The following is a 72,089-nucleotide window of genomic DNA, read 5'->3' on the forward strand; positions in this document are numbered from 1 at the left end:
CCCTAGAGGTGTTATTGCTGGGTCAATGGGTATGCACATTTTGATAGCTCTTTGGGCATAGTTCCAAACTGCTCTCCAAAATGGTTGGATCAGTTCACAACTCCACCAACAATGCATCAGTGTTCCAATTTTCCCACATCTTCTCCAACATTTATCATTTTCCTGCTTAATCATGTTGGCCAATCTGATAGGTGTGATGTGGTACCTCAGAGCTGTTTTGATTTGCATTTCTCTAATCAATAGTGATTTAAAACATTTTTTCATATGACTATAGATGGCTTTAATTTCTTCATCTGAGAACTACCCGTTCATATCATTTGGCCATTTACCAATTGGTGAATGACTTGTAGTGTTATAAATTTGACTTAATTCTCTATATATTTTAGAAATGAGGCCCTTATCAGAGAGACTGGTTGTAAAAATTCTTTTCCAATTTTCTACTTTCCTTTTAATCTTGGTTGCATCAGCTTTGTTTATGCAAAAACTTTTCAATTTAATGTAATCAAAGTTATCCATTTTGCTTTTTGTAATGTTCTCTATCTCCTGTTTGGTCATGAATTCTTATGTTCTCCATAAATCTCAGGTAAAGTATTCCTTGCTCTCCTTGTTTGCTTGCATTATCAGCCTTTATATCTAAATCATGCACCCATTTTGACTTTATTTTGGTACATGGCGTGAGATTTTGTTCTATGCCTCATTTCTGCCATACTCACACAGGTACCACCCTAGCTCAAGCCTGCTTCCACCTGATTTATGGTAATAGCATTCTATATTGATACATAGAGAGATAGATAGATTGAGACATATATGCAAATACATACAAATACATACATATATATGTGTGTTTGTGTATATGTGTATGTATGGCCTGCTGTGATTCCAGAGAACTAATGATGACTTACCCACTTTATCATTTCAAAGTTTCTTTGAAAAATGCATTTTATCATTTCTTAGAGCATGGTAGTATTCTCTTTCATTCACATATCATAATTTTATCAACTATTCCCCAGTTGATGAGCACCTTCTGAATTTCTACTTCATTTCCACCAAAAAAAAGTGCTAGTAATATTTTTTTCTATACATAGATCATGTTCATCTTTATTTGATCTCTTTGAGACATAAAAAATGCTTGTTGATTGATGATCTATGTTACCTGTAAATTTTCCCCTTGATATTGTCATTGTTACCCCCAACCCTATTCCAGGTAATTGTTTCTCTGTCATATATAGTTGTAAACCATTTTTCCCACAACAAAGAGTTGTGGGAAAATGCTGTGTGCTATTTTTAGGTAGCAAGAAAAAAAAGTATACTTTGTTCTTTTTTTTCTCTTGCAAATAGAACAGTAGGAGAAAGCAAACCTGAGATAGAGTCCTCATTTCCTTATATGTAAAATGAGAGGAATGTACCAGATGACCTCTAAGCTCTCTTCTAGTTGGGAAAATATGAGATTATGAACCTATGACTTGGTTTGCAGAAGCCTCCTATTGGTTTTTGTTACAACCTTCTCTCTCTCTGAACCAATGAGGTAAGGGTCCAAAGCAGGCACTTTCCCAATCTTGATTAACATGCATTTGGAACACTTTCTTCACATCATTCAGTTATCAAAAAAGATTAGGAAGGTTCCACTATAAAAGGACTTTGGCATAGGCCATTCTTTTTTTTTTAATTCCCAGGGCTTTCTATACGTGTTCATTTCTTCAGAATGGATGCAGTGTGAACAGTAATATTATGTGTATGTAGATATGCATGTGTATACATGAGAAATCATACTGACACTGGGAAATGTAAAATAAAATTACAAAAAAAAAAGTCCTTGCTTCTGTGCCAAAATCTATTTGAAATGGAAACTACCTAATCTTCTGGATGGTTGCATGATGTGGAAAAAAAATGTTTCAGATACATTTTAATCATGATTTTGAAGCGCCCATTTTGGCCACTTGCCTCATGCTTTGAGAAGGAGAGTAGATAACTTCCAGAACACCTGAATTGTGTTTGAGTTATTCAGGCACAATTCAATTGTGTTTGTCAATGCTGTTGGCATATCAATTGCACTTCAAACTTGCAGTTTTAATTCAACTGCATACAAAATTACCCTCTAAGCAAGAATAAAATTTGGTCTATGATTTTTAAGTAGGACATGGGAAAGAAATTTTAAATCTTCTCTGAGGTAGAGTAGTAAGGTACCTGGTGGGGTCTGATGTGTCTTCAAGACAACTCTTCATCCAAAAACCATTTGTGATTTTGAGGAGTTGAGTTTTCTAGAACTCAGCTCTATTTCTTCTTCAATCAATATGGCTTGATTCATTTCTTTAGCATCTTTTTATGTTTCACAATTAGCAAGGTGTTTTTCTGTTTTTTTTTCTTACTGCTCCCAGTATACTTTAGTACTGAAGAAAAATACAAAGAAAATAGCATTTTGCCACTCATTATTCATTGTCAACTCTGCTGTATTTTTTTTGTCCTATTTTATCTGACCTAGAGGATAGTGACTGGTTTTGTAATGGCATTGGTTTTGAGAATTCTTAGATGGGGAAACTCCTTTTGACAGTTACATAGAGTGCAGAGAGGTCAGGTGATTTGCCCAAGGTCATATCACTAGTATGTATGTATCAGAGACAGGAGATGAAGCCATATCCATGACTCAGGCCAACTCTCTATCCAATGTACCAAGGGCTTCTTCTCCTTCATCTATCATGTTCTATCCTCTATTGTTTAGAATGATAATCTGTCATACCACAATAATTAACACCTTATACCAACATTATATTTTATCCTAAGTCCTTACTAGATGCTGGGCACTGTGAACTACAGCTAAGAACATCAATGAACAGAGAAGTAGACTGACATTTCATAATCAACATGAAAAATTTTCATCCAAATATCAAAACACAAAAATGAGATATTATTATTTGTTCCTTTCCTGAATGGACACTAGCTAAAGTACTTAATTTGCTTTTTCGTTTTTATAAGTAATTGGCTGGTACAATCCTATGATTTATGAGAGTAGTTCATGAGATCATAAGATTCAAAGAAAAAACTGCAGAATCCAGAACTTGCATATACGCCTTGGCTGTTAGCACAGACAGCAAGGTTCCATTCTGATTCTAATTCCTATGTTTCCTTGCCCTCCCACTACATAAATAGCTATGTCTGCAGATACTTAAGCTCAAATAAACTAACCTGTACCCCACCTCCAGACTCTATGTCTTTGCCCTGGCTGTCCCCCATTCCTGAAGTGCCCTTCTTGCCTCCACCTCTTAGCTTCCCTGGCTTCTTTTAAGCCTCAGCTCAAACCTCACTACCTGCACGAGGCTTTTCTCTTGTCCCTTCAGCTGCTACTTCTTTCCCTCTGAGATTATTCCCATCTGTTCTATATGTATCTCATATGGACCAAGTTATTTACATATTGTCTCCTCAATAGTAAGTGAGCTCCTTGAGAGCACAAACAGTGTTTTTGCCTTTCTTCCTGTCTCTAGCACTTAGCATAATATCTGACAAAGAGTTCTTAATAAAGGCTTGTTGACTGTCTGACTGAGGAAACAAAGTGACTTCATGACCAAAGGCTGCTATTGTTAAGGGACAATAAGCAGAGTGTCAATTTTGGGTGTGCTCAGTAAATTTGCATTTCAAGTTAATAGGAATGGATACTGGGAGAATAGGGAAGGAGGTGATTTTGAAATATAAGAAGAAAATTCTGACACGGAGATGATGGACTCAGAATGCAGATAAACATTTTTTTGACATAGTCAAAGTAGGAAAGTGTTTTGGTTGATTGTACATGTTTTAACAGGTTTTTTTTTCCTTTCACAATTGGGAAGTGGAGGGGAAAAGAAGGCAAATTTTCATTGATTAAAAAGAATAAAAAAATTATTATAACAAACATAAGAAGAATTGGCATACCTGGACTACAGAAAAAAAAGAATCTTTAGTGGGTTGAAAAAGAAGGATGGAAGGAGAACGTGGTAGACATTAACAGCAATATTGTGAGGATGATCAATTGTTGAAAGACTTAGCTACTCTGATCAAGACAACACTCTAAGACAAATCCAAAGTACCCATAATGAAAAATGCTATCCACCTCCAGAGTAAGAACTGATGAACTGTGAATACAAATGGAAGCATATTTTTTAATTCCCTCATTTTTCTTGTTTTTTTGGTCTGTTTTCCTTTGCAACATGACTAATATGGAAATATGGTTTGCATGACTTTACATGTATAATCAGTATCAAAATGTTTGTTTACTCAAGTAAGGAGGAGAGATGGGAGTGAGGGACAGAATTTGGAACTCAAAATTTAAAAAAAGTTAAAACTTTTGGTTTACATGTAATGGGAAATATTTAACAAAATAAATTTAAAAATATGAAAAGAAAAAGAAGAATGGAGTTCAGTGTATCACGAATAGTAGAAAAACAGTTGTGTATAAAACAGGCCTAGTTTGGTTTCTAGAAAGGGCAAGTCCTATGTATAAGGAGATATAAAATTTTGGCAATGAAAATCCTCTCTTTCATAGGGCTCAGATAAAAAAGCAGTTATTTTCTAAATGCAAAGGGGGTAAAAATCAAGGAACAAATCAATCCATGAATTATGCTGTAGAGGAGATCAAAGAACTCACGGTTACAATTGTGGTACAGTAGAAAAAACACTGATTCTGGGGCCAGAAGATCTGTGTTCATACCTCACATCTGATGCTCACTACCTTTATGGCTTTGCAGAAGTCCCTTACCCTCCCAGCACCTCAGTTTCCTTAACTGTAAAATGAATGGCTTAGCTTAAATGGCCCTTAAAGTTCATTTCAGCCCTAGACCATTGATCCTATACTATGAACTAGTTAAGTACCATAGATACCTGCCAATTACGTAGAAAAATGGAAAAGCAGAGAGGATTCTGGGAAGATGGCAAAGTAGGTCAGAAAATTCCAAGCTCTCAAGATTTTCCCCCACAAAAGCACCTCAGGCTTAACATAGAGTGGTAAAAATAAATAAGAGCAGGGGTACAACTGGGCTCCTCATGAGACAATAAAAGAAGATCTGAAGACAAATTCCAGCAAGAGGTTTGATCCCTGTGAAAAGTAAACACCTCCAGGCTAGGTCCTAGGTCTGTTTCAACAACAAGCAGCAGGCCCTGGGGTTATTAACTGGGTTGAGAGGCTGCCTCAGCCCCAACCACAGGAACTTTTACTCTGGGGATAGTGAGGGAAGTTGGCATCTGAGGGGGGTGGGAAATCAGGAAACCTGTGCTGACAAGGAATGCCAGACCCAGCTGTGTTTCAGAGGCTCAACAGGGGCAAGAAGGAACCACACATGCCAGGTAAGTGCAGAACAGTGGGATGGGGAAGCTTCTGTCTGTGGGCACTTACAGGAAGCTAGAGGTCTTGGTTTAAGCTCGAAGCCAAAGAGAAAAATAAAGATCTGAGGCCAATGGCACTGTTCCCCCATACCTTAGGACTAGAAGTGATTACAAAAATTAAGTTACTGCTGCTACAAAAAAAATGCACAGGCAAAGGAAAAGGAATCCAACCATAGAGGGTTACTATGGGAATAGAGAGGATGAGGGTTCATCTTCAGAGGAGGATATTGAAGCAAAGAAACCCTCATCTACCCCAAAGTGTAATGTCAAATAGTCACCTGCCCAAAAAGAATTCATAGAACTTAAAAAAGACTTTAAAAATCAAATGAGAGATATTAAGAAAAACTACAAGTAGAATACAAAACAAAAACAAACAAAAAAACTAAAAAGAAAATAAGAACAATTCAAGATAAAGAAGATTATGAAAAGAAAAGAAAAAAAAATCAACCAGTTTAGATGAGTAGATCCAGAATCTTAAGGAAGAAATGTCTCCTTGAAAATTAGAATTGGGCAAGGGGAAGCCAGCAAAGTTATAAGATGAAGAAATAATAAAACAAAATATAAAGAATGAAAAAATAGAAGAGAAAGTGAAACATAAGAAAAGTAACTGATCTGGAGAACAGATCAAGAGGGGAAAGTAGAAATAGAAAAAAAGAATCCATCAATCACCTCCTGAAAGAGGGCCTATGAGGAAAAGCCATAGGAATATTATAGTCAAATTCTGAAACCCCTAGGTCAAGGATAAAATATTAGGAACAATAAGAAAATAACAATTTAAATACAGCGGTACTGCAATTAGAATCACACAAGACCTAGCAGTATAGATACCAAAAGACTGCAGGTCAAGAACTGGGGTTTCGGCTGAAAATATCATACGCAGAAAAGTTAAGCATAATCTTGAATGAAAACAAAAGGACATTTAATGAACTGTCAGACTTTTAGGATTTTGTTTAAAAAAAAAACTTGAACTTAATAGAAGATTTGACATACAAGAGCCAAAAGAAATATAAGATACATACCAAAGACAAGGAACTCAATAAGTACAGACTGTTTACCTTTTGTGTATGTAAAATGTAAAATGTTATGTCTAAGATTGTTATTAGTAATTTGGTAGATCTGAGTGAGATATGACTTTAATAAATAAAACTGCTTAGGAACAGCTTAAAAGAGTAATTATGTTATACAAATGTGGTGCAAGAGGAAGAACCTACACAGGAACTAGATGGGGGAAGGAGAGATGGTAGTTCTGGAAACCTACTTTCATTGGGAATGAGTTCAAGAACGAATAATACATATATATCGAGAAGAGTACAAAAGTCTTCTAAATTCAGAAAGAAATACAACGTTAAGGGGAAAGGGAGCAGGGGGAGGATAAGGGAGGATCTCTAGAGGGAAGGATGAGGGAATAGGTTAAAGGGAGATATAGAAGGGTATTTAGATTTATGGGAATGGGAGGATAAGGAAGGGATCTTTGGAGGGGTGTAGGTTAAGTAATAGGAGGCAAGATAGCAGGTAGAAGTAAAGTAGAGGAGTCAAGAGGGATAGGAGATAAAAGATTTGTACAAACATAGATCAGGAGTAGAATTTGTTAGGGAAAATACAAGTCTATATATGTATGTATGTATGAGTATATAAATATGTATGTATATATCTATGTACATTGTGCTCCAGCCAAAATGTAATAGTTAACCATTCTGCACATACCAGTACTGTCTCACCTTTCTTGGACTTTGTTCATTCCATTACCTGATGCCAGTATATAATACAAATTCTTTCTCCAAACCATCAATCCCTAGGCTTAACACTTAAACACATTTACATGTACACTTTACTTATTGAATTTCTATCCATCTTTTAGAGTTGAACTCAAATGGCATTCATTCACATGACCACCACCCTTAGCTTGGGTTATTGACACTTCTCACTAGAAATACTGTAACAGGCATATTATATATGCTTTCTCTTGTCTAGGCTCCAACACATCCTCCATACAACAGCAAAAGTGACATTCCTAAGTGCAGGTCTAATAAGGCTACTTCCTTTTTGAGAAACTCTAGTGACTCCCTTTTTCCTCTAAGGTTAAATATAAATTTCTGTATTACGTATCTGAAGCTGATCAGGGTCTGGCTACAGCCATGCTTATTACATATAACTTTCTATCACACCCTTTATGTTTCAGCCAAACTTTCAGACTTGCTCTTCCTTATACATATTATTCTTTATTTCTCATATCCAAACTTTTGCATACTTTGTCCCCACATCTGGAATTTGCTCTCCTTCCACCCCCTCACCTCAACTTCATAGAATCCCTAGCTTCCCTCAAAGCTTAACTCAGTTTCTAACTCCTAAAAAAACATATCTTGATCCCTTCCCCTACCAGGTTCTGGTGTCCTCTCGTACAAAATAACTTAGTAAATATTTTATATGTAACTTTCTTTGCACTTGCTGCTTCCCAGAAACAAAAAGTAACCTCTTTGAGGGTTGACACTATTTTGTTTCTGTCTCACCATTCCCAGCACCTAGCACATCCCTTATTAAATGATTATAAAATTTAAAGGAATCTCTGATACCCTTCAGTCAAATAAAGAGTACTAGAGTATATTTAGAGTTGCAAGTGCTGTGTTCAAATCACCTTCTGCCATTTATCTGTGTGGTCTTGGGTCCTTTACCTATTTCCTCATCAATTGAATCGAGTGTTGGACTAGGTGAACGCTAAGGTCACTTCAAAGTCAAAATCAATCTCCCAATAATTTCACATAATACTATGTTTGTACCTCTTTTACACTGAAGTATTGCTTTGTATTTAGTTTATTTGTATAGAGATAATATCCAATTGAAATTTGTGGGATTTTTTTTTACTTAGACCAAAAATTGATAGTTCTATGCACACAGCAGGCAACAAGTATCTACTAAGTTGATTTTTTTTAAAAAAAAGCAGGTAACAAATAAATAATTTTTACTAACTTAACTTTAATATATCTTTTAAAAACTATAAATAACAGAAATTATTTGTTTTGCAATCCTGATTCTTTATGTTAGAATATTTGTGCTATATTTGAAATAAAAAAGAAAATTGAATTTTTTTTAAAAGCATCATATGAAAAAGTGATGCCAACATCTATAAACAATGATATTTTCAAGCTTAACAAGCTGGTGAGCTCTTTAAAGGCAGGTGCACAAGTCTAGGTGGCTAAGCTTTGGCTGGTGCCTGGACAGAGCCATGACTGAGTGGGCTCCATTGTAGAGATTAGGTTTTCTAGTCTTTGGGAACAGAAAAAGAAGAGTAAGCGGGAAGTCCTAGCTCATATGGATATAGGGAGCCTGGAGTAACACACTATTGAACATAGTAAACAAGTCTACTAGCTGGGAAGAATCTGAGGCAAGAGATAGTGTCAGATATGGCAAACCACTCCAGTATCTTTGACAAGAAAATCTCAAATGGGGTCATGAAGAGTCAGATAAGATTGAAATGATGGAACAACAACAACAATCCAATGGGACAGGCAGTGGAAGAGAGACAAGACTCATTTTTCTTGACCTCAGAAGACAGAACTAAAGCCAATGGATAGCAATTACAGAGGCATATTTCAGACCATATAAAGAACCCAGTTGATCCCTTTACCAAGGAAATCAATGATCTAGTCCTTATCTCTCTTTCTATAAGACAAGACATTCTAGCATTTGGGACTATCCCAAACTGAAATATACTGCTTCAAAAGGTAGTGAGTTTCCTATTATTGGAAATGTTCAAACTAGATAACTTGATGTCTACTAGTTAAGAATCTTGAGGTGATTTCTGATCTGTTAGAGGGCATTTCTGCAAGCTCCTTTCAACTTTAGAAATGAATAATTTGATGAATATAGACCAATTGAACTTTTTCTCCTAAACTTTTTTTAAATCAAATTCAAAGATCAATGGAAAAATCTTTGGGGTCTTAGTACTTTGATTGGAATAATAACTATCAATAGCTAAGTAAAAAATTGATTTTATTTCAGGTCCATAAAGGAATGTCTTAAGAATAATGTTTCTAGAATGATTGATATGAACTTGAAAATTCTTGGTTGGTATACCAACCATTTAAAATTTCAATAGGATATATGCATCAGTACTTTGAAGAAAACGCATTCATTGATGTGGATACTTCTCCCATCAATGAAGAACATAGCCCTGTTACTTTAAAAAAAAAAGTGTGTTCTATTCCTTCCAAAAAAAAAAAAAAATTCTCACCTACTGAGAAATCTGGAAATTAGCCTTACTGACCTTAGCTAGGCTAATTATTGTATGACAGACAAACATTCCAGGACAGTGATTTCCAATTTAAAAGGCTCTGCCAAAGCTTGTAGTCTGTTGGCATAGCCTTTAGGAACAAAGATATCCATGCCAGAATGAATTATTTAGTAGGGACTTAAGTAGAAGAATTTTTAACACCCTTATTAAAACCCATTAGGCTTTTGTAACCTTCCTCTGTTACACTTTCACTGATGGACTTCAGTCTTCAATAGATATATTACCTTGCTCATTTCTATCTATTGAAGCCTCTCTCTTTACTTTAGGCCCAACTAAGTTTCCACCTCTTTCACAAAGCCTTGCTTGACCACTATGACCTGGCAAGGGAGAGCAATGCCTTCCTTTTCAAAATTCTTCACCATCGCACTTACCTCATTTTTCTGTCATGTGTGTAGGTATGTACTCCCTTGTTAAATAGTTGGGCTTCTGTCTTTTATATCTTTGTATCCTCAGGGCCTAGCACAGTGTTTCTCACATGGTAAAAGTTTAATAAATGCTTTTGGAAGGAATGAAAAAAATGTCAAGAGACTGAATGGTATAGGATAAAGAATGGTGGATTTGGAGGCAGAGGATCTGATTTCAAATACCAGCTTTGTCACATACTACCTGTGGCATCTTATGCAAATTACTAATCTCTCAGAAGGTCAGCATCTTTCATTTGTAAATCAGGAGATTAGGCAAGATGATCTCTATCTAGTTCCTTCCTTCTCTACAATCTATCTACCTCTCAATTCTAATAAGTGACTCAGTAGACAGAACATGGGATTTAGAGTCAGGGATACCTAATTTGAATCTTGCCTCAAAAACTTATTAGCCATATGAGCCTGGGCAAGTCACTTATACTTCTATGCCTTAATTTCCTCATCTATAAAATTGGGATGACAATAAAACCTACCTTACAGGGTTGATGTGAGGATCAAATGAGTTAACATATTTAAAGTGCTTTGTAAACCTTAATGAACTATATAAATTTTAGTTATCATCATCATTATTATTAATAGGAGTAGTAATGGTAATTGTTTGTTTTTTCCCCATTACAAGAATATAATGCTGTATGTAATATTTTCTCGGTTGTTTTTATTTTAGTCTGGACCCGTGATTTTTTCAGTGTAGGAAAATTCCAGAGGAAACTAGTTCCACTAATGCAGCTCAGCTTTGCTCTGTCATTCAGGCTTAGACATACTTGAATATTTTCCCAGGTTCACACAGAGAGTATGTATCAGAGAAGGGACTTAAATTTGTCCTCTTGACTTTGAATCAAACTCTATCTCCATTATACCATGTAGCCTTTCTGTTTATAATTTCCTCAAACAAGCAAACACTGTATTTGATATTTAAATCTCTAAGCCTACAAAACCAAACCAATTTATTTGGGTATAGGAAAGGTAGAACCAGAATTTCCCATCAGAGAATAATCACAGGTTTGAGATACTCTTCTCCCTTGGCACATAGGTTTCCATCCAACATGTTTGAACTTTATAACTAAGAGGAAAGACTGAAAAAAGGGAATTGTCAATAGTTTCTCAATTGTCATTAAAACTCTCCTACAGCTACTGAACACACTTGCTTCTGACAGCTATCTTCAGTCCCTGATAGAAATGTAGTTGCATGATATTAACATTTATGCTTTACATACTGCTTTTCAATTATTTTCTAATGGATTCATGCATATTTAGCTCCCCCTAGCTAGCTCCATGATAGATCCTCTTAGAAGTGTTCATGCTTCTCTCTTCTTTTGTATTTTATTTTTGATATTTCCTCAGCATACTATGGGACTCCACCTGTATTCTCTAATCTCTGAGTACCTGCTAACTGTTTATTGAACAATTATGGTGAAAAATTTTACTGCCAAAAGAAAAAACCATTTGAGCGCTAACATTTTCTTAAGGTGCAGAGATGGTTGTGATATACTGCAAAGAACACAGGCTTCACAGTCACAAGATAGGTAAGATTCTTGACTTCATCTTTGTGCATTTTCAGGCAATTCACATTGTCTTTCTTTTAAGGAGGAGGAGTTTCAGCTTCCTCATCTCTAAAATGGAAATGACTGGAGCAGCGAGGTGGCACAGTGGATAGAACACCGGCCCTGAAGTCAGGAGGGACTGAGTTCAAATTTGGCCTCAGACCAAACACTTGACACTAGCTGTGTGACCCTGGGCAAGTCACTTAACCCCAGTTGCCTAAAAAAATAAATAAATAAAAATAAAAAAAATAAAACAGAAATTACTCTCCTGGGACTACCTATCTCAGAGAGTTGTCATGAGGATCAGAAGATAGAATGCCATCAAAGCATTTTAGATTCTATAATGAGAGATTCAGACTTTTACTGCAGTCAGAGAAATGTTGTAGGACTGGGAAGTATGGACTTCTGGGAATTGCAGTTCTGATGTAGAGTGTGAATTTCATTTCTCTATCATTCCCAATAGAAAAGTGCTATACCCAGTGTCTTATGATGATTTTTTGCTTTGCTTTTGGGGGGAAAAGATTTATTCTGTTTATAGGAACCAAAATTCCCAGGAGTCCACACTGCCAGGTCCTATCAAGGAAACATCTGAACACCCAGTTAGAATTCTGTTTTGGGTATAGTCATTTTGAACTGATTTATTTACCATGCACAACAATACAGGCCCTGTTACCTGTTAAATACATGTTAGTAATGTTATGTAATTCTCTCTTGGAGTACCCTTTTTTACTATTTATTCCTAATTCCTCCAGGTAGCACTATTACTTCATTATAGTAAACTTCTTTCCAAAACACTCAAATGAAAAATAATACCCAGTACATTGTTGAATCTTTTAAATTCCTCCCACCAAAAAAAAAAAACAAAACATAACAACAGCTCCTCAGCTTGTGTGAACATACCTGCCACAGGATCTCTAATTACAAAATACATTCTTGAAGAGGTTTCAATTCATTTAAAATGCAATTTTTCATTTTCAAAAAAAAATTGCTATACATTTTAAACAAAAAAAACTTCTAAAGTAAGTAAAGGTTTAATTTTTGAAAAATCTCTAAGCAAGTCTTTGAACTGGTCTGCTACACAAAAGGGAGGCCCTGGTCTGTGGACCTAAGGCATTCACAAATTCACTGTCTTTCCCAGAGAACTAAGTTTGTAGAATTTGACATTGCTGAGTTTGACATTTTCTGACAAAGATTTCCTTATCTATGATTATATTTTACTTTGAGATAGTTGGTTATCATTCTGATAGTAAAGTCATTTAGGTTTCTATTACGCCAATTTCCCAAATAAAAACCCCCAAATGATTTCACCTGATGAAGTGTCTACAATAACACATAGCATTTTGGTGACTAGGATTGAACAGTACACATGGGATTATGGAATTATACTATGGAAAGAAACTGAGAGCAGTGTTCTAATCACCTTTCCTTTGGATAGGACCTCATCCATCCTGGACCTACTTCTTTCTATTTCTCTTTCTTTAAAGATATCAGAATAAGAATCTCTACAACTTCCTAGGGTCATCTGTTCTACTCCACAACATATGTACCAGAAACTTTTCCTAGCTCCATAACATGTTATCTTTCTATTTCACTCATTCTTCAGTGGAAGAGGCAACACTTATTCACAGGTATTTCTTTAAGCAGACTCTCATATACTGAAGTCTCAACATCTAAATTTTCTCCTCCTCAAACCATATATTCCCAATGTCTATAGTATATGCTAATAGGTTATGTCACCTGATCATTAGTAACTTAAAACAAAAAAATAAATTCAGTTCAAGAAGTAACCTGCTATGTACAAGATAGTGCTGCCAAAAAGTCAATAAGCATAGGAGCCAAGACTGGAAGCATTCCTCAAACCATAATACCTGTTTCTAGTTTAGACCTGATAGCCATAATCTGGGGAAATAACTACTACAGAGAAGGTTCCAATCATGTCCATCAACTGCCAATCAACTGTCACAAAAAGGGTAGGCAAACCACCCTAAATGAAGCAGGAAGAAAGCCTGAGGGAGAAATAGGAGGCAGTATTTTCCAGGAAAATCAAGCCACCACCACCACTACTCTGACCGTGTTCAATTAAAGGAGACCTTAAAGGAAAGGAAACCCACACATTTAACAGCTATGTGATTACGGGCAATTCAGTTTACCCCAAGAGCATCCTTAAAATGGGAACAATTGTATTTGCACTATCTAGCTCACAGAGATTTTGTATGGAAGGAACTTTGAAAACTTTAATGCAATATATAAATGCATTATTCTTATTGTTGGGCATGACCTTCTAAGAATGTGAAGTGACTGCCCTGACCCAAACCTGATTATAGATTTCCTTAGAATTTCCTTAGAAATTGTTGTAATACAGACAGAACCCTCCCCAGTCAATATAATAGATACATGTCCAGCATCTGAGTTTCTTTGGGCTTTATTACCCTCAGGCTTAAAATTGATAAACTAACACAATAAATGCCTCATAGGTAATATGAACTATGTCTTAAAATTTCAAGTCTGTGATCATATCAATTAGCTTGCCACAGTCATGTGCACATGCACACACATCTAATAGCAATAACACTGAAATAAAACCAGAATATAGTTTGACTTGTAAAATATATTTTTAAAACCATCTTCAAAAATATGCCTTAAGAGAACTACTATGTAGGAAATTGTCTGGAACCAGAGAAGCATTGCTGAGCCAGGATACCAATATATTATAGGGCAAAATTTTGTAACCTTTGTTTGTATGAAAATTTAATGAGGGAAAAATGATAGAAAGGCACCTGAGTAAAAATGAAACAATAGTTTTGTGGTTTCAAGTTTGTGTTTTAAATTTATAGTGAAATAAAAGATGTTCTACCCACTCGCTCTCTCGCTCTCTCTCTCTCTCTCTCTCTCTCTCTCTCATTAAGAATAAATGTAGCATTTCTTTCCAATCAAATTTACAATAACACTTCAAATCGAATTCTGGAGTGACAGATCTAAGAAAAGGTCAGGGTGAAACATTTTTCAAGAAAAAGACAACTTAGGAAATTGGCCAGAGATCTGTTAAACTGGGGTGGGGACCAGCCTTTAATATATATGGTACCATATCAGCAGTATGTCTTGGAGAAGGCTGTGACAACAGCAACAACAGCAGCAGCTTTGGGAACTCTCAGCAAAGAGACCAAAGAGGGACCAGGCAACTAACTTATCAGAAAGAGATTGCAGGGGATCCTCTGCTGGTATTGGATTCAGGGTCTGGCAATGGCAACTCTATCGCTCACATGCAATTCATGGTTGCAGTTCAATGGTAGAGAGGAGCTCTTGTCACAAGGGAAGAGGAGCCATGGTCACAGTTCTAAGGCAGAGAGAAATGTGCATACCCTTTGACCCAGCAATAGCACTTCGAGGGCTGTATCCCAAAGAGATCATACAGCTTGCAGCTGTAAGGGAAAAGGGACCTTTCCTGGGTAAAAACCAGAGTGCTGACCAGGATAGCAGTGACCAAAACTCTCCCAGTTGACCTTCGCCTTTCTGCAGCCCACCAGACCCTGGGACCATCCACTCCTCAACCTCTGGGAATACCCCCACCGTAGCTCACCCCCTACTTCTGAGATCATCTGGCCCTTGCCTCCTAGACCAGCCTTCTCCTCCCTTCCCAGTATTGGCATAAGCTCCACCTCCAAGATCCACCAAAACTTCTCTTTTGATGCCAAGGGCAAGGCATCTGTCAACCTCCTGGCCAAGCTCTACCTGCAGGTCTCCTACTTGTCCCTGGGTTTCCATTTAGACAGGGACAATGTTACCCTGCCTAGGGTGGTGCATTTTTTTCTGTGAGCTGGAGGACAAATGCAAAGGCAAAGAGAGACTTACCTGGCTCCAGCACCAACATAGAGGCCGTGTCTTCCTAGAGGTTGTGCAGAAACCTACCTGCACGTTGGAGGTCATAGAGGCTGCTCTGAACCTGGAGAAGAACCTAAACCAGGCCCTCCTGAAACAGAAATTGAAAGAATTCACCTATTACTCTTTTTTAAAAATTAATTTATTTTGACATCAACAATCACTTCCATAAGCTTTTGAGTTTTAAATTTTCCCCCCTCCCACCCCACCTCCCTCCCCAAGGTGGCACACAATCTGATATAGGTTATACATATACATTCCTATTAAACATATTTTCACACTAGTGATGCAGTAAGTAAGAATTAGAACCAATAGGAGGAACCACCGGAGAGAGGAAACAAAACAAAACAGAAGAAAAAAATAGTAAATAGTATGCTTTGATCTGCATTCAAATTCCATAGTTCTTTCTTTGGATGTAGATAGCATTTTCCATCATGAGACTTTAGAGATGTCTTAGATGCTTGCATTGCTGAGAAGGGCTAAGACTGTCAATGTTAATCATCACACAATGTGGCTGTTACTGTTTACAATGTTCTCCTGGTTCTGCTTACTTCACTCAGCATCAGTCCATGCAAGTCTTTCCAGGTTTTTCTGAAGTCTGCCTGCTCATTATTTCTTATAGCACAATAGTGTTCCATTACATTCATATCCCACAACTTGTTCAGCCATTCCCCAATTTATGGGCATCATCTCAATTTCTAATTCTTTGCCACCACAAAAAGAGTTGCTATAAATATTTTTGTACATGTGGGTCCTTTTCTCATTTGTATGATCTCTTTGGGATACAGCCCTCAAAGTGCTATTGCTGGGTCAAAGGGTATGCACATTTTGATAGCCCTTTGGGCATAGTTCCAAATTGCTCTCCAAAATGGTTGGATCATTTCACAACTCCAGCAACAATGCATTAGTGTTCCAATTTTCCCACATCTTCTCCAACATTTATCATTTTCCTGTTTTGTCATGTTAGCCAATGTAATAGGTGTGATGTGGTATATCAGAGTTGTTTGGATTTGCATTTCTCTAATCAATAGTGATTTAGGGCATTTTTTCATATGACTATAGATGGCTTTAATTTCTTCATCTGAAAACTGCCTACTCATATCCTTTGACCATTTATCAATTGGGGAATTCACCTATCACTCTTGAAAGAAATCTCAAAATGAAAACTCCCAAGAATATTATAGTTAAATTGAAGTACTCCCAAGTCAAGGAGAAAATATCATAAGCATCCAGAAACAATTCAGATATCATGGAGCCACAGTCAGGATCACACAAGATTTAGCAATTTCCACATTAAAGGGGTGGAGGGCTTAGAATATGATATTCTGGAAGGCAAAAGAGCTAAGATTACAACCAAGAATAGCCTACTTAGCAAAACTGAGTGTAATCCTTAGGGGCAAAAAAAGCACATTTAATTAAATAGAAGACTTTCAAGCAATCCTGATTTAAAAAGACCACAGCTAAAGAGAAAATGTGATATTCAAACACAAGACTCAACAGAAGCATAAAAAGAAGATGTCATAAGGGACTCAATAAGATTAAATGATTTACATTCCTACATAATCCATGTAATTCCTAAGAACTTTATCATTATTGAGGCAGTTAAAAGGTGTCTACAGAGGGCATGGTTATAAGTCAATTATGTTGGAATGATCTCAAAAAAGTAAAGGGTGAGAAAGAGATTTCCTGGGAAGAGAGGGAAGGGAAAGGAAGAATGGGGAAATTTATGTCACAAAAAAGAGATATGCAAGGAAAAACTCTTGCAGTGGAAGGGAAAATGGGGTGGGGAGGTGACACACAACACATGAACCTCACTATCACCAGAATTGGTTCAAAGAGGGAAGCATATATACCCACTCATTTGGAAACAGAAATCTATCTTACCCAAGAGGGAAGTAGGAAGGGAAGGGATAAGAAAAAGGGAGAGGGGTGACAAAAGGGAGGGAGAATTAAGGGAGGTAGTGGTCAGAAGCAAAATAGACTTTTGAGGAGGAATAAGGTAAAAAGACAGAGAAGGATAAACAGAAGAAAATGTTGGTTGTCTTTTTTTGAAGAGGACTAATGACATCGTGTGGTGATGTCTTGACATGTGTGTGAATTGGACTTGAGTGACACAGAGTTGCACAAAGTCATCAGCCTCACTCTCTTTTCCAGAGTCATTAAAGTTCATTGGCAAAATAAAAGTCAGGACAACTGGTGATGGCCTGGCATGCAGTGGATAATCTTGGTGTCTTTGATGTCCGACCAATTTCTAAGAGTTCCACAGCACCTGCTTCAGCTGTCTTCATGGCCATTGGAATAAGTAGTTCTTATCTTCCCATTGCACCAGGGAAAGTCTTCACATGCTTGAGGCAGATATCTTCCTAACTCACCAACAGGTTTGAGGCTTAATGGTTACTTTCTGCCCATCTTCCAAGATAGTTTTATCAAGGTGTAGCCACTGTGCATGCTATAGGTTTATGGAGCCATAGGGTAGAGTTGGGTGACAGGGAGACAACCAAGGTGGATGAGCAAACCTAGAAAAGGCTTGTCAAGCCCTCACACCAAAGGTGCTAGTCCTTACTGAAAAACTCCATACTCCCCAAAGAGAAGAAAACAGGATGGAGGGAAATACATGGTGAGTAATCATAACTGTGAATGTGAATCAGATGAACTCACTGATAAAGGGAAAGCAGATAGCAGAATGGATTATAAACAAGAATTCAACAATATGTCCTTTACAAGAGACATACTTGAAACAGACATAAACAGTTAAAATAAGGGGCTGGAGCAGAATCTGTTTTGTTTCAGCTGAAAGCTGAAGGCAGGGATAACAATCACAATCTCAGACAAAGCAAAAGCAAAAATAAACCTAATTAAAAGAAATAATCCGGCTAAGATATCTCCAAAAGTCTCATGATGGAAAATGCTGTCCATATCCAGAGAAAGAACTATGGAGTTTGACTGCAGATTGAAGCATACTATTTGCTCTATTTTTCCTTTTGCTTTGTTTCCTCTTTCTTGTAGTTCATTCTATTAGCTCTAATTCTTCCTTACAACATGACTAATGTGAAAATACGTTTAGTGGGAATGTATATGTAGAGCCTATATCATATTGCGTGCTGTCTTGGGGAGGGAGGTGGAGAGAAAGGGGGAGAAAATTTTAAAACTCAAAAGTATATGGAAGTGATTTTTGAAAACTAAAAATAAATTAATGAAAATTTTAAAAAAATCAGGAAACTACACTTTTATTTTAAAAAAGTACCTTAGACAATGAGTATAAAAAATGTTTACAGATTAAGGCCTCATCTCTCAAATCTGTAGCTCCTTGAGAGCAGGGCCGACATTTTGTTATTTGCTTGCCTAGCACCTAGCATGGTGGTTTACATATATAAGTCCTTAATAATTTTTTATTAATTTATTCAATTTTCTATGGCCACCTCTAATTTGTTTTTATATCTTCTCATTAAGACATGTTGATATAGCTTGCATAGTAAGATTATCAATGTTACAAATTTTATGTTTTTTAAGGGTCTTAAATTAAACTTTCAGGGTTGTAGAATTCAGTAATGCTACTATCATTTTGGTAAAAAAAAAAAAAATGAGCTCCTCCAAAAATCCCCACAAGCCAAAGCTCCCTTTTAAAATTATAATCATTTAAAAAAATGTTGCTGGAGGATAGACCGTTATTCCTCTTCTTAATTTTCATATTGCAAGAAACTAGACTGTAGAAGTCTGATGTAGGGCAGGAAAGGAAACAGTCAATTAATAAATATTTGTTGAATTAATGAGTGAAAATAGCTCAAGTTCATATAGTACTTTGCATATATTATCTTATTTGATTTGATGAATGAGGAATAAAATCAAGATTGACATTTGAATGTAAAATAGTGATTTTTTTTTTGCCTTTCTTAGTTTCTCCTTTTTTTTCTTCCCTGCATATAAGAGCCTATGAAAATGTTTTATTGCTAGTGAGTGAGTAGAACTAAGACTTTCAGTTTCTTTACATCAAGATTTACAGAATTTAAAGGTTTTTATGAAATTTATTAAACCTTTAAACCTCCTAGTTCCTCATCAAAACATGAACACTGACTATTTTAATTGAAGAAACAACCACATAAAAATTGGTCTTTCTGTTGGTTAGTCTTCTGGGAGATTATTTAAACCGCTTTCTTGCCTGTTTGTCTACTTGAATTACCCTCAATAACTGGTAGCTTAGATGTCTTCCTACTTCCTCCTGAAAGGAATACATGTATGTTTGTATGTATATATGTATGTATGTATGTATATAACAGAATAGTATAGCTGTTCATCTTTTATTCTCTTAAGAGGTATGGTTAACTTGGAATCACAAGATAAGGATTGCAATCATTTGACCTATATGACTCTGGTCAACTCAATTGACCTCTTAGGGTTCATTTTTTTTTCTTTAAAGTGAGGGTTTTAATATTTACTACTTGACTCACAAACTTGCCATGAAGAAAGCATTTTATAAACTGGAAACAATTCAACATTTCAAGGATTCATGATTTCATCCATGTGGGTACTTCCCACACTGATGTAGATTGCAATCTCTCTACACTTGAGTAGATATTCTTTGTGATTTTGGCTAGGGAGGAAAAAAAATAAACAAATAAACAAACATCATTACCAGAAACCCAGGTCTCTGATAGTCAGCTTCTTTGTACTTAGCTAGACTGATCCTCAGTTAACAGACATAGGATTTATTGCCAGATCCATTACAGAAACCTTTGCAGCTTGACAGGACCTGACATCAATTGTGGTCCAACGACACAGAATTTGAGAATACTAGGTTACCTCCATGACATTATAAAACTCAAGATTAGGGCTACAGTGGGAAAATGGTAAGGTGTTTATATAAATGTGAGTGAGTACCTGTAGGGTAGGAACTCCTTGACAGAAAGGGGATGCCTTGCATATATTCTATAAGTTTATAATACTAGAAAAACTCAATAAATATCCATGTTGTTGTTCGTCATTTCAATGATCTCTGACTTCCTGACTCCATTTGGGGTTTACTTGGCAAAGATACTGGAGTGTTCTGCCATTTCCTACTCTAGCTCATCCTCAGATGAGGAATTGAGGCAAACAGGGTTAAGTGACTTGTCCGGGGTCACAAAGCCAGTAAGTGTCTGATTTTAGATTTGAACTCAGGAAGATGAGAGTTCTTAACTCCAGGTCTGGCAATCAATCCACTTTGCCACCTAGATGCCCCCATACTATCCATATCAGCTTGCCTGTGTTGTGAATAAAGGACAGGACTTGGGGTCAGGGGAAAGACAAATCCAAATCCTTCCTCAGACATTTATTAGTTGGTTTACCATCAGTAGTCATTTAACCACTCTGGGTCTCAATTTTCTCATCTGTAAAATGGAGTTGTACATATCAAATACACCATATCAAAAGCACTTAGCAAGCTTTAATGTACTATGTAAATGTCAACTATAATATTCACTAATTTGGTTTATTAGCTCATTTCTTTATATCACTTTATATTTTACAATGCATTTTCTGCAACAACTAACCCTTTAAGGCAAATCTTACCAAAAGATTAGGAAATTGAATTTGTGGTAGTTATTTTACCTGCAATGCTACACAGCTGGAGGCTATTCTGGTACTAGAGACCTATTGGCTCCCATTCTAGTATTCCACATAAGGGCTGGGGCATGGCTTCTATTTTTGAATATATGAAAGGTTGTCATGTGGAAGAGGAATTACACATTTTTCTTGACACTTAAGATCAGTACTAGATGGAGCAGACAAAAATTAAAGAGGAAAAATTTATTTCAGTATTAGATGATGGATTTCCTAACAGTTGCAAGTGTTCATGAATGGAATGGATTGACTTGGCAAATAGTGTGTCTTTATAAGGTATTCAAATAGAAGCTGGACAATTACTTACTGAGAATGGGGGAAAAGTGCAAAATCCTAACTATCCAATTAATTTTCTGTGTTTCTTTATAATTTGTTTTTTTCTTTTTTATTAATTTATTTTGATTTATCAACAATCAGTTCCATAAGTTTTTGAGTTTTAAATTTTTCTTCCTCTCCCTCCCACCACCCTCCCCAAGATGGTGCACAATCAGACATAGGTTATACATATACATTTCTATTAAACATATTTTCACATAAGTGATGTTGTAAGTAAGAATTAGAACTAATAAGAGGAACCACCAGAAAGAATAAACAAAACACAACAGAAGAAAAAAATAGTTAATACAAGTCTGTCCAGTTTTTTCTGAAGTCTGCCTGTTCATCATTTCTTATAGCACAGTATTCCATTACATTCATATATCACATTCACACTTATGATTACTGTGTCTTCCTCTCCATCCTTTTTTCACTGTCTATGCTTTTCTTTCTCCTTTTCCCTTCTTACTATTTTGCTTTTGACCACCGCCTTCCATAGTCCCACCTCCCTTTTATTAACCCTCTCCATTTTCTTCCCCTTTACTCTTACTACTTCTTCCTTCTCTTCTATCCTCTCTCCCTTTTCTTTCCCATTTTCCCTCCTACTTCCAATAGGGCTAGTTATATTTCTATACCTGATTATTTTATTCTCTTCTTGAGCCAAAACTGATGAGAGTAAGGTTCAAACAATTCTCATCCCCCTCTTTCATTTCCTTCTACTCTAATAGGTATTTATGCCTTTCCTGTGATGTAATTTACCTTTGTCTGCCTCCTCCTTTCCTTTTCTCTCACTACATTTGCTTAGTTAGATCAGATTAATCCACTTACTTGAATCCATTTAACCCACTTTATTAATTTTTTTCATCATTATATCAAATTCAATTTATACCTACTTTCCCTTTTAACATGATGTACTAACAATACAGTTCTCAAGAGTTACAAGTGTCATCTTCCCTTATAAGGGTGTAAACAATTTGCACTTATCAATAACATGTTGTTTCTTTCTGTCCCATTTACTTTTTTATGTTTCTCTTGAGTCTTGTATTTGAAGATCAAATTTTCTGTTGAGGTGTGGTCTTTTTATCAGGAAGGTATGGAAGTTCTCTATTTCATTGAATATCCATCTCCTCCCCTGAAAGATCATGCTCATTTTCTCTGGGTAGTTGATCCTTGGTTGTAATTCAAGCTCCTTTGCCTTACAGAGTATCATATTCCACACTCTACAGTCTTTTAATGTAGAAGCTGCAAGATCCTGTGTAATTCTGACTGTGATTCCATGATATTTAAATTGTTTCTTTCTGGCTACCTGCAGGATTTTCTCTTTGACCTGGTAATTTTGGACTTTGGCTACTATATTCTTTAGTGTTTTCAATTTGGGATTTCTTTCTGGAGGCAATTGGTGGATTCTTTCTATGGCTATTTTACCCTCTGATTCTCGGACCTCAAGGCAGTTTTCCTTTATGATTTCCTGAAAGATACTGTACAGGATCTTTTTTTCATCATGATTTTCAGCTAGACCAATAATGTTTCAATTGTCTCTCCTGGATCAATTTTCCAGGTCAGTTGTTTTACCAATGAGGTATTTTACATTTTCATCCTCCTACATCCAAAGCCTCCAAGAAAAATATGAATCAGTCCCAGGACATAGAAGAGTTCAAAAAGGATTTTGAGGAGTAAGTAAGAGAAGTAGAGGAAAAACTGGGAAGAAAAATGAGACCGATGCAAGCAAATAATGAATAACAAGTCAACAGCTTGGTAAAAGAGACCCAAAAAATTACTAAAGAAAATAATATCTTAAAAAAAACCAGACTAACCCAAATGGTCCAAAAAGCCAATGAGGAGAAGAATGTCTTCAAAAGCAGAATTGACTAAATGGAAAAGGAAGTTCAAAAACTTACTGAATAAAATACTTCCTTAAAAATTAGAATGGAGGAAATGGAATCTAGTGACTTTATGAGAAATCAAGACACTGTAAAACAAATCCAAAAGATGAAAAAATAGGAGATAATGTGAAATATCTCATTGTAAAAACAACTGACCTGGAAAATACATCCAGGAGAACGAATTTTAAAATTATCAAACTATCTGAAAGCCATGATCAAAAAAAGAGTCTAGATATCATCTTCAAAGAAATTAGCAAGGAAAACTGCCCTGATATTTTAGAACCAGAGGGCAAAATAGAAATTGAAAGAATCCACCGATCACCTCCTGAAAGAGATCCCCGAAGGAAAACTCCTAGGAGTATTGTAGCCAAATTCCAGAGTTCCCAGGTCAAAGAGACAATATTGCAACAACAGCCAGAAAGAAACAATTTAAGTATTGTGGAAACACAATCAGAATAACACAAGATTTAGCAGAAGAAACTGCTTGGACAGGAGGGCTTGGAATATAATATTCCTGAGATCAAAGAAGATAGCATTACAGCCAAGAATTACCTATAGAGCAAAACTGAATATAATCCTTCAGGGGAAAAAATTAACATTCGGTGAAACAGGGACTTTCAAGCATTCATGATGAAAAGACCAGAGCTGAATAGAAAATTTGACTTTCAAATACAAGACTCAAGAGAACATGAAAAGGTAAACAGGAAAGAGAAATCTTAAGGGACTTATTAAAATTGAACTGTTTACATTCCTACATGGAAAGATGATATTTGTAACTCATGACACCTTTGTCTGTATTAGGGTAATTGGAGTGAAAAAATATATCTATGTACATAGATAGATAGATAGATAGATAGATAGATAGATAGATAGATAGATAGATAGATAGAGGGCACAGGGTGAGTTGAAGATGAAGGTGTGATATCTGGAGAATAAAATTAAGGGGTGAGAGAGGATTACACTGGGAGAAGGAGAAAGGGAGAGGTAGAATGGGGTCAATTATCTCACATAAAATGGACAAGAAAAGGCTTTTACAGTGGAGGGGAAATGGGGGAAGGTGAGAGGGAATGAGTGAATCTTACTCTCATTGGATTTGGATTAAGGTGAGAATCCCATACACATTCAATTGGGTATGGAGATCTATCTTACCCCACAGGAAAATAGGGGAAGGGGATAAGAGAATGGGGGGATAATAAAGGGGAGGGCAGATTGGGGTAGGAGTAATCAGAAACAAACACTTCTGAGGAGGGACAGGGTCAAAAGAGAGAACAGAATAAACAGGGAGCAGAATAAGATGAAGGGAAATATAGTTAGTTTTCCACAACATGACTACTATGGAAGTGTTTTGCATGAAAAAAAAAAATGCTATCCAAATCCAGAAAAATAACTATGGAGTCTGAATGCAGATGGAAGCATATTTGTCTCTCTCTTTTATTTTTTGTTTCTTCTTTCTCATAGTTTCTCCCATTGGTTCTAATTCTTCCTTACAACAAAATTCATGTGAAAATATGTTTAACATGACTGTACATGTAGAACCTATATGAGATTACATGCTGGTCTTAGGGAGATGGGAGGGCAGAGAGGGTGAAAAAATTTAGAACTCAAAATCTTATGGAAGTGAATGCTGACAACTAAAATAAATAAATATATAATAAAGAAAAAATAATAAAATTAATCAACTAGAATAGAATAAAAAGTCTTCATGGCACAGTAAGGCCCAGTCATTTAATTTCAAAGTTATGGAAGCCATTGTCAAGAAAACATTTCAAGTCTTCTAATCCTATTAGTTTACTCATATATCTTGTTATAGGAGCACGTGTCTAATAAAATCATCTTTGAACAAACAAAGAAACAAACAAAAAATGAATACTTACTCAAATTCAGGTATCAGAGATGGTAGGGGTACCTATCTGAATAACACTAAATTGTACAGTGGATAGGGCAGTAAACTTGGAGTGAGGAACATCAGAGTTTAAATCTAGCCTCAGACATTTAACAACTGTGTGGCCCTGGGCAACACACTTAACTACTGTTTGCCTCAGTTTCCTCAAATTATCATCATCATCTTAGCATTTATATAGTAACTACTATGTGCCAGACACTGTACTAAGCTCTTTGCAAATATTACCTCATTTGGTTTTTCATAACAATCCTAAGAAACGGACATTTTTATTGTCCCATTTTACAGATGAAGAAACATAGGAAAGGTTAAATGACTTGCCCAAAGTAACACAGTTAGTAAATGTCTGAGATTAGATTTAAACTCAGGTCTGCCTGACTTCATGACCAGTGCTTTATCCACTGAGCCACCTCGATGCAAAAATGAGAATAATAATAGCACAAATCTTTGAGGGTTGTTGTGAGGATTAAATAATATTTATAAAATATTTAGCATAGCACCTGGCATAAAGTAGGTGTACTTAAAAAATGTGTGCTCCCTCCCTCCCTTCCTCTTTATTACTCATCCACCTTTTCTATTCTCTCCCAATGACTAGCTTTCAGAACCCTTCTCTCATCATCTCCTTTTCTACTGCCCCTCAAAAACTGCTGCTGAGACTTGAAAGAACCCTTTGTATATGACACTCTTCTTGCCTTTCCCTATAAGACAACACTAGCTATCTATTTTCCCCAAACACTGATTTTCTGCCAGTGATTATATGCAAGGAAGAGCAACAAGAGACAGATAGGCCTATTTTTTTCTACACAGCATGAGAGACTACTCTAATGGTTCTCACAAAAATAATAACAAGGTTTTCTTATCCTATTTCCATTATGTTGAATTCTTATAAGAAGATCCTTTATAGAAGAGGTTCAAGACTACAGGTTATGTAAGCAGTAATTCATAAAACTGAATTATTTAGAATCTCATTTGAATTTAGTCCTTTCTATAATGTATATGCTGAAGAAAATGACAATTTCCATGCAAAAGAAAAAGATGAATTAAAGTGACTGACTTTAGATTCCTTCACATGGGACAGAGTTGGCATTGCAAGCATTTTTTTTCTCTCAAATAGACAGAACAAGTTTTCTAAGGTTCACTGCTCTTAAAGAGATAGCAGGATTACAATCACTAAAAGCATTCTCATAAGATATCAATTAAGGATATTTCATAAGACAAGCTGCTCAGGGTCAAATGTAAGGTACTGAAAATAACAAAAACATATCCTTCTAAATCTTTTATTCTTCATAAAATATGTACCTCATGTTTTATGAAACAAATGAAACCAAGTATATTGCAACAAGGAGGCAATAGATGGGAAGAGGAACATAAGTCTGTACTCCATGGTGAAGAGCAAAAGAGCCTGGAGAGACTGAGATAAAGAAACAGCAAGTGGCAGCATGACCAGGATATATGCTGGTTAACATCAAGAAGATTTACATAGAAAGGAAATATCTTGCCAGACTTGTAAATCTTTTATGTGATTCTGTGCAAGTAGGAACAGGTAATTGAAGACACATGGTTCAAGTAATGGAAGAATAATAGAAAACTTCATATGTTGCCCTTTTTTTTGGAGATATATTCTTCTGAGAATGTTAAAGACTGTGGTTGGCCAGTGGCAAACCCTTTGGATCATAGTTGTGTCTTGTTTCTCCCCTTTTTTGTACTATATCTGCTTCATAATTTTTGTTTTGCCAAAACAAAAATTTAATTTCCTATCCACTTGTGTTAAAAGTTCTCCCTTACCAAAAGGATTCCCTGACCTATATTTACAGATCCCAAAAGGTATGTGTCTCTCTCTTTTGTCCCAGATATTTTTAAACATATAGATGCTTTGCAATAGTACATAAATGTAAAGTATGGACACTGATTCATTACATATTGTCCTTAAAAGTAGCATAGTTGGATTATTTATCTCCTTTTACCTAACCTATTTTTTATCATCGCCTTTTATGAAATTATTGCTATCCCTTAATTTTTAAATTTCTCTGAAACATTTAGATTCTACTCAGTTTCTCATTTTATCTGATTGATTCTTAACATTTCAAGTGTGCTTCCAGTGAACAACGTAATGCTTGATTCTGCTTTCTAATCCATTCTGTTCTTGTCTTCTGTTTTGTTGGTGAATTCATCCCATTCACATCTATGGTTCTAATTGCTATATATTTCTTCTCCATCCAATTCTTTTGTACTTTTTCCTTTTGTTGCCTATGCACCCTCTTAACAAAGAAAGTAGTGAAAGATTTCACCTAACACTTGTAATCTATAAATTATAGAAAGTGTTTCCCCTTCATAATACCTCTTCTTTTCTTTTGGCCCACTCCCAATGAGCACAAGTTTATACTCTTTCTTTTTAATCTTTGCTTTAGAAGATAGCCTATCTGTACCAGATCTAAAACTGTATTATAAAGCAGTAATCATCAAAACTATTTGGTACTGGCTAAGAAATAGAGTGGTATATCAGTGGAATAGGATGGTTACACAAGACACAGTAGTCAATGACTACAGTAATTTGCTGTTTAATAAACCCAAAGACTCCAGCTTTTGGGATAAAAACTCACTATTTGACAAAAACTAATGGGAAAACTGGAAAATAGTATGACAGAAACTAGGTATAGACCAATATCTTATACCATATACCAAATTAAGGTCAAAATGGGTACATTTTATGCAAAGATACAAAAATTAGATAAAAAGTGTGATACCAGAAGCAAATTAGGAGAGCAAGAAATAGTTTAGCTGTCAGATCTGTGGAGAAGGGAAGAATTTTTGATTACATTAAATTTAAAAGTCTTTGCACAAACAAAGCCAAAGCAAACAAGATTAGAAGGGAAGCAGAAAACTGGGAAAGAATTTTTATTGCCAGTATCTCTGATAAAGGCCTCATTTCTAAAATACATAGAAAACTGAGTCAAATTTTTAAGAACACAAGTAATTCCCCAATTGATAAATGGTCAAAGGGATTTAACAGGCAGTATTGAGATGAAGAAATTAAAGCTATCTATAGTCATATGAAAAATGCTCTAAATCACTATTGATTAGAGAAATACACATTGAAACAACTCTGAGGTACCATATCACACATATCAGATTGACTAACATGACAAAAAAAGGAAAATGATAAGTGTTGGAGACAATGTGGGAAAATTATAATACTAATGCATTGTTGGTGGAGTTGTGAACTGATTCAACCATGATAGTGAGCAATTAATGCATTAATGTCTCATTTTTCCCACATCACCTCCAACATTTTTCATTTACCTTTTCCATCCTCTTAGCCAATCTAATTGGTATGAGGAGTACCTCAGAACGGTTTTAATTTCCATTTCTCCAATAAATAGTGAATTAAAGTACTTGTTCATATGGCTATAGACAGTTTTGATTACTTCACCTGAAAACTGATCATATCTTCTGATCATTTATCAGTTGGGGAATGGCTCTTATTTTTACAAATTTGATTCAATTCTCTATGTTTGAGAAATGAGGCTTTTATCAAAGATACTTGCTTCAATTTTTTTTCAGTTACTTCTGCTAATGGTATTTTTCTCCTTCCTATCTGCCCCTATTTATTCTATTCTCTCTCCTTCACCCTGTCCCTCCTTAAAAATGTTTTTCTGACTTCCGCTTCCAGGAGCCAAGATGGTGGAATAAAAAGGTAGTCGCTGTCACTCTCCTGTATCAACCTCTGAAAGCCCAGAAAATATTGCCCAAGGAAAAATACCCTGGAACAGCTGAACCATAAGAAATACGGGGAGCAGCAGTCCAGTAGCCCAGGTAGCTTGAGAGATTAACAGAAAGGGCCCTTCTGGCCCTGGGGGAAGGGGTGCAGTATTGAACTGGAGATGTCCCAGCAAGCTAGCTGAAAGCCCCATTTTAGCATACCAGGAGGAGATCCTGAAACCCAGATGGTGGAAGAGGCAAACATCAACACCTGGACCTCTGAATGTCTCAGTGAGGGTGGGGGAACTGGTAGAAACCAGCTCAGAAAACCACCAGGCACCCCGGCATTCTTCAGCAACCAGCTCTCCCAGTGCCTCAGCAAAACTAAGGGAAGCAGTGCTCCAAAGGGCCCCAGGTGGATAAACACCCTACAACATCCATCTGAAAAGAGTTGAAGAAACAAAAAGGAAGGAAAGGCCTGGGTGAGCAGGAAATCTCTAGAAGCCATGCTACCCAATCCTACCCCTAGCGTTCCAGTATTGCTGATTCCAGTCCAACACCAGGTAAGCTACCAGAACCCTACAGCCTCCAATTTCCAACATCAGGGGCCCCAGCACACAAAGACAGTGACCAGGCCCAAAGCTCCCAACAAAAGAAGCTTGGGTCAGTGCCCTCTGCTCCCCAGAAGGAGAGCTCAATCTCTTCAAAGGCCAGGAAATAAGCAAACAACATGAGTGAAAAGAAATGTACCACAGATTCATATTATGAGAACAGTGAAGATCAAAGCAGAAATTCTGAAGAGCAAAACATTGTCAACAAAACCACATCTAGAACCTCAAAAGGGAATATGAACTGGTCTGAAGCCCAAAAAGCCTTCTTAGAAGAGCTCAAGAAGGATTTTAAAAGTCAAATGAGACAGGTAGAAGAATCCTTAAAAAATAAAATTGGCCAACTAGAAAAAAAGTACACTGAAGAAAACAAGTCCCTAAAAATAATTATTGAGAACTGTATTGTTATTACACCATGTTAAAGGAGTATACATAAAGGGGGTGGATATAAGTTGACTTTGATGTAATGATAAAAAAAAACTAATCAAATGGATTAAATGGATCCAAGTAAGTGGATTAATCTGATCTAAGAAAACGTGGTAAATTACATTACAGGAAAAGACACAAAAACCTATTACAGCAGAGGGAAAGAAGGGAGGGAGATGAGCATTGTTTGAACCTTACTCTCATCAGATTTGGTTCAAGAAAGGAATAACATAATCAGTTAGGTACAGAAATCTGACTTGCCCTACAGGCAATAGGAGGGAAAAGCAAAAAGAAAAGGGAGGGGGGATAGAAGGGAGGGAAGAAGTGGTAAGGGTAAAGGGGAAGAAAAGGGAAGGGGCTAATAGAAGGGAGGTGGGACTGAGGAAGGCAGTGGTGAAAAGCAAAACATTAGTGAGCAGGAAAGGAGAAAGAAAAGCATAAATGGGGGGAGGGGAAAGGATGGAGATAAAGACACAGATAGTAATCATAACTGTGAATGTGAATGGGATGAACTCTTCATAAAATGGAAGCAGATAGCAGAATTGTTTAAAAACCATAATCCTACAATATGTTGTTTACAGGAAACACATTTGAAAAAGAGTGACACACACAGGTTAAAGCTAAAAGGCTGGAGCAGAATATATTATGCTTCACCAGAAGTAAAAAAAAAAAAAAGCAGGGGTAGCAACCCTGATCTCAGACAAAGCAAAAGCAAAAATAGATCTTATCAAAAGAGATAAGGAAGGAAACTACATCCTGCTAAAGGCACCATAGACAATGAAGTAATATCATTACTAAACATATATGCACCAAATGGTATAGCATCCAAATTCTTAGAGGAGAAGTTCGGGGAGTTACAGGAAGAAATAGACAGCAAAACTATACTGGTGGGGGACCTCAACCTCCCCCTCTCTGACCTAGATAAATCTAACCACAAAATGAACAAGAAAGAAGTTAAGGAGGTGAATAGAATATCAGAAAAGTTAGGTACGATAGACCACTGGAGAAAACTGAATGGGGATAGAAAGGAATATACTTTTTTCTTGGTGGTACATGCCACATACACAAAAATTGACCATGTTCTAGGGCATAAAAACCTCACAATCCAATGCAGAAAGCCAGAAATATTAAATGTATCCTTTTCAGATCATGATGCAATAAAAATTATATGTAATAAAAGGTCATGGAAAGATAGACTAAAAATAATTGGAAACTAAATAATCTAATCCTAAAAAATGATTGGGTCAAATAACAAATCATAGAAACAATAACTACATTCAGGAGAATGACAATGATAAGACCACATTCCAAAACTTATGGGGCGCAGCGAAAACAGTTCTTAGGGGAAGTTTTGTATCTTTAAATGCTTACATAAATAAAATAGAAAAAGAGAAGATCAATGAATTCGGCAAACAACTAAAAACACAAAAACTAGAAAAAGAACAAATTAAAAATCCTCAATTAAACACCAAATTAGAAATCTTGAAAATAAAAGGAAAAATTAAAAAAACAGAAATTAAGAAAATTATTGAATTAATAAATAAAACTAAGAGCTGGTTTTGTGAAAAAAAAACAATAAAATAGATAAATTTAATTTAATTTAATTTAAAAAAAAGAAAGAAGATAACCAAATTACTAATAACAAAATTGAAAAGGGTGAATCCACCACCAAAGAAGAGGAAATTAAAACAATACTTAGGAACTATTTTGCCTAACTGTATGCCAATAAATTTGACAATCTTGGTGAAATGGATACATATTTACAAAAATATAAATTACCCAGATTAACAGAAGAGGAAGTAAAATAGTTAAATAACCCCATCTCAGAAAAAGAAATTGAACAAGCCATTGATGAACTCCCTAGGAAACAATCTCCAGGGCCAGATAGATTTACAAGTGAATTCTATCAAACATTTAAAGAACAATTAATTCCAATACTATATAGAATATTTGGGAAAATAGGTGAAGAATGAGTTTTACCAAATTCTTTTTATGATACAAATATGGTGCTGATACCTAAACCAGGAAAAGTCAAAACAGAGAAAGAAAATTATAGACCAGTTTCTCTAATGAACATAGACACAAAAATTTAAATAAAATGTTAGCAAATAGATTACAGCAACTTATCACAAGAATAATACACTATGATCAGGTAGGATTTACACCAAGAATGCAGGGCTGGTTCCAAATTAGGAAAGTTATCAGCATAATTGAGCATATCAACAAAAAAACTAACAAAAACCACATGATCATCTCAATAGATGCAGAAAAGGCTTTTGACAAAATACAACACTTGTTCCTATTAAAAACATTAGAAAGCATAGGAATAAATGGAGTCTTCCTTAAAATAACAAATAGCATCTACCTAAAACCTTCAGGAAGCATCATACGTAATGGGGACAAGCAAGAAGCATTTCCAATAAAATCAGGGGTGAAACAAGGATGTCCATGATCACCACTGTTGTTCAATATTGTATTGGAAACATTAGCTTTAGCAATAAGAGAAGAAAAATAAATTGAAAGTATTAGAATAGGCAAAGAAGAAACAAAGCTATCACTCTTAGATGACATGATGATATACTTACAGAATCTTAGAGAATCAAGTAAAAAACTACTTGAAATAATAAACAACTTTAGCAAAGTTGCAGGCTATAAAATAAACCCAGATAAATCATCAGCATTTCTATATATTAGCAACAAAGCCCAACAGCAAGAGATAGAAAGAGAAATTCCATTTAAACTTACTGTAGATGTTATAAAATATTTAAGAGTCTACCTCCTGAAACAAACCAAGGAACTATATGAACACAATGACAAAAAACTTTTCACACAAATAAAATCAGATCTAAATAACTGGAAAAACATCAGTTGCTCATGGGAAGGCCAAGCTAATACAATAAAAATGACTATTCTACCTAAGCTAATTTACTTATTCAGTGCCATACCAATCAAACTACCAAAAAATATTTTATAGTTAGAAAAAATAATAACAAGGTTCATTTGGAAGAACAAAAGGTCCAGAATATCAAGGGAACTAATGGAAAGAAATGCAGGGGAAGGTGGCCTAGCAATTCCAGATTTTAGATTGTATTATAAAGCAGCAATCATCAAAACTGCTTGGTACTGGCTAAGAAATAGAGTGGTGGATCAGTGGAATAGGTTAAATATGCAAGACACAGTAGTCAATGAATATAGTAATCTATTATTTGATAAACCCATAGACCCCAGCTTCTGGGATAAGAACCCACTCTTTGACAAAAACTGCTGGGAAAACTGAAAAAGAGTATGGCAGAACCTAGGAATAGATCAAAATCTCAGGCCATATATCAAAAGAAAGTCAACATGGGTGCATGATTTAGATATAAAGACTGATACTATAAGCAAAATGAGAGAGCAAGAAATAGTTTACTTATCAGATTTATGCAGAACAGAAGAATTCATGAACAAACAGGAGATAGAGAACATTATGAAAAGCAAAATGGATAACTGTGATTACATCAAATTGAAAAGTTTTTTGCATAAACAAAGTCAATGCAACCAAGAAATCTTGGAAAGTAGAAAGTAGAAAATTGGGAAAGAATTTTTACAACCAGTCTCTCTGACAAGGGCCTCATCTCTAAAATACATAGAGAATTAGGTCAAATTCATAAGTCATTCCCCATTGCTAAATGGTAAAAGGATATGAACATGCAGTTCTCAGATGAAGAAATTAAAGCTATCTACAGTCACATGAAAAAATGCTCTAAATCTCTATTGATTAGAGAAATGCAAATCAAAATAACTCTGAGGTACCATATCACACCTATCAGATTGGCCAGGATGACAAAACAGGAAAATGATAAATCTTGAAGAAGATGTAGGAAAAATGGAACACTAATGCATACTTGGTAGAGTTGTGAAATAATCCAACCATTTTGGAGAGCAATTTGGAACTACACCCAAAGGGCTATCAAAATGTGCATAGTCTTTGACCCAGCAATAGCACTTCAAGGGCTGTATCCCAAAGAGATCACACAAATGGGAAAAGGACCCATATGTACAAAAATATTTATAGCAACTCTTTGTGGTGGCAAAGACTTGGAAATTGAGAGGATGCCCATGAATTGGGGAATGGCTGAACAAGTTGTGGTATATGAATGTAATGGAAGACTATTGTGCTATAAGAAATGATGAACAGGCTAACTTGCTTCTCTTGAGTCTTGTATTTAAAACTCAAATTTTCTATTCAGTTCTGGTCTCTTCATCAAGAATACTTGAAAGACCTCTATCTCATTGAATGCCTATTATTTCCCCTGAAGGACTATACTCAGTTTTGCTGGGCAGGTGATTCTTGGTTGTAATCCTAGCTCCTTTGCCCTCCAAAATATCATATTCTAAGCCCTGTGGTCCCTTAATGGAGAAGCTGCTAAATCCTGTGTTATCCTTTTTTTTTTTTGAAGAAATTCCTTTAAAATTTTATTGATGTTTTCTGTTTCTTACATGACCATAGTATCCCATGTATGGTTCTCTCCCCCACCACCGTAGCACTTCCCCAGAGTCATTACATAAAACAAATAGTGGTTTGTTTGGTTTTTAGAGAGAGAGAAAAAAAAATCAGCATAATTAGTCAATAGATTGAGAAAGCCCCAAAACATGCATAGTATGTAACATCTGTGGACTTCTCACTGCCATCAAGTTGTAGGTTGGGTGTATCTTTTCCATATCTCTTCATTTGGCTCCCACCTGATCTTTATAATTTTATTATGTTTACTTTTGATTCTTTGGTGGGTCATTGTTCTTTCTCCCCATGTCTTTTGGAAATCAAATTCCCAATTCTTTAATTTTCTAAACTCATAGTTTATTGAGCATATTCTGTCTTTCATCTTTGCACCATCAATATTTCTTATGCTGACCTCCACCAGTAGGCAGTTCATTGCCTCAATATTACAAAATAAAGCAAATTTCTCCCTGCTCCCAAAATGAAGTACATCACAACATAGCAACAAAGAAATCATATATGGGGTTTGGGGACTGGGATTTCCATCTGGAGGAAGTGTCAGGAAGTGTCATAAAGTAAGTGTTATCTTCATTGTCATCATCATTATCATGCTCTGTGGTTTCTTCAGTCTCATCTGATATTGGGTCAATAGTTAGAATATTTTCATTCTTGGAGTAGAGGCCAGAGAGGCTCTAAAAAGGAGCTAGTGAATGTATAGATGTGGCATCTACTGCCTGCATCATAAAACACTATGTCTCCTGCGGCATAATCCAAAAAGATTCCTACTTTGTGGAGTTTTCCTCTTAAGGGAATTCTGGTCCTAGGTGTGGTACAGACTACATAGTTATTTTGTCTTAGACTCAAAAGTCAGTATCCAGTAGAAGAAGATGGTGAAATCTTTCCAATTCTTTTTGTAGAGTTCTTACAAAGACCAACATCCCAAACTGTTTCCCACTGTCACCTCCCAATAACGTCTTCCAGACTTGAAGCTCTGAGTCACTAGAACTGGACCATATAGATCAGATCTCTCCACAGTACAATGCAAATCTTTCCATGAATCTCTTTTCTCATTGTTTTCATATCTGTGGATATGATGATTCCAGGACAGGCCTTACTGGATCCAGATTGATTTCCACATGGAATTTTGTCTTGATCATTTTTCTCCGATTCAGGCTCCTCCTCAAGTGAGGCTGGAGCAGGCTGAAGGACTGTGCTACTGTCGACAGTTGTTGATTAGACCAGAGGTTCTTGATAACACAAACTTTCCAGCATTCAGGACATTTAAAACTGTTCCCATTAGCTGAATAAATGTAGTGGAGGATACAGTCTTCCCCAAAATGGTGATCACATTCTATAGACACGGCACTTGTGAAGAAATCTAGGCAGATAGAGCATATGCCTTCTGAAATACTTGAAGTAAGATATGAGACCATGATTCTTTCTGATGCCTCTGCTATGGGTCTTTCCCTGTTCTTGGAGCTCCTCTCAGTTTCCAAGAAAAAAGCTTCTCAATCTTGTGTTATCCTGACTGTGGTTAGCCATTCCCCAATTGATGGGCATTCCAATTTCCAGTTCTTTGCCACCACTCAGAGAGCTGCTACAGATATTTTAGAATATACAGGTTCTTTTCCTTTTTCCCTGGTCATCTTAGGAAACAGACCTAATAATGTTATTGCTGGGTCAACGGGTATACATAGTTTTATAACTCTTTTGGCATAATTTCATGGTTGGATCAGTTCACAGCACCATCAGCAATGTGTTAATGTTCCAATTTTTCCACAATCCCTCCAATATTTGCCATTTTCCCTTTCTCTCATTTTTGTCAATCTGATAGGTATGACATATCTCAAAAATGTTTTAATTTGTATTTCTCTAATCAATAATGTTTTAGAGCATTTTATATGACTATATATAGTTTTCATTTCTTCATCAAAAAACTGCCTGTTCATGTTTTCTGACCATTTATCAATTGGGGAATCACTCACATTCTCATGAATTTGGTAAAGTTCTCCCTGTATTTGAGATATGAGACCTGTAGCTGAGAAACTATTCATAAATGTTTTCCCTAATTTTCTACTTTCCTTCTAATCTTGACTACATTGGTTACAAAAACTTGGCTACAAAAAACGTGTTAACTTAATGTAACCAAACCTATCCTTTTTTTTTACCTCACAATGTTCTCTGTCTCAGTTATTCATAAATTCTTCTCCTATCCATAAGTTTGATAGACAATTATGTTTCATGTTCTTCTAATTTTCTTATATCTCCCTTTATTTCTATGTCATGCTTCCATTTTAATCATATCTTGATAAATGGTGTAAGAGATTGGTCAATACTCAATTTCTTCCAATCTGCTTTCCAGTTTTACCAACAATTTTTTTCTTGTTTTTTTTTTAATCAAACACTGAATGCTTATACCCAAAGCTTAAATCTTCACATTTGTCAAACACGAGGTTCCTATAATCATTTACAGTTGTGTATGTATGACTACTCTGTTTCACTGATCCACCTTTCTATTTCTTAGGCAGAGTTTTGATAATTACTGTCTTATAATATAGTTTAAGATCTAGTACTGCTTATACTTCTACCTTTACTTTTTTTTTCATTAATTCCTTTGGTATTCTTAACCTTCTGTTATTCCAAATGAATTAGCTTTTTTCTAGCTCAATAAAATAATTTTTTGGTAATATAAGTGAGATGGCATTGAATAAGTAGATTAGGTAGAATTCTCAGTTTGATTATATTGACTCTATCCACCCATGAACAATTAATGTTTCTCTAGTTATTTAAATCAGACTTTATTTATGTAAAAAGTGTTTTATAATCATGTTCATGTAGTTCCTGGGTTTGTTTTGGAAGATACACTCCCAGGTATTTTAAACCATCTACAGTTATTTTAAATGGGGTACCTTTTACTATTTCTTCTTGTAAGGTTTTGTTGGTGATATATAGAAATGTTGATGATTTATGTGGATTTATTTTATATCTTGCTACATTGCTAAAATTATTGTTTCAACTAATTTTTTGGTTGAATTTCTAGGATTTTCCAAGTATATCATCATATCATTTGCAAAAAGAGACAGTGTTATTACCTAATTGCCCATTCTGATTCCTTCAATTTCTTTTTCTTCTCATTTAAATTGCCAGCATTTCTAATACAACATTAATAATATTAGTGATAATGGGCATCCTTGTTTCACTCCTGATCTTATTGGGAAGGTTTCTAACTTATTCTCATTATAAATAATGCTTGGTGATGGTATTAGATAGATGCTTCTTATCATTTTAAGGAAAAAAATATTTATACCTATGCTTTCAAGTTTTTTTTTTAATAGGAATAAGTGTTATATTTTGTCAAAAGCTTTTTCTGTATCTGCTGATATAATCATGAATTTGTTATTTTGTTATTGATATAATCAATTATGTTAATAGTTTTCCTTACATTAAACCATTCCTACATCCCTGGTATGAATTCCACTTGGTCACAATGTATAATTTTTGTGATATATTGTTGTAGTCTCTTGACTGGTACTTTATTTAGGATCTTTACATGCATATTCATTAATGAAATTGGTCTATAACTTTCTCCATTTTTGCTTGTCTTCATTTAGGCATAAGCACCATATTTATTTCATAAAAGAAGTTCAGTAGGACTCCTTCTTTGCTTATTATTCCAAATAACTTATTTAACATAGGAATTAGTTGATCTTTAAATGTTTGGTAAAATTCACTTGTATATCCATCTGGTCCTAATGTTTTGTTTTTGTTTTTTTTCTTAGTAAGCTCATATATGGCCTATGCAATTTCTTTTTCTAAGATAGGTATATTTAGATGTTCTATTTCTTCTTTTGTTAGTCTAAGCAGTTTATGTTTGTATAAGTACTCTTCCATTTCATTTAAATTGTTAAATATTTGGGCAAAATAACTCCTAATTATTACTTTTATTTCCTGTTCATTAGTGGTATATTCGCCCTTTTCATTTTTGATACTAGTGATTTGTTTTTTTTTAATCATTAACCAATGATTTATCTATTTTACTGTTTTTTTCATGAAACCAACTCTTAATTTTATTTATAAATTTAATGGTTTTCTTACATTCAATTTTACTAATCCCACCTTTGATTTTTAGGATTTCCAATTTCATGTTTAACTTTATGACCCTTGAAGATCTGAGGTTTCTTTTTTCCTCTCCATTTTAGCATGTAAAGAATTCAATCTCACACTGTCCTTTCCAAATGATGAGATTTGTCTAACTTGGTGTTTCATTCAGCTCTTATATTTTCATATAACACTCTAATCAGTCCAGCCTTTTCATGAGAAATGCTTGGAAATAGTCTTTCACTAAAGATCCATTTTTGTCCTGCAGTATTATGTTCAATTTTGCCAGGTCTATTGTTCTTAGTTATAAGCCTTTATCTTTTGTCTTTTGGAAAACCATATTCCAAGACTTGGATTTACTGTGGGTTTTTTTTTGTTTGTTTTGTTTTGTTATTTGTTTTTTGGTAGTGGCAGTTTCTAAGTCTTGTGTGATCCTGACTATGGCTCTTTGGTACTTGAACTCTTTTCATGTGGCTGCCTGCAGCATTTTTCCTTTGACCTAGAAGTTCTTGATTTTGGCTATGAAATTCTTGGAAGTTTTAGTTTTGGAATTTTAGGTGACTGGTAAATTCTTTCATTTTTTTACTTTGCCCTATGATTTTAAGAGCTCTGGGAAGTTTTCACTTATGATTTCTTGAATTATCGCATCTGCATTTTTTTATCCAAATTTTCAAGTAGTGTAATAATTCTTCATTATGTTTCCTTGATTTGTTTTCCACTTTAGTTGCCACTTTTCTGTTTGGCTCATTCAGATTTTTATTTTTATTATTATTATTATTTTTTAAGGCAATTAGGGTTAAGTGACTTGCCCAGGGTCACACAGCTAGTAAATGTCAAGTGTCTGGTCTGAAAAGGGATTTGAACTCAGGTCCTCCTGGCTTTAGAGCTGGTGTTCTATCCATGGTACCACCTAACTGCCTCCCTCATTCTCATTTTTAGAGGATTCAATTCTTCTATTGATTTACAACTGTTTTAAGATTTTATTTCTCCTTGCCATTTTTTATCTCTTGTTTTGTTTCTTCCAGATACTCTTGTAGTCCTTGTTATCAGCATATTCTTTCCTCTGTCCCTCTCTTTGGATTTATAGAGTTACTCTCCTCTTCTGAATTTGCCCCTTGTTCCTCTCTCAGGTATTTCAGTGAATCAGTAAATAAACATTAAGCAATCACCTACTATGTAACAGGCATTGTCCTAAGAGCTAGGTCCACAAAGAAGGGCATAAGACAGTCCTGGCTCTCAAGGACTTCACAATATAATGAAGACAACACATTAAAAGCTAAAAAGAGGAAGCAGGTGAAGGTAAAGGGAAGAAAGGGTATAATCAGGGCATGATTAAGTCCTAGAGTTAGGTGGGAAACCGAGATGGCTAACCTGACCTTTCTTTCCTTAACTGGACAATCTGGGAGTAGCTCTTCAATATCCACTCTCCATCTTCTTCATTGGGTTCAAAGCTTTTGTTTTTGTTTTCTTTTTTTTTTTCTCTTTCTCCCCACCTTCCCCACATTTATTTATATCTCTTGCTTATTTCTGGATTGTGCTTGAGTCAAATGCTTCTCCTATATTTCTTCATGGTGTGGGCAAGCCCACATTCTATGCTATTTGTCTGGCTATATCTCCTGCTGTGATTTAGGCCTAGACTCCCAGATGGTACTTAAGGCCTATTTCATTCTGAACCTGCACTCTTTGTTCACCTCACCATGGGCATGCCTCTGGCCCTATTTCCTGCAGTGAAAAGCTGCTTACCGATTTGCCTTTTGCCTATTCAGACTTATTTTGGCTCAGGGTTTCCTCAGACTTCTGATAGTCTTCTGGTAACATCCTGGGATGGAGAAAGGAGTTTTTAACTGACTTTGGTTTTCATTATCATTATATTTTCTGGTGTAGTTTTGAACTTTACTGGAATGTTTGGGGCAAGGAGGGTCATGCGGATCCTCTAGGTCCTAATATGCTACCATCTTCCTGCAATCCTGTTTCATTATTTTAATAAATAGCAAAAACCAGCCTGAAGCATCACTCTTAACTAGTAGACTCTACCACAATGATATATTCTGAACTGAAAATTTTCTTAAGATTTGAGGCTTATATTTAGCTAAGTGTTTGGCATATAGTAGGGGCTTAAAAACATCTTGTTTCCTTCCTTCCTGAAAAAAAAAAAAATTGACACTATTGATCAGCCGGATGGAAAGAGAAAATTGATGATGCATTTAGGAAACAGATCATGAATCTGATATGGCGGCATGATACAGTAGTGATGAGAGTCTTGAATTATCTTGACATCTATTGGAGTATTCTCTGAGCCCAAAACATAGCATGCAACAACTTTCTGACATACTTTAATGATAGCTTCATACTTCAAAAGGTAGAGGAATCAACTTAGGGAAATTCTAATTCTGATTCTCACTGACAGGGAGGAACTGTTTTTTGGGGGTGGAAATGATGGGAACTTTGAGTTTGTTTACAAATTTGAGGAGATTAAAAGTAGGCATTGTCTGACATTCATTATACAAGTCTGGGAGAACAGATTTCAAAATGTTGAGCACAAGAGGGATAGGAATCTACCAAGAATGAAATTCTGGAGACACAAAGGGAATCAATTCCAAGAGGGAGAAAAATGGAAGTTGTCTGAAGAGAACAACGTGAGTGCATATTGAATATGTCAACCACCTTTGATATTCAATGTTATATGTAGAAGATTAAAGTAAGGGAAGGTAACAAAGGATGAAGACAAAAGAAATCTTATTGTCCTATTAAAAAAATAAAGTGTCGGGAGCGTTAAGCTCAGAATGAGCTATGATATATAAGAAATTTGCCTTTCATTGTTCTGCCAAGTAGAATGACATTTGTACTGGAAGTGAAAGAAAAAAAATGGCTAAAATATAGTTGATATCGAGGAAAAGTAGCAAGATACTTATTTTTCTTTCTTAAGAAGCAATAAAGGAAATTATAGAAACTCTTTTGTCCAATTATGTGCCAACAAAACTAGTAAATGAAATGGATCAATACTTAACTAAATACAAAATATCCATATTAACAGAAGAAGAAATTCGGAATTTAAACAATTTAGCCTCAGGAAATGAAACTGAATAAACCATAAATAAGTTCCCAAAGAAAGAACCCCAGGCCCAAATGGATTTGCAAGTGAAAGAACAATGAATTTCAACATCACTGTTCACAAAAATAAAGAAGGCCATGAAACTCACCAACTATGTACGGTGAATGAGGGAGAGACCAAGAGAGACAGAAAGTGTCCTGACTCCCAGGGTCAGAGAAAGCAAAAGGGGGGGGGGGGGGAGACTAGAAAAATTCTCAGGAATACTGATGCAAAAGATACAGAAGAAAAAATATTCTTCATAATATCCTATTGCATGTTGTGCCCCCAGTGGCTGGCTGCCTCCCTCACCTCCTCCTACTTTCAGCTGGACTAGAAAGTCAGGATTCTGATCTGGATAAGACCTAATTCAATCCCCTTATTTTGTAGATGAGGGTGTTGAGGCCCAAAGAGGGGAAAGGTCACAAGATCCCAACGTAGGAAGTAGCAGAAGCAGAAAACCAGTCCATACCTGTGATTCCAAATTCTGGCCTCTTGCCACTATCCCACCATTAACCACTTCCTTTTTTATCAGTATCCAAAGAAAGGTCTTGGGGGCAGGTGGGTACATCATCTCCTAGGACGGATTGCTATTCTCTGTGGGAGATCTTTCTTTCTGAAGAAAGGAGCCGGGGGAGAGGTTCCAAAGTGAGGTCACTCTAGCTAGGACCTCATCAGCCTCTCTAACAAGGGACGATCGCTCTCGGGTGTGTCAGAATTACAGAATTACCCCATTTCAGTTCCTCAAGGGTGGCCCTGTCTAAGCCTTATTTCAGCTCCCAAGGGCTGGCTATCACGTGCGGTGGGCATCCCACGGAAAGCCCTGGCCCGGAGACCAAACACACACAAAGTAAATGCCGCCCCGCCTCGGCCGCACAATGATGTTTATTCTTAGTTTTAAGTTTTTGTTTTTTCCAAAATGAGCAACTTTCATGGAAGACGAGAGAGAGATGAGCAAGGTTGGGTCCAATCCCTCACCCGCCGGGGCCACACGGGTTAACTAACGTTCGTTCAGAGAAACGGGGGCCGAGGGTTAGCTCGCCGCTTCTCTGCCGCCGGAGGAAGGCGGCCAGGCTTCAGCCGCGGCGGAGGGCCCCATATCTTCTCCGTCACCCACCGTCCCCTACAAAGCATGATCTCGAAAGTCTTAGTCTGTAACAGCACTGTACTTCTTGAGGAAGCCGGCGAAAGCCTTGCTTACGTACGTCCCAAAACAGATGAAGGTAATCGCAACACCAAGTACCCGGAAAAGTCCAAAAGGCATAATGAACGGCGGGGGCATGATGGCTCTGTTGGGTTTGGAGGTGTTGGATCGTGATGAGAACAGACACTGCCCCGGCCAGCTCCGGCGCTTCAGCAGGCCTTGCTTAGGCCAGAGAGCCCCACTCCGCGCAGGCGCCGCCCCTACCCGGAGAGCGGCCCCCAGCCACATCTTCCAGCTTGCGCCGCTCAGACAGTGCTGGGGAGGAGGAGGAGGAGGTGGTGGTTTGTCCTCAAATCTCGCGATAAGCCCGGATGTCGAGTGCTTGATGGGCCGGGCTCCTTTAAGAGCTGGTTTGAAGACCTGCCATGGCTTCCTCAAGAACAAACCAAAACAAACTAACCCGGGTTCATTTTCTAATATAGTTCCTAATTTTATAGATTAAGAGAATAAAGTATACACTGTTTACTTAGATTTTAGCAAAATAGTTGATAAAAAAATAAAATAAACATCTCATACTTTTCTAACAAAAAAAAATGTGGCCTATTTGACCACATATTAGATTTAGAACTGGTTGAAAGGTCAGGCTCAGTGCTTCAAGATCAGCTTGGCAGAATGTTTCCAATGTAGTTACCTAGTTGTTCTGTTCAACTTTTTTTGTTGTTTGTTTGAGTTTTTTGTTCTGTTTTGTTTTTATCAATGAATTGGATAAAACATGGGATGATCATCAAATTTTCAAATAAAACCAAGTTGGGAGGAAAAGGTAACATACTAGATGACATGGGGAGGGGGGAGAAATAGATGGATGGATAGATAGACATAGATGTGGAATATATAGATAAATAGATAGTTATAGATGATTGATATCAGAATATAAACAGTGATGTGAAATATATAGTTAAGTAGATATAGATAGATGGATAGATATAGAGAGACAGACATCTATCTAGATAAATTGCAGCATTGGGCTGTATCTAATAGGATGAAATGCAATAAGGGTAAATGTAAGGTCTTCACTTGTATTGAAAAATCAACTTCCCAAGTTAAAGATACAATGACATAACTCCACAGCAATTTGTTTGAAAAAGAGCTGGGAATTTTAGTGGGCTACAAATTATATGTGAATTAGTAATGTGACAGGCAAAATGTAAATGAGTTCTTAGGCTTCATTTAGAGGCATCTTCAAGGAAAAAGGGAATCATAGTCCCTTGTACTCTTCCTTCTTATAATCATATCTTATGCTAAGTTTTCGTTGCCACATTTTTAATAGGATGTTTGATAAGCTTGGGAGAGTACAGAGTAAGGCAATCAGAAGAAAGAAGGGCCCAGAAAAAATGTCACATGAGGATAGGTTAAAAGAAAATGGAGATATATATATATATATTATCCCAGAGAAGAGGGGACTGAAGAGGGACATGATAGATATTATCTCTTCCAGGTGTTTGTACATTTTTAGGAGTCTGGCAGGTATATACATAAACACCTTCAACATTGCCACACCCTTCCTTATTCTGATCTCTAAAGTGGCTTATGTATTCCTTACCAACAGCTAAGGTTCATAGGAAGGCACATATCAAGACTATAGATACTTCAGGGAATAAAGTAGGACAGTGAAATTAAAGCATATTAAAGCTGAAAGGTAACTGAAAGATCATCTAGTGTGAACCCCTGATTTTACAGATAGGAGATGCAGCCCTGGATACTAATATGATTTGCCCAAAGTCAAAAGCTCTGGTGTCCTCATTCCTAGACCTGCTCTTTCCACTACACCATGCTGCTGCCTCCATTAGTACTCTCTCATTACTGCCATCATTATTCATTTTTAAAATTGAACCAGAATTGAAACAAAAGACATCAGTGGCTAGAAAACAAGGTTGTAGTTTAATGGGTAAGTGAAAAAGAAAGTAATAACATGAACAAAAGCAAAGCCAAGCTGTCTTGGCTGAGATTGTAAAAGAATTTGACCTGGTAACCTAATGACCCAGATAGAAAGTAGGATAGCTTTCTCCCACTCTGAAAAGAAATGTAGCAGGAAAATCAAAAGTCATTTTGAAGAATTTTGGAGATCCATGACTTACAATATTGTATAAATCCAAAGCATGTCTAATCAATGTCATGCTCTAGAAGGAATAGTTTATCTCATGTAGATATGACCTTGAAAACTTAAGTCGTAGTAAAATGTTTTATCTGCCCTGGGTCATAGTTTTGACACACTATTCTAAAATGATTCCTGATGGGTTAGGGCCAATATTTGATATTCAAATTAAACCAGTTCTGCAAATAAGCATGATGAGTTAATTAGTATTAAATAATGGAAAAGCAGGAGAAATGAACAGAGGCTCAACTTGGCAAAGTGCTTTTCATAAAAAAGAAAGAAGCCTGAGTCTTCAAACTGCCTCCTAAAGTGCTGTCCTCATCAGAAATTTAGTTAGCAGACCACCGGAGTATATGGATCAGCTTGCCTACTCTTCGTCTGTTGCCTCACATACCTCATTGAGTTAACAGTTGTCTGGGAAAGACTTCTGCCCTCCTACCCCTGGCAAAAATCTGAACTCTAGTGTGGGAGTGAGGGGAGCAAGTAATGGAAAGTCAACCAGGTGAGGGGAAGGTGGTTTCTAAGGAAAGGTAGCAAGCCTCAGAAGGTAAGGTCTGCTGTGGCAAAGAGATGAGGCACTGCATTTTTTTTTCTTTATTTGACATCAGTAATGCCGTTTTAGAATAAGCTTCCATTTCAGTGTAAACAAGCAATCACAACTAACCCAGTCTTTACACAAGATCAATAGGTGACTTTGGAAACCGCTCTTTCTCTGATCTTGATGCTACCATCATACTATCAGAGTAAGAAGGCTCTCCCCTTAAACACAGCAATTTTTCTTCAATAACAGGGGCTGACTATTTGTAAACAAAGTCTGAGTTATATATACAGTAAGTATCTGTTGGAAATGGCTCATACTCACAAACTTTCTTGACCTATAGGAACTTTATTTTTCTATGAACTAATGTTTTCCTGTCCTTGGTTTGTGACAATGATTATGATAAAGCCTTTTACTGATTTGAATTCTAAATTTTAAAGATGTGGGTTTTCATTTCATAGTAGGCCCTTTTCATCATCAGAGAAAAAAGTAGAAGGCCATCCCACTGTTTACTTGGGTGACTTTGGATAATTCATTGAATATTATATTTATTTCAGTTTTCCATTTGACAAATAAAAAAATACATTGACTTAAAGAGAACTATGTTAAATTGTTGAGACAATAATAGTACTAAAGGTTTTAAAATTGTTAAGTAATGCTTATTTAAAATGATTGGCTTGAGAAAGTTAAAAAAATAAAAATCAAATATAAACACATTTTAATAGAAAATAGATAATATGGAAATCTTAGACTAGATAGCTTGTCTTAGAACAGAGTGGTTTCTAAAATGTGCTTTCACATAATTTTATTCTTACAAATTTATCGTGAGATTGTTTAAAATTTTTTGGGCCTGGAGTCAGGAAGGCCTGAATTCAAATAAAGCCTCTGTCACTTATTCATGGTATGACCCTGTGAAAGTCGTTTATCATCTGCCTCTGAAAAATGAAAATAATAAAAGTATCTACCTCAAATGTAGATTTTTGAAGGTAAAATGCAATAATATTTGCAAAGTTCAAGGGGCAGAACCAAGATGACAGCATACAGAGAAGCACTCAGCCTAGCTATCCCAACATTGTCCTGCAAACAACTTTAAAATAATTTCTCAAATCGACTTCTGGACTGGCAGAGACAACAAAAGATCAGATTGAGAAATCCTTCCAGCCCAAGACTATTTGGGAAGTAGGAAAGATAGATCTATTACATGGGTGTGGATTAAACACCAGTGGAGGAATTAGGTAGTGGTGACAGAAGTAGAAGCAGCTTCAGGAATTCTCAAGCCAGAGATAGTAAGGGGACCTGGCAAATGAAAAGAGATTACAAGGGACCTCTGTGCTATCAGTGGACTCAGAAAAAGTGTTTTGCAACTCCATTGCCTATACCCACTTCTATGTCATAGTTGAAGGGCAAAGAGAAGCACATTCAGTCAAGAGGGAGCTCTGAGGAACAATTCTTTGAAAACTGTTGCCTATAGCCACTTCTAAATGATATTATAAGGGTGGAGAGAGGCAATTTCTGTCAAGAGAGAATGGAAGGACTGAAAGCAGCATAACATCTATCCCCAAGAAATCAGGGACCCTAAGGAACAGTATTATTTTCACTCCCAAGGGAAGACAAAAACTGAGAAGCAGTATTGATTGCAATCCAGAGGGATTAAGGGCCCTTCCTAGGTAAGGACTAGAATTCAGAACAAGAAAGCAGTGGCTACATCTCTCCCCAGATCACACCACCTTGGAAGAACCCCAAACTTCCAAAGCCCTAGACCTGGCTCTAAAAACAGAAATGCAAAAAACAAGCAAAAAAACTTGAAGCTTGAGACAGTGCCCTTTCTCCCACACATACACCACTATCAGAGCCCAATGTTAACATAACATAACACAACGTTACAAATCAAGAAATAGGCTGCATAAATGAGCAAACAAACAAACTAAGAACTTGACCACGAAAAGATATTGTGGTGACAGGGAAGATCAAGACATGAAAACAATGTAGTCAAAATAACTAATCAAAGCCTTAAAATAAAAATGAGAAATGGATATAAACCCAACAAGAATTCCTGGGAGAGCTCAAAAATTATTTTCAAAATCAAATAAGAATGGTAGAAAGAAAATTTGTGAAGAAATTAAAACAAAAGAAGACTATTATGAAAACACAATTGATAGTTTGGTAAAAGAGACAAAAAATATTGATGAAAATAACACTTTAAAAAAAAGAGTTGGCCAAATGGAATCGGTATCAGGTGTAGCTAGGTGGCTCAGTAGATAGAGTACCAGGCCTAGAATCAGAAAGAATCATCTTCTCGAGTTCAAATCCAATCTCAGACATTTATTAACTTGTGACCCTGGGCAAGTCACGTACCTTGTTTGCCTCCATTTCCTCATCTATAAAATGAGCTGGAGAAAGAAATGGCAGACCACTCTCAGATCTTTGCCAAGAAAACCTCAAAAGGGGTCAAAAGGAGTCAGACGCAGCTGAAACAACTAAACAATAAAAACAACAAGAGATACATATTGTTACTGATGAAAACAACTCAGAAAAAGATAATTGGCCTAATGGGAAAATGAGGTATAAAAGCCCATTGAAGAAAATAATTCCTTAAAAATTAGAATTAGACAAGTAGAAACTAATGACTCCATAAGACACCTAAAAGCAATAAAACAAAGTCAAAAGAATGAAAAAAAATAAAAGAAAATGTGAAATAACTAATAGGAAAAACAATTGATCTGGAAAATAGATCAAGGAGAGAACATGTAAGTATTATTGAATTACCTGAAAGTCATGATCAAAGAAACAGCCTAGACATCATAATTCAAGAATTTATGAAAGAAAACTACACTGATATCCTGGAACCAGAAACTAAAATAGAAATTGGTAATAGAAATCTATCTTACTCAACAGGATGAAAAGAGAGGGAGAGAGAAGGATGAACCAAACAAGATAGGAAGGAGGGAAATGCACAGTTAATAATTATAACTGTGAATGTGAATGGGATGAACTAACCCTAAAGTGGAAGCAGATAGCAGAATGGATTAGAAACTAGAATCCAATAATATGTTGTTTAGAGGAAACACACTTGAAACAGATGGGGAGAGGGCTGGAGTAGAATCTATTATGCTGAAGTAAAAAAAAAAAAAAAAGGCAAGGGTAATAGCCATGATCTCAGACAAAGCAAAAGCAAAAATACACCTAATTAAAAGGGATAAGCAGGGAAACTACATAATGCTAAAAGTAACCATAGACCATAAATATGAAGACTAAACATATTAGTGCCAAATTCTTAAAGGAAAATGTAAATGAATTACAGAAGGAAATAGTAAGTCTTTACTAGTAGTGGGCTTCAACTCTTCTCTCTCAGAGCAAGATAAATCTAAACATAAAATAGATAAAGAAGTCAAGGAGATAAACAAAATCTTAGAAAATTTAGCTATGATAGACCTTTGGAGAGAGCTGAATGAGAAAGAAAGGAGTATACCATTTCTTTCTCAGCTATACATGGAAACTTTATAAAAATTGACCATGTATTAAAGCATAAAAACCTCATAACCAAATGTAGAAAAACAGAAATATTAAATACACACTTCTCAGACCACAATACAATAAAATTACATTTAATAATGGGCCATTTAAGTATAGCTTAAAAGATAATTGGAAAGTAAATAATTTAATACTAAAGAATGAATGTGTCAAAGAACAAATCATAGAAATAGCAATAATTTCATTAAAGACAGTGACAATGAGTCATTGTTCCAAAATGTATGAGATGCAGCCATAGTAGTACATAGAGAAAAAAATTATAAAGAACAAATAAATTTGGCTGCAACTAAAAAAACAATTAGAAAAAGAACAAATTTAAAAACCCCAATTAAACAAGGGCAAGAATGAAAATGAAAATAAAAATCAAGGGCAAGATTAATAAAAGTGAAAGTAAAAAAAATTGAATAAATAAACCTAGTATCTGGTTTTATGAAAATAATACGTAGACTTCTTACCTGCTCCTTCTATCCTTAGGAGATAAGGAAAGACCAGATCAGAGACAGCATAGAAGCAGTGTCTGAAGTCTTCCTGACATATATTGGATTCACTTTTTGAAACAGCTCTCCTGGACTGAGAAGCCAGAACAAAGTTGTTGAAATATGCTTAACTTCTGTCTTTCTCCAAGCTCCAGCCTCCCCACAAAGAAAGAAAAAAAATAATACATGGATGATTGGTTAATTTGATTGAAAAGAAGAAAGAAGACTGAATAGCTAGTACCAAAAATGAAAAGAGTGTGGAGCAGGTAGGTGGTGCAGTGGATAGAGCACCGGCCCTGGAGCCAGGAGGACCTGAATTCAAATCCACACACTTGATAATAGCTGTGTGACCCTAGGCAAGTCACTTATTGCCTCACCAAAAAAACAAAAAGAGTGAATGTACCACCAATGAAGTTTAAATTAAAGCAATTATTAGCATTTTTTGCCCAATTAAATGCCAGTAAAACTGAAAAGTGAAATGGATGAATATTTACAAAAATGAAAACTACTCAGATTTACAAAAGAGGAAACAGAATACTTAACCTTATATTTAAAAAAATAAATTTAGGTACATATTCTTAAAATCTAGCCACTGTTCAGATTTTTAAAATCTAGCCTCTGCTCAGATTCATAAGATCTGACCCACTTGCATTAGTGATACAAACACTTAGATTCCTTAAGAGTATGCCCAATATGATGGATGTTCTAATAAACATTGTCCTTGGCTGAAAGAAGGCTTGAGTTGGATTCTTTTGGGCAGGACCCATGTGTCCTGATTTTGGGGTCCAAGCACCCCTAAAGCCCTAAACCCCAACATTTTGGTGGCACATATAGAGAAGCTGCCTAACCCCAAGTTCTTCTCCAGCCAAGGCTAGAAGGTATGTAAGCCTCCCCCCACTTTCTTTCTTGCCCTGCAGTTGGAATTGCTCTCCAAGCACCTAGGAAGGCTTGGAGGTGCTTTTCAGGCAGGCAGTTATGAGGCTGTCTCATAATTGGCTTGACACTCTCAGGCTCTAAGTCCATTGGTTCAGTTTGAGGCCAGGGGCTTGGGTACACCTTCTGCAGCATAGAGGACAAGGACAGACATCCTATCTGGGAACATATGCCCAATTCTGTCAATTCTCTTAGTGCTAGGGAATTGGGAAAACTGCAGTTGCTTTTTAGTTCCCTGAGGCTTACTTACTCTCTTCCCCCTATACCCCTGAATCCTCCTTCGTGGAGTTTACAGGGAAAAGTTAGAAGAGCTAAAAACATCTTAGCAGATTCTGGAAGTTTTGTGGTAGATCATTAAGGAGTTTTGAAACAACTCTCTACAACCCTGGTTACTTCCTTCTCCTACTTCTTTCCCTTGAGTCAAGAGGGTATCCGGTAATCCCTCTCATAAAAGAAGAGAGTTTCACCCTTTTCTCCCCTCCCACCTCTGAATTCGCCCTCTACAGCATGTAACCACTGGCAATGGCTTTGGGTCCTGGGGCAATCTTTGCCTGGCAGCATCACCCAGGTTCAGCACATTCTGCTCAAAGTAAAGAAGCTAGCCTCTGAACTTGGGTAAACATGCTCTTTTAAAGTTGTAGTTTTAACTGTTAACAATGAGATGTTGATTCTTTGTGTAAAGTAATTTGGAGATTCATTTAACAAAACTGAAGTCACCTGATTGGTAATGGGTTTGTTTCAAGGTTCAAATTGGTGAACTTTTTGTATCAGTTATGTCAGCAACTTTTCAAAATTTGGTTACTGCTAAGATAATTTGGCTATTGTTGGTAATTGTTTTAATGTGCATACTTGCCAAAAACCTTCTTTGGGTTTTGTTTTGCTGAGAATTCGCAGGTATATAGACATAATCTCTAATGATTGGCTTTTTATGACAGGACAAATTTAAATCTGAGATGTAAATCCTGGAAAAGTTTTTCCTAAGCTATGATTAGTGAAACTTAGTGTTTGAAGTAAAAGCTCATGAGATTTTGAGTTGTCTGATGGATCACAATAATCCATTGATAATCAATAATCCACCATCTGTGAGAAATGCCACAAGCTACTCAGAAAATGTGATACTGGTGGGAAGTAATGTTATCCACCTGGATATTCCTCAGTCTGGCTATGAGGTGGATTTGATACTGCGTGGGTGGAAAACTGAATTATCTGAATCCAGAACTAAGGATGTTTTATACTGTCTTATTTGGGCCCTAAATCTAGTCCCTGCTTTATCCTTTTATAGCAAATTTCTATAATCAGAGCAAGTGGTCAGGAAAAGATCAATGCAAGGGTGTGAGATTTTGCTGTTTTGACCTGAATGTATAGTCATTCAATAACCCCAAACAACTGAAATTAAATCAGAAACATCTTCAGTTTGGTTTGGGGAGGAGAATTTCAGTGATAATTGAAGTGAAAGTAAGCCTCTGGCAAATTCAAATTCATTTGTATAACTATTGAACTCAGGACTGGAAAACTTCTACCTATAAAAGTGTTACTTAAACTTTTGAAAAAGTAACAAGATCAGATAATCCTGCAGGTCACATGGAAATGATTTTAATGGGGCTCTTACACTTTTACTTCTCCCTATATCTAGTCCCTGCAGTCTTTTCTGTCAGATTTGTGTCTTCCAGACTACAGGCCATTCACCTACAGTTGGTAGCAAACAGAGGGTACCAGCCACTATCCCCCCATCATCCCCTGGATCCAGACTATGCTCGATTCCAGTCAACCTCTTTGGCACCCTTTCTAGGCAGGAACAGCTCTATGCCTCTTGCCAGCAGGAAGCAGTTTCAGCAGCCAAGAACTTCGTCCCTTACCCTAAAAGAATTTGAGTCCCATTTGTTTGAGGGGGGAATGGTGGGGATAGGATCTGAACCCCTTAAAGGAAAAGACCATGTCTTTGGGATGTAGACCCCAAAAAGGAAAAACCCCCGGACTTTCCCACCTGGCCAAATCCCTGGCTTTCACCTGAGGCTATAATCCTATCAACTGGCCTTTCATTGTGGCTATGCTCAAGCTCCCACTTCTATTCTGTTACCTCCTAATTTCCCCAGGCCTCTTCCCACACTTAATCCTATTTAGACTGCATTGTCCCTTGACCACATGGTCCAGGTGTCTGGCATTCTCTTCACCCCAGCTTACTGGACACTATCATCCAGATCCTCCTTAGACCCCTTCTCCAGTCACCCCAAACTGCTTGGCCACTCCTAGAACCCTCCCACAGTCTTTATGTATATAAGGTCCATCTTGTCTCTATTAAGGTACTCAGATTCTTAAAATCTAGCTAAATGCTCAGATTCTTTAAGAGTCTGGCTAATATGACAGATGTTCTAATAAATCTTGTCTTTGGCTGAGAAAAAAAAAGAAATTTAACTAGTCATTAATGAGTTAGCTGAAAAAAAAATCCCCAGGAACAGATGGATTTACAAGCAAATTTTACCAAAAATTAATCCTAATAGTATATAAACTGTTTGGAAAAAAATAGGTAAAGCAGGAGTCTTACCAAATCCTTTTTATGACACAAATATAGTTTTGATACCTCAACCACAGAGAACAAAAATAGAGAAAATAAAATATAGAACAATATCTTTAATGAATATTAATGCAGAAACTTTAATTAAAATACTAACAAGAAATTACAGCAATATCAGAAAGATCATACACTATGACCAGGGGGATTTATACCAGGAATGCAGGGATTGTTCGCTATTAAAAAAAAAAAACAGTCAGCATAATTGACCATATCAATAACCATAACAACAAAATTCATATGATACCAATATGTACAAAAAAGGTCTTTCACAATATGCAACATCCATTGCTATTAAAAACATGAGAAAGGATAAGTATTAATGCAGTCTTTCTTAAAATGACAAGTAGTATTTATCTAAAACCAAAAGTAACTATTATCTGTAATATGGAGACAATTAAGGAGACTGAAGTGTCCCTAATAAGATAAGAAGTGAAACAAAGATGGCCATAATGACAACTGTTGTTCAATATTGTACTAGAAATGTTAACTGTAGCAATAAAACAAGAAAAAGAAATTGAAGAAATAAAAATAGACATTGATAAACAAAACTTTCCCTCTTTGCAGATGATATCATATCATATCATATACTTAGAGGACCCTAGAAAATAAAATAAAACATTATCTGAAACAACAACTTCAGCAAAGTTGCAAGACATAACATTTGTTGTTCAGTTGTTTCAGTTGTGTCTGACTATTCAAGACCCCATTTTCTTGACAGAGATACTAGAGTGGTTTACCATTTCCTTCTCAAGCTCATTTTATAGATGAGGAACTGAGGCAAACAGAGGTAAATGACTTTCCCAAGGGCACACAACTAATAAGTTTGTGATGCTGGATTTGAACTCAGGAAGATGAGTCTTCCTGATTCTGAGCACAGTGCTCTATCCACTTCACAACCTAGCTGCTCAGGACATAAAATAATCAATGAAAGAAAATATTAAGACAGGTGCTTTAGCAGTTCCAGATTTCAAACTATATTTTAAAGTTGTAATCATTAAGACAATCTGATACTGACTGAGAATAGACAGGTGGATCAGAGGGAATAAATTATTTACACCATACACAGTCATAAAAGATCCAAGCCTTTGTAGGAAGAACTCATCATTTCACAAAAATTGCTGGGAGAATTGGAAAGCAGTTTAGCAGAAAGTAGGCATAGACCAAAATCTCACACCATATACCAAGATGAGGTCAAAATGAATAAGTGATTTAGACACAAAGGGTGATACCACAAGTAAATTAGGGGAGCATGGAAAAATGTACCCATCAGTTTATGGATAGAGGAATAGTTTATGATAAAAAATGTAACAGAGAGTATTATAGGTAGGGAAAGATCATTTAGATTACTTCAAATTTAAATGTGTTTTCACAAACAAAACTAAAATTAGTAGGAAAACAAAAACAAAACTGGGGAATAATTTTTGCATCAAGTTTCTCTGATAAAGGCCTTATTTTTCAAATATATAGGGAATTTAGCCAAATTCATAAAAAATAAGAGGCATTCTCCAGTTGATAAATGGTCAAAGGATATGAACAGGCAGTTTTCAAAATAAGAAATACAAGCTATCCATAGTCACATGAAAAACGTTCCAAATCACAACTGATTACAGAATTGCACATTAAAACAATTCTTAGATACTACCTAACATCTATCAGTTTGGCTAACCTGAGAGGGAAAAAGAATGACAAATAATCTAGGGGATGTGGAAAAATTGGAAAGCCAATTCACTGTTGGACTTGTGAACTAGTCCAACCATTCTGGAGGACAATTTGGAACTATGCCAAAATGGCTACAAAACTGTGCATGTCCTTTGACCCAGCAATACCAATACTAGGTGTGTATACCAAAGATAATCAAAGAAAAGGGAAAAGGAGCTATTCTTAGCAAAAAATTACATATACATATATATTAAAAGCAGCTCTTTTTGTGTTGGCATACATAGAATTGGAAATTGAGAGGATGTCCAACAATGGGGGACATGGATGAACAAGTTGTGACATATGTTTATAATGGAGTATTACTGTTTTTTAAGAAATGAAAAGCAAAATGGTTCCACAAAAACCTGGGTAGACTTGCATGAAAGTGAAGGGAGTAGAACCAGGAAAACATTGTGTATATTAATTGCAATATTGTAAGGATGATCAACAGTAAAAGACTTAGCTACTCTGATCAAGACAATGATCTAAGATAATTCTAAAGGGGCCATGATAAAAACAAAAAAAAATTATCTTCCTCCAGAGAGAGAACTGATGAAGTCTGAATGCAGATTTTTTTTACTCTATTTTTATTGTTTTAATTTGTTTGTGTTTTCTTCTGCAACATTGGTAACATGGAAATATGTTTTGCATGACTTCACATGTATAGTCAACATCAAATTGCTTGCCTTCTCAAGGGTGGGGGAGAGAAAAATAATTTATAACTTAAAATTTTAAAAATTGATGGTTAATTTTTTACATATAATTGGGAAACATTTAATGAAATAAAAATAATTTTTTAAATATTTGTAATGTTCCTTACAAACCTGAACAAACTATTTAAATGTTATCATCATCATCATTATTATTCAAATAGATTCTAATCTCAAGAAATTTAAGATACTTTTTAAACTTTTACTACCAGATAGTGTCTAGATTGAAACATCTCTCACTTAAGTAAAGTATATTTACAGTTAAAACCAAAGTCAAATAAAAGTTATCCCTAGGAAAGGACAAGGTTGGATATTAATTAGGAGTCTGATCAGATATTCATCCTATGTATTTCCTGGTAATTCATATATAGGATTACCTTGAAACACAAACACACACACACACACACACACACACACACACACACACACACACAAAACTATTTTCTCAAATCAGCATCATTGCAAATATAATTATGGTAAATAGTCCAGGTCCATAAAGGCCCAATTATTCAAAGTAAATGTGATTGTCTCTCATGACAAAATCATTAAATACATATATACATACATACATACATACATACATACGTACACACACACATATATATAATATACATACACGTATATATGACAATGCATGACTTTAAGTACCTTGTCTTGAACTCATGATTTCATTTATTTTCCCACAACTTATGAATTGAAAACTGCATTTCAGTTGTCCTGAAAACCTTCTCTACAAATATGTTTAAAACAATGAAAGATTATAAATAATGTGAAATGGTTAAAAGGCAAAGGATTAAGTAAAGTTAAAGATAGTGTGACCTATCGCAGGGGGTCTCTGTTTATACTGGTTTCATTTAATAGCTTTTAGAATAGAAGAAATTAGGTTGGCAGAGGTTATGAACCAATATGGGTCACGAACAGCAACAAAAGCAAAAAATCTAGAGTAGAGACTTGTGCCACCTCCTGCTGTGCTAATTAAAGTAATGAACTCTCTGGAACGAATTAGAGCTCCTTACTTATATAAGCTCATGGTTGGACTTGAGGATCCGATGCACGATTAACACAAGAAGCACTAACTTTCTCAAGGATTGGATAGCATGTGAAAAGTTGGTGCTTAGAATAAAAAATGATTTAATGTCAACCAAACGGGTGAGAAGAAACAAGGGTATCAGTCTATTTGTCATTCCTTCTTGTGAGAGCACAAGCAGAAAACTGAGATGAGATATATAGAGACAAAAATTGTCTCCTTATTTCAATATTATAACTTTCAAGAAATTTCAAGAAACAAATGTTCCAAATTCCAGAACTGGAAGCAAAATACATTTGCTAAAGTTTTGCAGTTTGTACTGATAATATTCCCAGGTGACTACTGATAGGTTTATGGAGAGAATTTACATTAACATTTACATTAATGCAATGAACTTAGGAAGATTAAAAGAGTTATCTGATTTTGCTGAAGTTTATTACCAGTTATTAATGGAAAGAAACATTCAGCAATTCCCAATGCCAAAATATTTGCATCATAAGACTTTCTACTGTGAATATGATAGGAAATACATTCTAGTTATTATCATAAACTTTTCAGAATTCATATGTCATACCAATTATTGTGAGGCAATGGGTCTTGATAAATGTATCTCTGTAGTGGATGTTTTTTAAGTGGGCAATTTATGAGCATTTCAATTAAGTAGGTTGTAGGATTTTTATTGAGGAAACGATTAATACACATGGTCTGCTTGGGCTGTGTTCACATTAAGTATTTTCCTCTGTTCAGTAGATTTGGTGCATTAGACTATCTTAATAATTAGTTATGAGCTAATTAATTAATTTAAGTATAAGGTAATCTGATTCAGGATTAAAGATTGCTAAAATGATGAGATCAACCTTGTTAGAGATTTAATATTTCAGTTATACACAGGCTACATGATTTTGTCAAACTATTTAGTCATTGGGCAGTTTAGCAAATTTTTCCCAATTACATGGATATTGGTACTCATGAAAAGGCCAATTTGATATTTTTACACATAAGACCAAAGAGTCACAACCCTATAATACACTATGATAGATTTTCCTAACAGCTCACCAGTCTAGCCATACCTATACTATTACTCTATTTTGACCCCGAACACAAAAATTAAAAAATGCATTTATTAAGCATATATTCATTATATATGAAGTACTTTGCAGACACTGGGAATATAAAGACAGAATCAAAATAGTCCCTGTCTTTAAGGAATATGCATTCAACTGGAGTAATATGGCATGTACATAAGTAAATAGAAAGCATATACAAAATAATACAAAGTAATATAAGAATATATAAAGCATATAACATTTTCAAGAAGGAGAGAATGTTAATAACAGAATAAAAAGAAAGACCTCATGTAGGAAATGATACATAAGCTGTCTTTTGTTAGAAACTAGTTATTCTATTATGTTGAAGTAAAGAATGCAAGACATGAGAGATCACTTGTGTAAAGGGGTAGAGGTGGAAGATTAAATGTTCTGTATAAGGTGTAGCTACCAGGCCAGTCTGACTTAACCAGAGAATGTTAGAAAGTGAGTAATAGAAATTAAGAGGGAGAAAAAAAAAGAAAAAGAAAATGGGAACTCAATTGTAGAGGACTTTAAATGCCAATCTAAATACATATGCATTTTATACTCAATGCAACAAAGATTTTTGTTGTTGTTGTCGTTGTTGTTTTGGTAAGTAGATGACATCTGTGTATTAGAAATATTGAATTGACAGCTATATTAAGGATGGATTGGAGTGGAGAGACACTGGAGGAAGAACAATTATGGATCCATTGTGTTAGTCAAAGTAAGTGGTTATGAGGATCTGATGGAGGGTAGAGAAGGAGATGGAGAGAGACTTGTGAAGGTAGGATCAATAAGCCCTTGGAAGTAATTAGCTATAAGGCCTAATAAACAAGTAACAAAGAGTCAAGCACAACTGCAAGATTGTGAAACTAGGTGCCTGTAGGATAGTCATTTGATGAATTCATATTATATAGTATCTTACATTGTCTCTTGTATATTATTGTCTATATTGAGTAAAGGAACCAAAGAATCACTCAGCTTTCATTATAATGTAAGTTATGTAATAACAACAATAATGGAAGCTTATAGTTATATAGCAATAGCATTTTGTGATTAACAAGTATAGATGTGTATATATATACATATATGCATAATATATGTATATATACACATATACTTACATATGTAATATGTATGTGTGTATATATCTTATTTTATTCTCATAAAAACTGTTAGGTATTATGTTATTATAAGTATTATTATTATTTCCATTTCACAGATGAGAAAACTATGACTTAGCAAGGATTTTAAGGAATTTACCCAATGTTACCCAACTGGTAAATGGTAGAAGTGAGACTAAAATACAGGTTTTTTCACTTCAAATCCAGTCTTCTTCCTACTTTACCCAATCTTCTTCTAATTATATATACTATAGGGTCTATATTCTGTGAACACTATGTTTATGCTGGGAATAGACAGTCTGTGAAACATAACACAATCCAGTGTGGGTATGTGCTTTGTTTCAGTTATAGGCACTCTATTTCATGGGTTAACAATGCATCTTTCCTTGAGGGTTGAAATGTCTACATAATATTTCTCTTTTTGAGTTGTCAAATTGTTTGCGTAAAGCAGGCCATTTCTTTGTAGATGTGTATTTCTAAAGCAAACAAAAATAGGTTTTCCTATAATCTTGTACAGTAATCATTACATGCTGCAATCTTCCAAAGCAAAATGCATTAGGTACTTTCAAAAATAGGTCAAGAAAAATAAATGGCTTCTTGCCTTGAAGATGTATGACACAGAGTGTTTTGAAAGGGAGTTTTTTTTTTAAAGTGTGAAATAAATTACAGTTCATGTTAATTATCCCAATTACATTTTGTCCTTCAAACCATGGATGGCTTTCAAAAAATGTTTAATATATTATTCTGATCATAGCTCATAACTGCAGTAATTTTTATTAAAAATGAACTATTAGGTGTTTAACAAAAATATTATTTGAGAGTTGTTATGGTAACTAGAACTCAAAAACTGGTAAGATGACTTTGAAGAGTTATTAGCCCTTTCACTTCACTATTATTTTCCTTGGGAGCCAAGATGGTGAATTACAGGTAATCCAGCTGAACTCTCTAAGCATTCCCCTCCAAACTGCTTTAAAATAACTCTTCAAATTAAATTTTACAGTGTTAGAGCCAACAGTAAGTGAGGGTGAGACTTTTTCCAGCCTAAAAAACTTAGTAAGTGTACAAGAGAAGTCTGTGAGACCAAAGTGCAAATCTGTCCACAATCCACACACACAGTGGTGACAATAGCAGCTGCAGCAGTAGCAGCGGCTTCAGGAGCTTTCTGTGCAGAAAGAGTTAGGGGAAAGATTCAAGATGGAAAATGCTATCCACATCCAGAGAAAGAACTATGGTGTCTGAATGCAGATGGAAACATGCTATTTGCTCTCCTTTTCCTTTGTTGTTTTTTTTGCTCCATTCACATGGTTCCTCCCATTAGTTCTAATTGTTCTTTACATCATGACTAATGGGGAAAATACGCTTAATATGAATGTATAAGTAAAGCCTATATTAGATTGCATGCTGTCCTGGGGTGGGGGGAGAGGAGTAAGAGGGGGAGAAAATTTAAAATTCAAAGTGTTATGGAAGTGAAAGTTGAAAACTAAAAATAAATTAATTAATTATTCAAAAAATAAAAGAGTAAGGGGGTCAGAAAACAGATTAGAAAGAGAATATAGGGGACTCTTTGCTGGCTGTGAGTACAACTGGCATTGATTGGCAAATCTATTGTCCAAATATAGTTCTGGGTCACAGTTCCAGGGCAGGGAGCATCACTGGGAGTTAATCACAAGGGAGCCAGGACCCTGGTTTGCTGCAGAGGACAAGGGGCTCTTACCTTGCAGGTAAAGACTACAGGGTAGACTAGGAAAGCAATGGCCATACCTCTCCCAAAATCACACCATCTTGGAAGCACCAAAATCTTGTAGACTCTCTCAGCACTAGCTCCAAAAAGAGCAGCATGAAAAAGCCTGATTCTAGGCAAAATGCCCCTCTTCCTGAGTGAGCAGAGCCACAACTTTAACATAAAGTTCAAAGTCAAGAAATAGGCTGGAAAAATAAGCAAACAACAAGTAGAATAGAGAAGATAAAGTGAGTACAATCTAGAGTTATAGTTTGGCATTATATGAGGTAATAAGGTGGCAACAAATTCAAGTGTAGAAGAAAATAGGTTTGTTTGTGGTCAAGAGTGTGAATAAGGGCAGTGAGGATAGAGTAGGAGTGATGGACCAGGGCAGGGAGGAGCAATGTGACAGTACACTGAAATGAAGAAAAAGAATAGGTTTCAGAGGGATAGCACTCAGAGAGAAATAAGGAAAGGAGATCATCTTCATACCCAAGAGTTACAGAAATCTTTATAATAAAGGTAGAAGAATTAATAAGGTAAAATAAAGGTGATCATGTAGTTGAAGAAATCTGAATCCATGGTATCTGAAGTGACAGGAATATATATACTGAAGTCCCAATGTATACACGTAGTGATTGAGTTACAGAGAAACATTGAGTCAAGTACTGAAATTTATCTGGATAGAGTGAATCTCAAAGCAGGAAAGATATCTGTATGAAGCTAGTAGGAGGATGGTTCTGGAAGTAGCGGTAAAAATCAAGTGATGTCCTCTTCCACTTGATCTACAGTGTCAGAAGACATGGGACAATCTGTATATTGCCTGCCAGGCAAAGAAAAAAATTGCTTGATCCTCCCCATAACTTCCAGACTCTGAAGAAGGTATCTAGGATGTAATAATGCCTTCTGTGGTTGAGCCTAATTTATATGGTAACAAGAAGACAGAAGGAGTTCAAGAAATATCTAATGTGAAGTAAAATTAATGCAATTAGCAACCTCAGAAATACAAAATGCCTTCCAGAAAGGCAGTTTGATATAATAGAAGGATAGACTTGGAGTCAAGAAGATCTGGGTTCAAATAAAATCTGAGCCACCAACTCACTTTATAGATTAAAGTCATTTGATTTAGCTGAGCCAGTTTCCTTATTTGTAAAATAAGCATAAACATGAAAAATAAGCAAAATGTGTCTGGTACACTTCTACCTCCCTTCCTAAATTCTCCCACCACTGAACACCTAATGAGACAATGTACATAAAGTGCTTTGTAAAACTTGTAATACCACATGAATGTGAATTCATGTCACTATTAATACTCTTTTCACTAACCCTGTAGAACGTTCACTCAACCTGTAAACATGTAGAACCTTCATGTCTCTGTAAAATTTCATATGCTGTCCTCTTAAAGTGTTTTCAGATGGCCCATGGTCTAAATATTACCTTTCAATCTTATCTTGCAGTGCTCAATGTTTCCTATCCTTCAGTGAGTTATTAGGTGAAGTATAATCAGATTAAACTAATTCAAATTAAATGATACCTGTCACTTCTCTCTGAGATTGTAGAATTTTAAAATTGATGAATTTCAGAGCCTGATAAAGCATAGAGTTATTAGAGTTATTTTTGGAATAGAGAACTTTTAAATTGTACCTTTATATTTTTCTTAAGACTGATCCCAATGATTGTTTTTTAAATATTATATTAATAATGATAATAATTCATGTACAATGGTAACAATAATAATGTAAAGAATTAAACAAATGAAACTAAACCATGTGTAATTATTGTATAACATATCAGTTCCAGAGAATATATGTGAAAATGAGCTTTCCTCCCTTCATTGCAAAAGAGGTAGCCTCTAGGTATGGAATGCTGAAAATACTATCAGATTGTGTTGATGTGACAGTTGTTTTTATTTATTTTTTTATTGCAAGGGTTGGCTTGCTTGCTAGGGTGGGGTGACATATTTGGAAATGAAGGTTTTGTAAAAACAAAATATATCAATATATTTTTAAATGAAAATATTTCAAAATTCAGAGGCAATAAAAGTCAAGCACAGGCTCTGACAGATGCTAGCAAACAAAAGTGTGATGATGTATTATGTGTCAAGGCAGAGGACTAGCCCAGCAAAGTTTAAGGAGACTCATCAACAAAGGCTAGAAATCCAGGTGATGAATTTTTATTTTTTTCATTGCATTTCATAAAGAATGTTTGTATTGTGTGAAGGATTTGTGATTTGCATGATCTGTATGGGGAAGGGAGTGCCAATGTGGATTAAATCAAAGATCCTTTATATATTAAAGCAAGCAATAGTCAAAGAAAAGAACCCAGATTAGTTTTGTTAGTAAATGCTTACAAGCCATTACTTTGATAATTACTATACTCAGAAAATATATTTGGGTACATTTCTGGAGCCATTTATCTTATAGCAATGCAAGGAGGTGATATAAAGGTATGTCAGTTATTGCCTTTCAATATCATGAAATGAAAACTAAATATCCATCCAACCTCAGCAAAGAGTAACAAATCAAAAGGCAGGCTAAATCATGAAACATTCAGAACTAATAAATTATTAATCATTAATAATTAAATAAATCATATTAACAATGTCTTTCATCCCAAATAAGTCTGAATCTTGGTAAATATTGGTGTCTCCTGAGTAAAGTTTCTAAAGTGAGAAAGGAGTAAAAATACTGGAATCTACAGAAGATTGCAGGCAAATGAGTATTTATATTCCAAAGGAATATAGACCATATGAGAATGTTGTTCATTTTAAGTGGGTGAATGATATTAAAAACTGGAATACAAGAATGGAGGTAGGGAGAATGTAAATCCCAATACTTAATGTATTGAGGGATAGTAAATCAGATTCTTCCTTGATAATGAATTGGTCATTTCCATTTGAGGATATTAGAGCATGTCTTCACATGTTCTAAATTATGATCTAAATTTATGGTTTACAAAATCCTTTCATGACCATTTTCTCACTTGTGCTTTACAATCCAAGGCACACCCCTAAGAACACACTTTTGTATATTGATATAATTATGGGAGAAAGCAATGTATCTTCATTTAAATGTCAATATTTAAATATTTAATGGCATGTCAAGATCTTTACTCTCCACAATTCTAAATTCAGAAATACTTTGTGGTCCTCTAGAAGTCTAATCAAAACATTTCCTCAGTTCCTGAATGAACAAATTCACATTTTATGATTTCTTGACTGTCTTATTTTTAAAATTAATTATCATCATCATCATCATTATTTTGGTGAATGGGGACAAGAACAAGAATGTAACAGAGTTAGATAAGGAAAAAGAAGTTACTATTAGCTTTATAATAATCTAAAGAAAATGTGGGAGAACAGTGTGTCATGCTGATAGGAAATAGGAATTTCACTGGAATAGTGAAACCCAAGGTAAGGAAATAGAACCTTCTTGACAATTGATATAAAATATAAAATAAAATGAGAAGTGTGAGAAATAATAAGAAAGGGAAAGCAGAATAAGAAGGAAAGGCATATGACAAAATACTGAAATAGGAGATGCTTGTGATGGGAATGTGATACACTACATCTAATTCTGAATGTTACCTTGGAGTCAATTTTCTTTTGTAATTTGGGACTATGTACTACTTAGGTCATCAATCAATCAATACCTTGGCCCCACATGCTAGTTCATTGACTTTTTTTTTCTTTTTAATTACCTTTTTATTCAATTAATAAGTATTTCTTTCATCTGTCTTCTTCCTCATCTCACCCTTAGTGAAAAAATTTAAAAAAAAACCCTAGTAATAAGTAGGCATATTCAAGCAAAACAAATCCTCACACTGACCATGTTCAAAAATGTATGGCATATTATTCATTTTGAATCATCACTTCCATGTCAGTGGTGAGTAGCATGCTTCACTGGTTCTCTGGAATTGTGTTTGGTTATTCACTGATCAAAGTTTTTAAGCCTTTTATAGTTTTTCATTTTGACAATGCTGTTAGTACATAAAATGTTCTTGATTTGTTTATTTCACTTTGCCTCAGTTAATTTAACTCTTCTCAGGTTTTTCTGAAACCATCTCTTTCATCCTTTTTTTTTACAGCATAATATCATTCCATTATATCCTTGTGCCATATTTTGTTCAGCCATTCTCCATCCATACTGATGGGCACACCATTAGTTATTAGTTCTTTTCCAAAACAAGCTATTATAAATATTGTTATACATATAGATTCTGCTTCTCTTTTTTGGGGGGGGGCAGTATAGGCCTAGTAGCATCAAAGAGGATACAAAGTTTGGAGACTTTATGGGAATTATTTCAAATTGTTTCCCAGGATGGCTTGACCAATTCCCAGCTCCATCAATAGTACTTAATGTCTGTTTTCCCACAGTCCTTCCTGTATTTGTCATATTTCTTTTTGCTATTGTTGTTAATTTTGCCAATCTGATGGATGAATGGATGGTGGGACTTCAGAATTATTTTACATTTCTATTTCTATAATCATTAGTAATTTGGCACATTTTTTCATGTTTTGATTTCAAACTAATTACCTTGACCTCAGTTGCCTGAAATTCTCTTATCTGAATTTGTCCCTGAAAGATTTCTCATTAAACCCAGAATTTAATTTTTTTATCACTACTGTAAATAATAACCTTTCTGTACTTGCTAAACAGGACAGTACAGCCTGGGTCAAATTGTAGTCAGTTATGGCACCAGCCTGTAAATTTCTAACAGAGCAAGTAGAAAAAAGTAGGACTAATACTGTAATGTATCCCATCATTTGTTACAACAAATGTGTCTACATTTTTATCATGTACAATTAAGAAAGAATAAAATGATGTAGTCAAATCCCCTAATTATGTGACCTTTCTTTGCCTACATTTTAAATACTTCTGTTATTGACGTTTCTTCTCTTAAACCAGGAAAGTTTAGGATTAGACTTGTTGTTCATCCTTCATTTTTGAAAACCAGTGAAATCATGGGTAATGTATTCATGTATGAACTGGATTTAAGTGAGCCAGAGTTACACAAAATCTTTGGCCTCACTCACTCTTCCAGAGTCATTAAACTCTAGTGGCAAGGCAAAAGACAAAACAACTGGTGATGGCCTGGGATGCCATGGATAGCCTTATTGTCTTAGATGTCTGACCAAGCCCTAAGCATTCCATAACACCTACTTCAGCTGCCTTCATGGTCATTGGAACAAATTGTCCTCATCCACGCATTCCTCCAGGGGATGTCTTCACATGCTTGGGGTAGACACCCTGCTAATTTCCCTATGGGTTTGAGGCTTGCAGATTATCTTCAACATGATTTATCCCATTGGAATGTAAGACATGTTCAAGGAGATCTAGCACCTTTGGTGTGAGGGCTTGCCGAGCCCTTTCCAGAGCTGCTCATCCACCTTTGGTGTCCACCTACATCCAACTCTCACCTGTGGTTTCAAGAAGCTGTAATATGTAAAAAGGTCCACACCCCTGAAAGGATCAGATTTAATAGTTCAACAAATGTTAGAGTTTCTCTATCCTCCCTGGCTGATCTGCTCCAGCATAGTTGTCTGGATGGCAAGATCCCTTTTTAGGCATTTCCTGATGTCTTCTAGAGGGGACCGATTAGTTTTAGTTTTTGTTTTTGTTCTTAGTTTAATAAACCTTCAGAGACATTAGTTATGTGGAGAGTGTTGCCTGAAAGAATGATATGATAAATTGTTCTACTTTTCTTTCATCTCAATTTTCTCCCTCCCCTACCCCCCTTCCACCTCTAATCATGACCCAGTTTGGGTCCCAATGGTCACAATTCCCATATGTCTCTCTTGTCCTTAAATCAGTTCTCTGGCATTATTAAAAAGAAAAAAGAAAGAAAAAAAACCCTGTGAGTAATCAGTGTTCCCAGATGTATTGAACACCTTCTTGGGACAAGAAAATTAATTTTAAAATCCCCTGTAGCATGTCACAGCTGCAATGCCTAAAAGGATGAGGAATTCTTTCTGGAGAAACAACACATTAAGATTTTCCTTGGCTTTAGATTACCTAAGCAAAATCCACTACTGGAATGATTCACAGGCTCTTGCCTGAACATTTTCATCAGGAAAGTTACTGCCCAAATAAAGAAATTGACCATTAATCTTTGAATTATGTATGATTCTAACATAAATAGAGGGGGAGTGGTACAGTGGTTAGAAAAAAGATTTTAAATACAGCAAAACCTGAGTTCCAGTTCCACCTCTGAAACATATTTGGCTGTATAATTCTGGGTAAATAATTTAAAATTCTCAGTGCCCTAGGCAACTCTCAAAGACTAAGTTGCAGAAAAGGTGTCAACCTGCATTAGTAGAGGGAATATACTCACTCAGAAGTACCCTATGATAGTGAAATCACAGGTCTAGTCCCTATCCTTACCTGACCTAATACTTCCACTTGTGATTTAAATTAAAATTAGCTGAAATCAGAGGAATACTCCCAGTGGTGTTCTGGTAGATGTTTAACAAATGGCTCTATGGGGAAAGAAAAAGTGCCCACAACTCATTTTTAACCTTTAACATTTTCTCCATTATTTTCTTTAGGTTAGAAAAATCAGCAGAACAACAGATCAAGTCCTGATTTGTAGTGTTTGATGATTTCTGAGGTGTAAATACTAACAGTGAAAATTTAATAATCTTTCTCTAGCAGGTAAGACATGAACAGCCAGGATATATTCTCCAGAGGATAGTATGTACTGACATCTTAGAAGCAGTAAGTCTTCTATGAAATCAAGTTACAGTAGAATGTAAACTTCTCAAGGCAGGGATTTTTGTGTACCTAGCTGCTGGCACAGTGCCTAGAATATAGTAGGTGCTTAATAAATGGTGATTGAATAAGACCAAATTGAAATGACAATAAATATTTCAGTGTTGATTTTGTAATGCAGATATTGTCTCCTTTTCTTTAATAGACACTAATTTAATTAATCAAAATTATAGATAAGTTACATTCTTGATTTTCTGTCTAATCTTGTATCTATGTATTAATTTCCATGTTTAAGTTAAGAGCAACTTATAGAGAGGGAGAATTTGACATTTTCCAGTTATTAGCAACACTTATTGTTACTAAAATAATTATAATAAAAGTTTTATCATACAAGACAATAAAGCCTGAGGTAGCAGCTATCTGCATGTCAAAATAACTAATGTTTAAAGTTCTTTGGGACAAATATATGTATACGTTTGTATAATTTTTAAAAGAAAAAAATCATCCAAAAATGTTATTTGTTTGAATTATCTGGTCAGAGAATTTTAGATAGCAAGACATAGTGGTTGAGAAGTAATATACTATAGTGGATAGAAAACTACTCTCAGAGCCAGGAAGACTTGGATTCAAGTCCTTTTTCTGACACATATTATATATTCCTGAGCAAGTAACTTAATTTCTCACTGTTCTACATAACACTTTAAGACAATATATTTCTAAGAAAGTATCAACCTACGTTGATAAAGGAAATTTCTTCATCTGGAAGTTCCTTGTAACAACTAAATTATGGCCCAATTCCTATTTTCTATCTGTGGCTCAGTGAATAGAGTTTTGCCTTAAAATCAAGAAGACATCAATTCAAAACTCTTCCTTAACATTTATTGGGGCAAATTTATCTATCTCTCTGGGTCTTATTTTCTTTATCTATTAAATGAGAGAGTTAGAATTGATATCCTCTAAGGTCCCTTCTACTGAAAACTAGAAGAAAACAAAATAATAATAATGATGATGATAATGATAATAATAATAGCAAGAGTTAATATCCATATAGCACTTTTAGGATTGCAGAACTCTTTATATATGGTATCTGATTTAAGCCTCATATATAACAGCTAGCAACAACTTCTGATAGTACCAAACTGATGGTATATACAACTGATACTATTACCCCCATTTTACAGATGAGGAAAATGAGGCTGAGATAAATGAAATGACTTATTTGTGGCTGCATAGCTAGTCACTATAGGCAATAGGACCTGAATTTAAATATTTCTTACTCTAAGGTCATCATCCTATCCCCTACACTAAATTGGCTCCTCCTCTTATTTTGTGGATAAGGAAAATTGAAGCTGAAGGAGTTTAAGTGATTTTCCAAGGTCACACACTTAATTAATGACCAAGCTCAGATTAGAAACTACAATTCCTGGCTGCCAAATTAGTGTTCTTTCCCTGACACTATGAATCTTCCATTACATTCGTTATGTCATCCACTTTGTAAGAAACATTGATTTTTGGGGGGTCAGGAATGAACAAATTAATGAATTAATATCTAATAAGATCAATAGTCACCCTGGTGATCCTCCCAGTTCTATACCCCACTAATTCCATTCCACTAATTGTTCAAGCAAGGTAAGTATGAATTTTCAGTTTTCTAGAACTTTTTGGTCCCATTTTCAATTATAAAATAAGACGACTCTGAAATTGTGACCTAATTCTGAAATTAGAATCAGATTTGTTGTTCATCCTTCATTTTTTTAAGGAGACCAATGGCATCATCGGTAACATCTTGGCTTATATGTGAGTTGGATTTAAGTGAGCCAGAGTTACACAAAGTCTTCAGCCTCACTCAATTTTCCAGAGTCATTAAACTCCAGTGGCAAGGCAAAAGACAAGATGAATGGTGGTGACCCAGGATGTCATGGATGACCTTGTTGTTGACCAGAAAAGTCTACTCTTCATTGGTTACACCCAAGGATAACTATCAATTTTGAACTTCTAGAATTGAGGACACTCAAACTCAAAGGCTATGGAAGTCAGCCACTGGAATTGTATTGCTTCTAGGTGGTATGGTGGGTAGAGAGCTGGCTGTGGAATGATGAATACTTGAGTTTGAATCTTGACTCAGCTATGTTCTCTGACCCTAGGCAAATCACTTAACTTCTTTAAAACTCTATTTGCTCATCTGAAAAATTGAGTAACAGAATTACCTAACTTTCAGGAGTGCTATAAGTAGATAAAATTTCACACACACACAAACACACATTTTACATACATATACATATATACAAATATAGATTGATTTGTAGACTTTTAAAACAATATGTAGTATATGTATATATGTGTGTATATATAGTAAATATACTGTGTTATACATATGAATGTTCTTCGCAAACAATTAATAGCTCTTTAAATGTTTTCTACTGCTATTGCTGCTGCTGCTGCTGCTACTACTACTACTACTACTATGACTACTATCCATTACTACCACTACTACCCACCACCACTACCTACTACCACTGCTACTACTACTATCACCACCACTACTGTGATTTATATAACTATTAGCTGACACTCAGTGCTTTAAGTCTTTAACTGTTTTACATATAATTTGTCTCATTTCATATTCATTATGATGAAGTTAATACTATAGGCATTATTACCCCCTTTTAGTTATTGAGGAACAGTGGCCTTAGAAAAGTGAAATAACTTGCCTAGGGTCACACAGTGAGGATGCTTCAATGACAAGAGTCAAAACCAAGTCTTTCTGATTCCAACTTCAGTGTTCTTTCCACTATTCTACACTTGGAGCAAAACCCATCAGGAGGTAACTGCTACTCTTTTGTTATTACTGAAAAGAGGAAATATATCTCATGATTTATGTTCTTCCCAAGAAGAACAGTAAAATAGATGTCAGGATCTGATAAAAGTAGAAGGAATTGGGGTCAGAAGTTACCCCAGTTATTGACTTTCTCAGATTTTATATACCTCAGGATGAAGTAATTTTAATGATCTAGGAGAAAGAGTATTCACTTTTACTGAACAACATGTCTCAAGTGACCTTTAAATTTGTGTCATTCTAGGAATACAACTTTAGGCATTAAATTCACCATAGAGAGGCCCTTCTTTGAATGGAAAAAAAATGCAAGCCTCTTCAGAGACTTGAAAATGCCAATAAATTAGCTGTACATATTTTGTCTAAGCTTGAACATTCTCAGTTTGAGATTGAGAGAGGAGAAAATATTCCAAAGTTTTCCTGGTTTTACTCAGCTTTAGGAGCTGAGCCAATAAGAGAGTGTTTCTACAATTTTGCTGTTTTCTAATAATATTCCAAAGATTTTTCAACCCAGAGACAGAGAATTACTAAAGAGATGGGACTGGTTATAGTGAGTTTATCCTGAAGTGCACCTTTGTTTCATTTCATCACACTCCCACACCTACAAACGCTAAGCATACATTATTCTATGTGATCCTCACTGGATTTTATACATGAATTATTATACATAGATTAACTTATTTGTATTGTATATATTACATACATTAGTAAGAAAGAAAAGAAAAAGAAAGAGGAAGAAAGAAAGAGAAAGAAGGAAAGAAGAAGGAATAAGGAAGGAAGAAAAGAATGAAGAGAAAAATGATGAAAAGTAGGCATGTTTTATTGACTCATTCCTAGAATTCCAAATAATAAAATGTATTCATTTTATTGCACAAGGAAGTTGTTTTTTTTTTCTATCAATTGCTGAGAACATTAATAAGACATACAAGAATAAACCAACATAACACAGATCTTCCGGAAGCCAAGATGGTGGTGTAAGCAATCAATCACTGTAATCTCCCATATTTACCTCCCAACAGTCATAAAATGGCACCCTAAAACAAATTCTGGAACAGCAGAAGCAGCAAAAAAAAAAACAGGATGAAACAATGTTTTAGCCCAAGAAACTTGGAAGATCAGCAAGAAAGGTTCATCTCACTTGGGTTAAAGGGGAGCACATCACAAGATAGGAAACATCCCAGCAAGCTAGCAACAAGCCTGACCTCAGCAAATCAGCGGGAGATCCTACACCTCATTGTTGTGGTGCAGGCAAATGCCAACACCCAAAGCCCTAGCATACCCAGGGCAACTGGCAGACTCTGGCTCTGAGAACCACCATATGCTTCAGTGTAGTCCCTGGCAAACAGGCATGCTCCAGTGGCCCAACCTCTACATGCTTCAGCACATTCCAGGGAAAACATGCATCCTTCAAAGGCCAGACCTCCACATGCTTCAGTGTAGCTCTGTGGAAACGCAGAACCACCCCCTCAGGCCTCAGCACATGCCAGACACCACCACTAGGGCCCCAGCCCAACACCAGGTAAGTTGACAGACCCCTAAGGCCTCTAGCACCACTGGCAACCCCCACCCCCTTAGCAAGGCACTTGACATGAGCATCCCCCAGGAGCCTCCAGGCAACATCAGCATGGTACCAGGTAAATATCCAGAGCCTGCAGCTTGCACAAGAAGCCTAAAAAGAAGCCCCTTCCACCCAAGGTGCAGAGCTCAAATTTAAAGGAAAAGAAAAAAGGTAAAAAAAGAGCAAACAATAACAACAAAAAAAAATCAGACTATAGAAAATTATTATGGTGACAAGAAGACCAAGACATGAAGTCAGAAGAGGACAAGAATGTCAAAACACCTATGGGTGATCCCTCCCCCCCAAAATAGGGAAGGTTCTTAAGTGCAGAAAGAACTTATGGAAGAGTTCAAAAAGTAACTTTAAAAAAGTCATATGAGAGGTAGAAGAAAAAACTGGGAAAAGAAATGAAAGTGATGCAGAAGAATTATGAAAAAAGAGTCAATACCTTGGAAAACTGCTTAAAAAAGTAAAATTGGTCAGATGGAAAATTAGATATGAAAATTCACTAAAGAAAACAACTCCTTAAAGAGTACAATTGACCAAATGGAAATGTACAAAAGCTAACACCTTAAAAGATAGAACTGGGCAAGTGGAAGCTAATGATCTATGGGACATCAAGAATGTAAATGTAAAAAGGGAAACAAAAACATAAGGAATTCAACAGAGCTAAACTATTTACATCCCCACACAGGAAGATGATAGTTGTAATTCTTAAAAATTGTATCAGT

The sequence above is a fragment of the Vombatus ursinus genome, unplaced genomic scaffold, assembly GCF_900497805.2.
Source record: "Vombatus ursinus unplaced genomic scaffold, bare-nosed wombat genome assembly UNPS02014821.1, whole genome shotgun sequence".
In the NCBI taxonomy this organism is placed as follows: Eukaryota; Metazoa; Chordata; class Mammalia; order Diprotodontia; family Vombatidae; genus Vombatus; species Vombatus ursinus.